General features: G+C 33.2%; 5 protein-coding genes and 1 long non-coding RNA gene across 8 annotated transcripts in view; 4 read left to right on the top strand and 2 right to left on the bottom strand.

The window, feature by feature from the left end:
- The window catches only part of LOC128164407 (aquaporin AQPAe.a-like), a 4295-nt gene extending 906 nt beyond the window's left edge, over nucleotides 1-3389 (top strand). The window contains exons 2-3 of one of the 2 annotated variants that reach the window (XM_052828207.1): nucleotides 657-737; nucleotides 2687-3388. In XM_052828207.1, the coding sequence (XP_052684167.1) occupies nucleotides 657-737; nucleotides 2687-2881 (276 nt within the window). In that variant the 3' untranslated portion in view covers nucleotides 2882-3388. Of the gene's footprint in view, nucleotides 1-656; nucleotides 738-2686 lie in introns of both variants that reach the window. The other variant, XM_052828212.1, reaches the window with a different exon arrangement.
- Nucleotides 3390-21451: 18062 nt separating this feature from the next.
- LOC128155816 (protein OS-9-like) lies at nucleotides 21452-37949 on the top strand. 2 transcript variants are annotated; one of them, XM_052817700.1, is made up of 16 exons: nucleotides 21452-21605; nucleotides 22334-22516; nucleotides 23329-23392; nucleotides 23688-23764; nucleotides 27409-27516; nucleotides 27917-28118; nucleotides 29315-29365; nucleotides 29549-29770; nucleotides 29953-30178; nucleotides 30606-30697; nucleotides 30852-30976; nucleotides 31251-31356; nucleotides 31850-31945; nucleotides 35308-35562; nucleotides 35711-35826; nucleotides 36000-37949. In XM_052817700.1, the coding sequence occupies exons 1-16, from the start codon at nucleotides 21462-21464 to the stop codon at nucleotides 36108-36110; spliced, it is 2178 nt and encodes a 725-aa protein (XP_052673660.1). In that variant the 5' UTR covers nucleotides 21452-21461; the 3' UTR covers nucleotides 36111-37949. The 2 variants fall into 2 exon arrangements, with proteins under 2 accessions (XP_052673660.1, XP_052673651.1); XM_052817691.1 differs by having other exon boundaries at nucleotides 29950-30178.
- Nucleotides 37950-40164: 2215 nt separating this feature from the next.
- Nucleotides 40165-46110, bottom strand: LOC128155295 (uncharacterized). The gene is made up of 8 exons (XM_052816935.1): nucleotides 45844-46110; nucleotides 45647-45737; nucleotides 44251-45468; nucleotides 43786-44123; nucleotides 42721-42880; nucleotides 42499-42558; nucleotides 41556-42411; nucleotides 40165-41455 (listed from the first exon to the last, which is right to left on the bottom strand). The coding sequence occupies exons 1-8, from the start codon at nucleotides 45916-45918 to the stop codon at nucleotides 40264-40266; spliced, it is 3990 nt and encodes a 1329-aa protein (XP_052672895.1). The 5' UTR covers nucleotides 45919-46110; the 3' UTR covers nucleotides 40165-40263.
- Nucleotides 46111-49897: 3787 nt separating this feature from the next.
- On the top strand, nucleotides 49898-50258 carry LOC128155290 (uncharacterized). The gene is made up of 2 exons (XR_008239586.1): nucleotides 49898-50063; nucleotides 50150-50258. It is a non-coding gene; the product is annotated as an uncharacterized LOC128155290 (long non-coding RNA).
- A 6410-nt stretch (nucleotides 50259-56668) lies between these two features.
- LOC128190983 (uncharacterized) lies at nucleotides 56669-62074 on the top strand. The gene is made up of 11 exons (XM_052863195.1): nucleotides 56669-56794; nucleotides 56885-57069; nucleotides 57354-57528; nucleotides 57824-58011; nucleotides 58112-58256; nucleotides 58846-59082; nucleotides 59402-59521; nucleotides 59654-59716; nucleotides 59964-60020; nucleotides 60138-60210; nucleotides 60291-62074. The coding sequence occupies exons 1-11, from the start codon at nucleotides 56728-56730 to the stop codon at nucleotides 61594-61596; spliced, it is 2616 nt and encodes an 871-aa protein (XP_052719155.1). The 5' UTR covers nucleotides 56669-56727; the 3' UTR covers nucleotides 61597-62074.
- Nucleotides 62075-62364: 290 nt separating this feature from the next.
- On the bottom strand, nucleotides 62365-71466 carry LOC128191362 (cubilin-like). Its single transcript, XM_052863435.1, has 15 exons — nucleotides 71349-71466; nucleotides 70240-70427; nucleotides 69776-69950; nucleotides 69118-69308; nucleotides 68715-68868; nucleotides 68245-68453; nucleotides 67832-67979; nucleotides 67261-67445; nucleotides 66749-66872; nucleotides 66235-66419; nucleotides 65788-65983; nucleotides 64576-64659; nucleotides 63799-63849; nucleotides 63300-63366; nucleotides 62365-63130 (listed from the first exon to the last, which is right to left on the bottom strand). The coding sequence occupies exons 1-15, from the start codon at nucleotides 71395-71397 to the stop codon at nucleotides 63007-63009; spliced, it is 2130 nt and encodes a 709-aa protein (XP_052719395.1). The 5' UTR covers nucleotides 71398-71466; the 3' UTR covers nucleotides 62365-63006.
- Between the last annotated feature and the right edge of the window lie 623 nt (nucleotides 71467-72089).

Here is a 72089-nt window from a genome sequence, read left to right as displayed (position 1 = left end):
TTTTAAGTTGATAAACGAAAGTTAAATATTGACTTCGGTCTTTCATGTTTTGTTTGTTTGTTTGTTTTTCTAATCCTGTTAAACTTTATTTGCCACAAGTACTGTAAGGGCTATTTACAGCAATAATTTACCTGGAGAAACGACTTAATTCTGACACTCGTGTCGTAGGTACATTTAACTTCGTTTGTCAAGATCCCATTTTCGGAAATAAACGAATACGGAAATACTTTGACAATCAAATAAATGTAGCATCTAAATACATCTACAAACAAGATGAAAAGAATCAATTCATCATTTGCTATGGACATATCTTGGATTAAAAAAATATAGAATCAAAAAAAGGTAATTTTTGCATATTAATGTCTTGTTAAGGTGAAAATGTACGTTTCAATTGAATAAGTATATACCCATTAGATGCAACATGACGGATTTCAATGCTTAGTTATACTGCTGTAAAAGTACCAATTTCTCACTATTAATACATGTACATATAAAAAGTGCGAATACATATATATTTCAAATCGATATCAGAATAACTTGTTTACTATTAGTGTTGTAACAGACTGTTGTAAATCAATACTCATGTGTAAACAGTTGTTTCATTTGCCTGTAAGTAGAACTACAGTCAATGTCCTGTATAATTTTTTCCCTTACAGTTTAACGTCTCCGGGGGTTGCATGAATCCTGCCAGGAATTTCGGCCCTATGGTGGTTACGGGGAACTATGCATACGCTTGGGTAAACGTGACATCCAAAACTTCATATATAACTAATGCAAATGTATATCGCATTTTCGTTTCCTAATATTATTCTTGGCTGTCTAGAAAGCGTGATTAAATAATCGTCAAAAATGTACTAGTATTTAAAATTCCTGAAACTAGTCAGATCGCATAAGAAAGACCTTGAGTCTTGCATTAATTACCAAAAACAAAAACCTCATAATTAATTCCATGTATTGTATTTTCCAGTTTGGAAGAAAATAAACAAATTGTAAAGTAAACGATAATAATAATTTTCCCTCAACATTACAAATTTTAACAAATTGTGAAGGTATGATATTACTAGTATTACAATTGTATGGCGTTCTTTGTGACGCCTTTTTTAAATGGACCGTTCTCTTACCATTGCAAGTATGATACATGTAACTAAAGAATTTATAACACCAAATTCTGAATGCTCTAATCATGCGCTGGAAAACCAATCTGTAAAGTCAGATATTCACATTTCGCCAGTACCCAGACACGAGCAAAACGTACAGACAAATACATCTGTATCTGATTTATCAGATCGTTTTTATTTCGATTTTAGACGATTTCAGTGTAATTTTCTGATGTATATATATTAGACCATCCTTTGGACACCAATCTCTAATTAACCAGATTTGACATTATATCATGTATTGCATTGCTATATTATCTCTAGCAAACTAAGTAAGGACATATTAAATGAATTTCTCGTGATTTTTTATGAGAAAACAAATCTAACTGTGTTTTATTTTGCATTTTTATATGTTTTTTTTTTACTTTTAAGTATATATTTATAGTTTCTTATTGGGTTGGGAGGGAGGGACGGAGGGAGGAGGAACAACGGAATTGGGGCACGAAAAGATTTCTTTTCATGTGATTTATTTTGAATTAACAATGAACTACTTTTCGAACGTATGTTTTTAAATCTCCTTGAACCTGCTAAGGAGCATTAAACTTTGTGTAATCCATATTATTTTGTTGTAAGAAGAAGGGTAAATGAACGTCGAGGACGATACTGTATACAAAGTCGCTTGTAATGACATACACTGTACCCTTCATACAAAAACCTTCCTATCAGCGGGAGTTCAAAATGATTTCGATGATGCGGCGATAAAAAAAATCCACTTAAAATATACAGACTGTGTAAATCTAGGAGAGAAGGGATGATTATGTATCTTAATGAGCTCATTATATGTACGAGAACGTCTAGATTTTTACGATTGAATACACTATTTTATACCAGTTTGGCTCCCTACTTATTTTTGTAAGGTAGACTTTGGGCGTATCATGGTTTCAAACAGTCTTTCAAAAAAAATCCTATCATTTATTTACAATTTATTTTGTAAAAAACCGTATGTTATAAGATTTTATACAGGATGAAACTGCTTCAAGACGAAAACAATATCTATATTGAAGATCCTCTTTAAAAAGTTTACCTTTTGACCCATAGGGTATATATATCCTCAAAATGGTCAACATTTTTTAGCAATAGAAACAGTTTGATTTTTAAATGTTCTTTCTGATTTGCACTTTTAAAGTTTTCCAAACACTTTTCTGTTTTAAAGCGGTAGCATTTACAGATTTTGCAGAATAAGTAGTGTGATTAGTTATGTCATGGACCTTCAAGAACAGACCTAATGGAATACATGCACAGGAATATAAATGATGTCCAGTCTTGACCAGTCTTTCGTAAAAATGACAACATGATATATGTATATGTGCGTTTGCTCGGCGTTAATGTTCTTTGGTCGATGGATAGTGGAAGATATTGACCATCATACTTATTCGTATTTTAAGACGCGAACAATCTGACTCTATACAAGCTGGCCTCTATAACTATGCGTTATACATATACATAACCACAATACAGTCCCACTTACATGCCAAATGGATATGTTCAGTGATATAAGGAACTCAGTTTGATTTTGTATGGTATTGTAGGTGTACTGGGTCGGTCCAATGGTTGGTGGGGGCCTAGGTGCTGTACTGTATGATAAACTGTTTTCTACCAAAGTTTGCAAATCGAGACTGAAGAGCTGTGTGAGTGGCGAGCCCAAAGACACCAAGGAATTGGAGATTACGGTGGAAGAAAACGACAACAATATCAAACTGCTTGAACCTGAGCGGACATCGTGAGATAGAGGCAACATGATGGTTACGAATCTATGCAAAAATATGATATTTGTAGACTGCCGTAGTAAAATATTACGCAATGTGTGGCGAACGATGAGCATATATCAACATTACTGGATTCGTTAGATTCACAACGATGTAAATCTATACTATAACATACTGTACTAAATTAGATACACAAAGATGTTAATCTATTAACATACTGTACTATTTAGATTCACAACGATGTAAATCTATTAACATTACTGGATTCGTGAATCTGTTGTAAATCTATCAACATTATTGGATTCGTTTGATTCACAACGATGTAAATCTATTAACATTGTGATATCCGTTGGATCCACATTAATTTTGTATAAAGACTGTGTTCATGTTTTTGTATATTTCAGGATAAAAACAATACGTACATCGACATATGTTAGATATTTAGATAGAGTTTATTATTGCTATTTTCATTTTGTTATTGTGTATGTTAGAATAAAATGTGCAATGTACATGTATTTCAAATGTTTTGTTATAATAGTAAAAGACGGTGATCTAAAAAATTAAACACGCGAAAAGTTAAATTTGTTTTATCTAAAAATAAATTGGGAAAAAAGATATAAGTAATTGTTGATATGAAATCGAAGCATATATAATTGCTAAAAACTCGGAAACTCTAGTAATGCAAAGATTGAGAAAGAATCGATAAGATATGCCCTGTAATTATCTATTAAAGATCGTTTACCCTGAAACCATGGTCACCTAATGTTCATGGTCAGCTAAATGAAACTACATTAATGAGGTGTGGGAATAGAAAGTGGCCGCAAGGGGAAATAACCATCCAAAATTGGGGGAATGTAGAATTATGGAAGGAATCACGGCAGCAGAACTATATGGAAAGGCCTTTACTGGAAATGATAATTGATCGGATCGCCGTCAATATCCTCATGCAAGATCGGGTTTGCTCTTATCGTATGAATAAAAAATCAGAGGAGGTTAAATTGGGAAAATACAGCTTTTTTTAACTGAACTCCAACATAGTCATAACAAAAATAGATGGATACCCCATCGGATATTAAAATGTGTATTAGACAAAGTAAATTGATACGGATTTCCGGAACTTCCATTCATTAGATATCACATCCAATTTATTTTCGAGACTTTTGGACAGAGATGTTTAGAAATTAAATATAAGAATACTATGCTTAAGCGTATCTTAAATTAAGTTAATGTATTTCTGATCCGGTTGTTATTTCGGAAGTTTAAAGGTAATGTGTTCCAAATTCAGTGCAATTTATCTATATCATAAAATGAAATACAATTTCCAATACTCTAGTTTTGAAACTATATACATGCTTGAGTTTAACTTTGTGTGATTAAACATGAACTATAGAGAGGTTTTTCTCTGCATTGTGATTTCTAGGACGGCGGGGATTACTCAATATGGTTGGATAAGGTTCAACAAGGTCAACTTTTGCAACTAACTTAAAACTTGAGTTTCTTTTGCAAAGATTCTTCTTCTTTGGTGTTCTAATACTAATTGCCTAGGAGAGGTTCTCCATACTTAAACAAAATGATATATTTCAAGAAGAACAATGTATAAAGATATACACAATTGTCATTTGATAAGATTCATTTACGAGCAAACTTACAATAATTACCTACATAAAACATGTTTTTACATGCGCCGGTTTTTTTTTACATGACATGGTATGACAAAGTGAAGTATGAAAACAGTCAATGCATATAGACGACCATGCACTCAATGTGACGTGTTTATACTGGTTTTGAATTATTTATATATGGTGAATGACCGAATACTGGTACATGTACATGTACAGTAATTGTGAATTTAATTTAGGTGTTTGAACTAAGAATGTCTCAACAAAGCGCGGAGTGCTGCTTTAGATCGTATTTCATAGGAATCTAATTCGTAAACAGCTTTTATTAGGGATAAAAAAAATGGGCTGATTATAATTAAGATGGTTTTACAAATCCAAGGTTACAAACAGAAAAATCTCTATGCTATTTTCTTCGAAAGACTTAATTTCAGAGTATGTTCATGGTAAAGGCTTCCTCAATTGCCATCTACGTGTGCATGTAATTGAAAAAAAAATGGGTTTCCTGAATCATATGTTATCTATGGAAAATAATGATACAACGAAATTGCAGTAGCAGAAGTTAATTGAAAAAAATTCAGTAAATAATAGAAAAACAGTAGAATGTATACACTTGCAATGTTGAGACAACGGATAGGAATCTCTGATCCTCACAGTACATCGGGTTTTCATTAAATAAACAAATACTAATCTCTAATTGTTCACTTATCTTTAACAATGCAAATAAAAAAATGTTTGTTTCAAGTGTATCTAATTATTGTGATTTTTTATCTGGGTTTTCCGTAGGAAAAAATCCCGTAATTGAAATGTTGAAAATGGCGGAGGGGAGGGGGTGGGCGAACGACTACCAAACAAAATGCTGCCCCTTTTGTACGGTTAACACCTCCTACAGTTTTTTAAGATAGGAAGTTTTTGTTTTGCAGATCAATTGTACATATATCAGAAATGTGTATATTACTTGGATTTTGATCTTTGATAATTTATGCTAGCATTACCAGCTGTGTACCTTACTACAGTTTACAAGATAAGAATTGTTTTGTTTTGTAGTTCCATTTAACATATATATACAAAATGTGTATATTACTAGTCTTGTTTTTTGTTTTGTGAGTGTATGAGAAAAATGCCAGCTATTGAATTTATTACTTTTTATCCATAATATTGCACACACGGTGCATCATTTGTTCAGATAGCTCCTATTGCAGTTTTCACGATAAGAGGTTATTTTTGCATTTCAATTGTAAAAATGTGCATCATTGAAATAATTAAACGTCATCCTTCAATTTTTTTAATTTACCAATTTCAAATGGTTACTGATCACACAAAAGTTACCAGTATGCTGTCACACTGACAGCTTTCTTTTGTGTGTCAAATGTAATGTAAGTTGTTTCTTTATCCAAATGAAAAACTTTTCGTTTTAAAGGTATCTTCAACATAAAACATAATTTGAAGTTCTATTTCTTTCACTGGATTGGTGGAAATAGGATTCTAATACTCATAACACTGTACATCATCAAAATGGTACACATTATCAGGACATCGATTAATTCGTGTTCAAATAAGTGAAGAATGGTTTTTTCCCTAAATGTTACAAATACATAAACATGTATGTTAAAGGGGCATGGTCACGATTTTGGTCAAAAATTATTTTTCCGATTGTAATATTTGCAATGCTTCAGAAAGGCATCTTTAACAACCAATTTTGATTATCATTTGTTGAGTTATAAGCGAGTTACAGAGCTGGCAATTCTCCGCTATGTAAACAAAGAGTTTGTTTACATTTTCAACGTTGAAGTAAAAATTTTAGTTTTAAACCTAAAACGAATGTTTTAAACGTTAGAACTTGCTTTTCTATGCCTAAAATCATGCGCGGATCTAGAGGGGGGGTCGGGGGGGTCCCGACCCCCCCTGGAAAATGAAAATTTATTAAATTTACATAGTAAAATTATCGCGAAAATATGCCTCGGACCCCCCCTGGCAAACACAATTATCCTTCGGACCCCCCCTGGAAAAATTTTCTGGATCCGCGCATGAAAATAAAAGTACTGAAGTACTGACGGGAGTTGATTTTATCGATTATCATTTATTCAAAATCAACGACATGTGATTTTGCATGGCAAGTAGTATCAGTAATCGAAATATTTCTGAGAAATTGTATGGATCCAGGCAAGATTGAACAAATTGTTATACCAAACGCTCGGCTGTCTCCGTTTATCTCCGACAAGCAAGGGAGACTCTGTTTTGTCAGATATTAACGGAGACAACCAAGCGTCTGGTTGAACGAGACTACATTGAACTCTAGCGTAGGAATACATACGACTTTAAAAAATATCTAACTGTTTGTACAATTTAAAATCTTATTATTTCTATAGTATTGATAAATAAGTTTTCTTGAAAAACAATGCTTCAGAATACATAGCATCGAATTTATCGAATATTTTCAAGAATTAAGTGTTGTCAGCAGTATTAATTTGTGCTTAGGTCCAAACACTGTTTCACTTTCGCTTTACCCGAGTAAGTGCATAGGAGAGTTGATTAAAATCAACTCCAAAAATCAGATAGAAAAATAAGCTGGAAAAAGAATTTTAATGGTAAATTGAACCTATGTAAACAAAAACAGGACACAAGCCTTGTTTACATGACAAAGAATTGCGAGTCCTATATCTTGCTTATAACTCTACGAAAAATTTTATTTGATAATTAGAAATGTATTTCTAAAGCATTGTTAATAATAAAAACATAAAAACTGAATTTGACCAAAATGCCCCTATAAAAAAAAGAAAACCTCTTTTTCTTTCCTATTGATTATATATACAGTAAATCAGTTTCTGACTCAAGATCGCATGGTTTCGGCAATATAATTCCTTAACTTATTTTTCCGAATCATCCAATACCTTACTCAACCCCTTAGTGCACTAGATAATGACTAGTGTCCCTTACACAGCCAAAAATATCTATTTCAATATACGTCAATTATAGGAACCTCTTCCGTCCATCAAGGAAATTATAATGTTATAAGAGAAGTCAAGCAATTTGTTATTCGAGCCTCGTGGACTTCGCGATATACATTTGATGTAACAAAAGGCTCATCATGTACAGACACTTGATCAGAATCCGGAAAGGGGGGATATTGGGGAGGGGGGAGGGTGGGGGTTTAAAAGGAATGTTATTATGTCCTTTTACTGACTGTGTTGGAATCAAATATCTGACGTCTTGTGGGGGAAATGACGAAGTCTTTGACTAGTTTTCGGGACAAATTTCCCATTATTCTTTGTCATTGTAAAGATCAACACGTTTTCCCGCATAAGACCAATCACTTTTAGCAAAGCTTTTTGTTTTATGTTATTGCATATATGAATATCAAGCGGATCTGTTAGATATGCGGAGAGAAAGCATTGCTGTTTTGATAGATATTACCTTATCATCTGCATGGCCTTACACAAATGTATATGTCATATTTGGAAGATCAGCACCTTTTACAGGCAAACAAAGATAAAATGAGATATAATACTTATAGATTTTTAAATAAATTTCTTAGATTTGGCAGAATTCCTATTCTTGACCATGACTCTCGTTCCTTACTTTGGGGAGAGACTCACTCAGTGTGAATGAAAATAAATATCTTTTTTTTTTAATCGTTCAAATTTATATTCAAGGTACTGGCAGATTTGAATAATCAAAAATCACATTTTTTGATAACATTTTGCTTATTTAATATCTTTATTTATCTCATTCATCCTTGCATACATGTTAGACTAATATTAAATAACATTAACTTTTTACTATCAAATATCTAAGCACTGCTGTAATTTATCATTATATAAGTACAAACTAAGACCTAATTGCAATAACATTGTATTTGTTGTTCAACATGTAGGGAGAGGGCGAATTAAGTTTTTATAACTTGTGCCCAATCACATTATAATATAAAATGCAATAAACTATGTTCAAATCAAGCACAAAGATCCGTTTATGCATGTATGAGTAAATTAATTTTTCAAAAAAAATGTATCGTCTAGCGTGCATTTGTACATCTTCACTAGCCAAGGGTTTTCGGTTTATTGGGACCGAAAACCCTTGGCTAGCGAAGATGGCATTTGTAATATTTTAAAACTACTGCCCATATGTAACAAATAAAAATCACTATTATCTATACTCCAAAAATCGTATCAAAAATACAACGTCGATTTTCAACATCTTCATTGAAATGTTATCGCTGATTTTATACAAACAATTACACATGTATGTAGTGGTCACTTTATCGCGAGAAGTAAGTACTAGTACGCGCAAAGTACTAGTAATCGGAATCTCACTTGGTTACAATATACATAATTACTAGTATATATTAGATACATGTACTTGCCAAAAGTAGTTAAGTTATAACCTTTAGTGTGATGTTTAATTCACACAGAAGTATTTCAGGAATCCGTCATGTTGTAAATTTTGAATTTACTGGGTGGGTGTAAATACAAAATTTACAATCATGTCATGTTGTAAATTGTACATTTTGTATTTACACCCACCCAGTAAATTCAAAAATCTATCGCACTTCAGATTTAAGTTGTCACGTACAAATTTGATTATCGAAAGATCTATTTTGTACAGAACAATTGTCTTTACATTTTTTCTAATGTTATAAATAAGGAGGAAATGGTCCTATTTTAAGAGATATTAATGATGATACTGCTTTCAGGCTTGTACTAAACTTATTTACTAGTATATCAGACTGACAAAGGTTATGCGCAGACAGAGAAAAGAAAACAAAGGAACGGTGAAATATTTTGATAAATGGGTGGGTGTAGATATTTTGAAATGTAACTTATGAGACCTAGATAAAATAAAATAATTCGAATATTCAGTTTACATACTTTATTTCCTATACACAGAGTTTATAAATCTCAAGTAAAGATAATATCAAAAATGATACTTATCATTTAAACAATTGTTTTTATTACATGTACACAACAGGAGAAGAAAAGGAGAAATAAACAAACACAAACAAAATATATCTATAATCTGAGAATTATAGTAAGCTTATTGTAGCAATAGACAATGAGGAACATTGAACCCAAGATGCCATACATATATGCACATTGTCAAATGGATACATTCCCCGGAAAGCATTGTTAGTAGCTTAAATGATACTTTGAACTAATTTTCCATCAATCCCAATTTGCACCTCAATTTCAGGAAATGGAGATGAAGGGAAGACAAATAAGTGTTGTTATGTATGTCATTAGCTTATTTTTTGCCAGAAGTATATTGTTTTAGAAAGAATTCTTTTGTCAATATTAATTAGTTTTGCCTTCAAAACATAAAATAATCATAACGTATACCTTCAATTGCTTTGAACATCCCAAGGTTGAGTACATTGTACAATATGTCCCCTGGCAAACATTCTCCTCAATCAATACTTTGTTAATGTAATGTGTCTAAAAGTACCGTTAATTGTTCTGTTAAAGCTCTTTAGATTAAAGCGTTACCAGTTAATAATGTCGTTTCTCGTTCTTTTGTTGCACAATAACGATTTTCAACTCGTCGAAAACGAAAACCCAAGCAAAAGTTCAAAGATGGGATTTCTTGCAAACATTTCCACAAGGCCATGCACTAGATGGCTAGTCGGCTGCATTTATAATAATGTCTACAAATATCAGAAGTTTTGGTGTGAAATAAGAAAGATAATATAAGTTAATATTTTAATGTCTCTTTAGCTTTTAAGAGAGTGTACATTCATGTATATAAAATTGACTAGCTTTTTCAGCCCATAATCAGAAGTTCAATTGATAATTCCTTTTTTTTTCAAAAAAATTAACTGTATAATAGTTTATGTGTTGTAGATATACAAGTTATCATATAATATGTATCTTTTGTATCAAACTAAATATCCTTCTTTCTGAAAAGGAAAAAAAATCATTATGGTATTAATAATTTAGTGAGCGAGGACCCTTTTCTTCATGGAACACAAAAGGTGGGGGAAAATCGCTCCTTTTTTAAGTACCACTACACACTTATGATTAATTGATGTAACATTGCACATAAAACAGAAATAAAAAGGATTTTTTCGACAAACGCTTTCCTTTTAGGTAATACTGTATGCTGAGATTGGGGTAAACAATCTGTGGGAAGAAATTGTTATAAAATATGCCTCTTAGGAGACACAATTCTTACACACTTCATTCTTTAGAAAAGATAAAAAACGGACAATATAAATGTGTAATTGATACTAGAGAGTTTAAATGTTTCCACTTTGGTTTAGGAGGTAATATTTCTATCTCTGAATTTTGAATTATATAAATGAATTTAATCTGGGATGAAAATATATCATTGCAAATAATTATTGTAGCGACTCAAAATTCAAAGAAACAGAATCCCTTCAAATGGGCCACCTCGTGCTTAATTAGAACTTGATATTATTTCTTTGTAACTGTAGGCTGTTACGTCTTATGTACGACCTTCTCGTTTACTTTATCCCTTTAATAGTGATATGAAAACCATTCCTTTTTGACAAGGAAAACGTCGTCTTTTATAAAAACTGAAACCAAACGCTACGTCCTTTAGATACTCTGTTTTCAAATATGTCACTAGATCTGTGGAGGCTTACATATACATGACCTTAAGGACTTATATTTGTGACATACAGGCAAGCGACTAGATTATAGGGTATTATGATTAGTTTGCCGGGACATCAGTGGGGGTAAATGATTGCACTGCACTGCTTGTCCCATTCTTTTTCATCTTATGACCATGACTAAATTTCCAATTAGAATTCCGTGGGGAATATCCTACACAGACCTCATATTTTCTAGCAAAACTAACCAGCAAAGTGTGAAGCGGGGTGACAGTAGGGATACCCGTGTGTCCACTTACTCAGCGAAATCATTAGTTTGGTTTTTTTTTCTCTCTCTTTTTTCATATCAGAAAAAATGATTTTCTTGTTTTCATGCAAATGTGTCCTTACCTATGGTAATAAGTACTTGCAATCCATCAGCTGTATCGGAAATGTGATTCCCCCCCCCCCCCCAAAAAAAAAAAATTGAAATTGTGCTAATGTCCTTTATTGAAAAAAAACAACAATATTTCAGTAATCAAACTTTGTGAATGAATTCTTTAAAATAAAGGAAGTAGGTGTTTTAAAAGGGCACTTTAAATATTATATTAACACGTGCATTCATCGTGTAATTTACATGTATACTTCTTGCTGTTGAAGTTTTTAACAATGGTTGTAACATAAGTAATGATATGGTCAAATGCTTTAAAAGAATATAACCAAAGAAAGACAACATCTTTCCTTTCCTTTTTTTTTCTGTGATGTTTATAGATAGATACATATAGCCCAGTATGAAAAATGTTACATGTTTCTGCAAATGAGTAAAATCGACGTTAGTGGATTGTTTTTGGGGGGTGGGGGTGGAGGGTTTGGTATTATTGTTGTGATGGGAAAGGGCTGTTTACAAGTATTTCTCGTATTGATGATTTTGTTATTCAATTAATCCCACTTTTTAGCTTCCGTTTTTATCACTGATTTCACTTCATAATGGTACAAATTGTTATTATTAATCGTTCTACGAATACCACGTAATGTGGCTTTTATTACTAATTCTTGCGCTAAAAGGAATCAATTCGAAATGATTGGCATGAATAAGATAATCATAAAAGTACTGCTATAATTCGCTGCCTTTTTTGAATGCAAAACAAAGCTATTAGGCCATTCATAATACGTTGACTTACTCATAAAAAGGGAATATTCCTGTGGGTGTTGAATAAATATATTTAGAAAACTCTTTTACTGCTATATGTAAGGTCAATAAAGAAAGGCAGCACTCTATGATATATTGACCCACTACAGCTGTAATAAAAAAAACAAAAACAAATTACCTTTTGGGAAAACATCGCACCCTTACGTGCATTCCACCCCAATGTGGTTGCAATAATGGTTCTAGGAGGTGAAAGGTTGCATTTATCAATGTTGGGTAGCTGCGATAGTCCCAAATCAACTCAACACTTCTTCTTTGGGTGTCTCGACAAAATCAATTCTAGTAGACTCTTAATTCATTACCTTACTTTTCTAATATACATGCTGAAAATATTTGGTAGTACCAACTCGCACGCATCTTTAATATCTGACCAACCAAATGATGTTTCAATCTGCACATGCATAAATTTATTATCACCTCTAAACGATTAAATGTTTAACCAAGCATTAAACTTTTTACATTTGATACATGTTTTATGCTTCATTTTTTTCAACTGACTTCATACTACATTTAATTGGGCAGGCAACTTCGAACACAGAAATAATTTGAATTTTGAGAAGAAATTGAAAGTATACGCTCTATCAGTTGTGTCAGAAAACTTTTGTTGATTAACTCATCCTACTGTGCATGTGTGTATCTCGTTTTCGCAACATAATACTTTTTATATTTCAAATACTAGTACTTTTTTGATTCCATATTTAATAAAAAAAAACTAGCATTTGTATTTTATATAAGTTCACGTAACACCACATCTTAAAGAATCTGCCATTTATAAAAACTCCAATCGATTTTTAGCCTTTTTTGGAGAGCTAACGAGAATTCAAGAGCGGATTTTGTAATTGATGTGAAATTCCTCCTATATTTCAAACGTAAATAAAGCGGTAAATATGAAAAATCAATCTTGAACAAATTTATTTTTTGATATTTAATGAAGTGATAGCATTAGGCAAAGCCTCTTGTCTACCCTGATTACAAACTTTATCAAACCAATCTTTATTCAAGATGTACATGTAATTTATGACTGCTGATGAATCTGGAATTTTATTTCATTACAAAAAAGTACAAATTAAAGCCTGTATAAACGATGTGTTTTCATAGGTCTGACTTCGTATATGATTTATAGGTGCGGTCATGAGTAGAAAAAATAAATTTCGCATTATTACAAAGAGCAACCGTCAGATTAAAAAAAATCAGTGAGAACTTTTGTGGCGTTTATTACATACTGTAAGAAGCAGAAATATTCGTTGAGGATTTAATTTTGTTATTTTCGTTGGCAGTAGAAATCAACGAAATTAAATCCATGACGAATTTTTAACCAAAGTAATAATGAATACAAAGATATTATGATCTGACGAAATTAAATGCCAACGAATTTTATTTGGTTCAAAAACAACGAAATTTTGACCCAACGAAAATATGTGCTTCTACAGTAACTAATTTTTCTGTTTGATAATTTTCCTTTGAGTCACCTTATGATTTGTAATCTAATATCGTTGTACATGACAGAAACCCATTCATCGTCGTATTGAAAATCAAGAACATTCCCACGAGTATAGGATAGTTAGAATATAGGAGAATAGGATTCACTATTTCTAATCATAAGGAATCATCATTATAGGGTCTTTTAGACTGTCTGCAGCAAAGGGAGTGAGGTAGGGGGGAATCAGCGAGTAGAAGAGACGCACAGACTGGTGATTACTGGGAACGGCAAAGCTCGGCAAGAAGGATTGCATATAGCAAACAGCTTTGTCTAAAAGTGCAATTGCAACGTCTTAATGTGGACTGCAGACAGGTTAAATATCTGAAGAACAGCAATTGGGACAAAAGAATTGAATTACTAGTAAATATGATATATTTATGGGACTGTATAAGATAAGCCAATCACCAATTACGAAAAAGGAGTACATGTAAATGTAACCATATCTGTATTCATGACATATTGTCCTTCTAGAATAATACGCCGTCCATTCTGTTGTGTCTAACCGATGCAAGCAATAGAAGTCTTGTATAACTGATTCCAATGAAGTCTGCTCCTAACATGTACATGTATATTTGACCTCTGTCTGAAGCTCATATTTAAGTCACATCAGTGTTCCAACAGAGCAGGTTCAAAGAAACATTCACAATACGTTTAAGGATCACTTCAAAATATATTTGTTAACACAAAGTATATGAACTGAATTTCTTGTATATTTTTGCGTAGAAAAACAAATTATTATTGCACGTTTGTTGAGTTTAATTTAACACACAGGTATATAGAAATACGCTGTTTGCTCCTTGCTGTAAATATAATTAAAAACACAAATAAAATATTTTATATCATGTTCCCAATATATTCAATTCTAATTGTGTTTTTTAACATCCTCTGAATTTGTTTTTTATTCCATTTTTTCCTAGTAAATTAATAGTGTAAGGTGGAATGTCCCTCTGATAAGAAAGATAACTTTATAGAAAATATTCCCACTTTCTTTCTGATAACTTAAAATCATCAAGGCATGTAGCAACAAGGAAGGCGGTACTTGGCCCAATTTTATGCTAGAAAAAGGCGACATTTTTTTTTTGAAACTCAAATATTAAAAGATGAAATTTGAACGGAACGAATTGAACCCCAACTTTTACCGGGGGGGGGGGGGGGGGCAAAAAGTTAGAAAAGTTTTACAAAAAATTACAAGAAACCAGTCATATTATATTGATCAAATTTTTATGAGATAATATCTACATGTATACCCCTCCCCCTTCTCCCACCCCCCAATGCATTGTTGTTGTTTTTGTTGTTGTTTTCAAATATAACTAAATTACATGTACTAGAACAGTATATGAACAATACGTGTTTGATATTTTGGGCCAGAGAATCTTTAGATGGAAAATTTTTATTTTATGTTTTGTTTTTCTCATTCACAAAGATAAATGAACTAAAATTTGAAAAAACATACTAAGACAATTGCAAACTCAAGTCTTAATCATCATCATTTGAAACTTAAAACATTTCAAATGTTTAAAGTTGAATAAAGTTTTTCTATTCTGAAAGATCAGATAAGGGGAAACAAAATTTAAAACAAGAACAGTATCACATTTTATTCAAGATAATATATCCCGATAGCAGTCTAAAACATATGGAATCATTTACTATTATCTTATCAAAATTAAAAAACAGAAAAAAATTATGAAAAATTAGAAACCATGGTAATTTATAATATACTGTATGTAAAACCTGCATGCAAAACCTTCAATAGTTCAAGATAAAGAAAGATTACTCTTGCTGGTTGAAGAAGTTTTTGTTACAAACCGGTACAACAAACTGCTATTCTGAACTAAAAAGTAGCGCTTCACTATGTTCTGTAAGATGATTTGACATTGTATATAACTATATATTATTTTCATATGTAATTAATATTTTTAATTTTATGTTGCGATGGTAAAATTTTGGTTTTATTAATCACTTTGTCTAATTTTTTTATATCATGATTACACACAATATCAATTTTTGAGAAATCTAGCAGCGCTTCATCACTTTAATTTTGTTTCATTAGAATCTCTTGGTATTGACTTCGATGAATTTTTTTTAAAATATGTGGTAAAATTAATAGCCGAGGGATTTTACACCTCAACTGAAACAGACCGCGCTTTACATGATTACTTATTGATAAGCAGCGTAGAAAGATATGTAATATAACCATTTTAACAAAACCTTGGACTTTCCGTTTGACGTAACTATCTATTTCTTGCGTCAAAACAAGTTGAAAATGACGCGGTTTCAAGCAAAATATGCACCGATTGCGTAGTCTTAGCTCAAAAGCCAGACAAATCTTGTTGATTTCAAAGAGCAATGGGTGAGTGGCCAGCAATGAAATAGACAGGCCTACGTCACATTGCTGTTTGACACATCTACCCAAAACCCAAGCTCTTATTAAAATTGTTTTATTTTAATACTGACTTTTTTTTTATTGAGCAATCGTGTTGCATATAAAAAAAATAGTACGCGTATGATTTACATTGTTAAATGAATACCGGTATCGTGAAATACACAATAGATTAAAGATTTAAAAAAGAAGGTTGCAATACACGTAAAATTGTGTACTCTTTTTAATTGATGAACTTTGCAGCACCATTAAAAAATCAAGCAAACAGTGGCGCGGAAACCAGGTAACGTGCTGATCCAAATCTTCTTTGAAATAATCCATAAAGAGTTCACATTCAAACACGTTATAACCATGATCCCCTGGGATTGGGTGTGGTCACAATAGGGGATTGAAATCTTGTCTAAAAATAAATAGAGAGAAAAAATACAACTCACTGTTATTCGAAACTAGTGAACGTGTTGATACGGAACGTCTTGGAAATCGTTCTAATATAGATTAGATTTAGACATCTTAACATCACGATCCCCGGGGATTGGGTGTGGTCACAACAGAATGTTGAATTTTTACACTGAACTAGATAAATGGAAAATAATGCATACTGTACACAGGGTTATTTTCGCCCTTCTACACTTGAAAATAGTTTCGCCCGGTCTTAAGAGTGTTTAAAGGGATATAAATTGTGATATTATGTTTAAAGATATTTGTGTATATTTACATTTTCCTGTGTCTTTGCCTGTGATAACACTACGTATCGATTTTGTACTATATAACTCATAGAGCCAAATTGAGGCGCCAGCGGAGTTGCTTATTTATTTAAGAAATAAAGTACGAGTTTTCGTGAATGTTGCAGAATAACCTCCGAGGTCGAGAAATGTTGTTTTGAAACATAAAAGCCGAGGCGTTAGCCGAGGCTTTTATGTTTCAAACAACATTTCTCGACCTCGGAGGTTATTCTGCAACATTCACGAAAACAAGAACTTTATTTCTATTCTACTAACACCCCAGTATTCCTACAGATCGTTTCTCTTACAGAGAGACGATCTAGATCATTTTGACGGCTGTTCCGCGTAACCCCAACGGTTTTGTAAGTAATGTTTACATGTGTATCAATCAAAGGAATCACATGCAGACGAAAGACTTTTTCTTGGGATTTTAATACTCTTCAGTTATTTATAAAATATCTTTGAATCACATTCCTAATATTTAAGAGAAATTTAATACGATTATTACTTCTACACGTTATATATTTTATGTAAAACACGCAGTGAAATGTGCTAGGGAGGTCCTAGGAACAGTCGCATTGATCTCTTAAAAATATTTTAAAAAAAATTGAGGCAATACACATTGTTTTGACTGGAGCTAACACGTGAAATTGACATGGTTTTAAAACTTTTTACGGTTTGAAGTTGTACTTCCATGATCAGTGCGAGACAAAAAGGTATATCTGATCTGATTATTTACTGATGACGTTCGTGGTATATTGGAGAATAATGTCCGCGGTATCTCTTTGATCTCGGCAATAACTGTAGTAGAATTTTAAATATTTAATCGTAAGATGGTTTAAAATTATATAAATATAAGAAATAAGGAATCATTCTTTGAATATTATGAGGTGATAATTTCGGTCGGGGCGTGGTCAAATCTATCATAAAGCCCTTCGGGCTTTATTGGATTTGATCACGCCCGACCAAAATTATCACCTCATAATACTCAAAGAATGATTCCTTATTCCTTATTTAAAGAGATATGATTTTAGACATTGTAATTCGCCCAGCCTACATTTCGCCCGCTGACAACGAGGTCGAAAATGGCGAAAATAAAACGGGGGCGAATATTTCCCTGTATACAGTATCGCTTTTCTCCGTAACCAGTTAACAAGGTGATGCAAAACTTGTTCGTAATCATCCTTATATTATTGAGATTTAAAAACATGAAAATCATGATCCCCGGGAATTTGGTGTGGTCCCAATAGGAGGTTAAATTTTAACCAAAAAATAAACAGAGAGAAAAAGACAACTCACTGCTCTCCAAACCAGTTCTAGTGTTGATCCGAATTTTTATGGAAATCATCCTTATATAAATTAGATTCAAACACGTTAAAATCATGATCCCCGGGGATTGGGTGTTGTCACAATAGGAGGTTGAATTTTAACCAAAAAGTAAATAGAGAGAAATTGCAACTCACTGTTCTCTGAAACCAGTTTACGTGTTGCATGATCCCCGGGGATTGGGTGTTGTCAAAATAGGGGGTTGAATTTTTACACTGAAATAGATAGATCATTTTAAAAATGGAAATCATGATCCCCGGGGATTGGGTGTGGTCCCAATAGGAGGTTGAATTTTTTACCAAAAAATAGAAAGAAAAAATACAACTCACTGTTTTCCGAAACGAGTTTACGTGTTGATCCGAAACTTGTTAAAAATCGTCCCTCTATAGAAAAGATTCAAACAGTTTAAAATCACGATCCCCTTGGATTGGAAGTGGTCGCAATAGGAGGTTGAATTTTTATTTAAAAAATAACTAGAATTGAAAAAATGCAACTCAAAGATATCCGAAACCAGTTAAATACGTGTTGATCCAAAACTTGCTGGAAATTATTTAAACAATAAAATGCTTTCTTTGCCGATTCATTCGGGATATGAAGGTAGCGATCATGCAGAAAAAATTAACATAACCCGCTAACGCGGTTGGGACCACACCCTGCAATTTTTCTGCAATGCAATGTGCTGTGACACTTTGAGTCTGACATCATCATGATTACATGTATGTCGTGCATTCCGTGATTTTTCTTAGGCTTTGCCCAATCGATAAACAGGGCGTGTCCATTTCAGTCCTGACAATTTCTCGTTAGTTTCAGCCCCTGTAGATTTCGACCATGCAATCGATAAACGGGGCGTGTAGATTTCAGTCTGGCTGTTTCTATAGAGCTATGAATTAACTAAAAGTTTCCGTAAGAAATAGAGGAAATAATACTTGGTAGATGTAAATATTCTTATATATACTAGTAGATTAGATTCAAACAAGTTAAAATCATGATCACCGGGGATTGGGTGTGGTCACAATAGGAGGTTGAATTTTTCACACTGAAATAGAAAGAGAAAAAAAAAATGTAAATCACTGTTCTCAGCATCCAGTCAATATGGCACGCCAAATTCACAAAAATGAGCTAAACATAGTTTCACAGTCGATAAACTAGGTTTATCAGCTGTTAACTATAGTTTACGGATCCTAAACTATAGGTATCACAAAATTACTGTTAATGTACATAAATACGTTAGCTAAACGAAACAGTTAAATCGTCTCCTGTGATACTTTGAGTCTGACATCATCATGATTACATGTATGTCGTGCATTCCGTGATTTTTCTTAGGCTTTGCCCAATCGATAAACAGGGCGTGTCCATTTCAGTCCTGACAATTTCTCGTTAGTTTCAGCCCCTGTAGATTTCGACCATGCAATCGATAAACGGGGCGTGTAGATTTCAGTCTGGCTGTTTCTATAGAGCTATGAATTAACTAAAAGTTTCCGTAAGAAATAGAGGAAATAATACTTGGTAGATGTAAATATTCTTATATATACTAGTAGATTAGATTCAAACAAGTTAAAATCATGATCACCGGGGATTGGGTGTGGTCACAATAGGAGGTTGAATTTTTCACACTGAAATAGAAAGAGAAAAAAAATGTAAATCACTGTTCTCAGCATCCAGTCAATATGGCACGCCAAATTCACAAAAATGAGCTAAACATAGTTTCACAGTCGATAAACTAGGTTTATCAGCTGTTAACTATAGTTTACGGATCCTAAACTATAGGTAACGAATCGTTAACTATAGTTTGCATTTGTGAAACTATATTTCACGAATTTAAACTATAGTTTACGAAAGATAATCATAGTTTATCTATCTGTAAAAAACGTTAACAATAGATTTTGCTGATAAATATAGATTCACATTTGTTAAATATAATTTACAATCGTAAACTATAGTTAAGAGTTGTTAATTATAGTTTCACAAATCGTGAAACTACATTTATCAGACAAATTCACAAAAATGAGCTAAACATAGTTTCACAATCGACGCGGATAAACTAGGTTTATCGACTGTTAACTATAGTTTACGGATCGAAAACCATAGTGAACGACGTTAATCTATATTTCACGTCTGTAAACTATAGTTAACGCGATAATCTATGTTTTACAACTGTAAACTATAGTTAACACTGCAAACAATCATTTGCGATTGTTAAACACAGTTTATCTGATAAATATAGTTTCACAATTGTGAAACTATGATTAACAACTCTAAACTATAGTTCACGAATGCAAATTGTATTACTTAGACATTAAGGCGCCAAATTCACAAAATGTGATAAACATAATTTTAAGTTGGTAAAGCATGGTATAAATAACAGTTAACTATAGTTTAGAACCGAAAACTATAATTAACGATTGTAAAACATAGTTTATCTGATAAATATAGTTTCACAATCGTGAAACTATATTTCTCAACTCTAAACTTTGGTTTACGAATATAAACTATAGTTTGCATATGTGAATCTATATTCATCAGCAAAATCTATTCTTAACGTGTATTTCCAGACAGAAAAACATAGATTTGCATTCGTAAACTATTGTTTACAGATGTTAAATATAGATTAACGTCGGTAACTACAGTTTAGGATCCGTTCACTTTAGTTAACAGCCGATAAACCTAGTTTATCGACTGTGAAACTATATATGTTTAGCTCATTTTTGTGAATTTGGCTTGCCATAAGTTAATGTGTTGATGCAAAACTTCTTGTATAAAATCATCATCATAAATATTAAATTCAAACATCAAAGTCATGATCCCCTGGTATTTGGTGTGGTCACAAAGGAGGTTGAATTAATGAATATTTAACGCACCAGCCTAGATGGATTCGCAGACCTTGAGGAAATTGGACGCTGTGATAATGTCTTGAGATGGTGCGAAATTATATATATAAATCCTGTCATATAAGGATATTATATATATATATATATATATATATATATATATATATATATATATATATATATATATATATATATATATATATTTATTGGTTGTTCCTAGATAAGCATTTTTAGTAATTTTAGGGGTAATTCGGTAAATTAGTGTATATCGCTATAATTCGAATTCGTGTAAGCTCCTCTATAAAGTTTAAAAATTAATCAAAAGACCAAAAAATATAAAAATTATATCATATTATCAAATATTTTATCATCAAATCCCAAGAATGAAGCTTTTGAAATACTTCAATAATTTTATTTTAGTTTTACAAAATATATCCCATCAGGTCAATAAGGACATAACACTCATTCAGGTCATTAGACTCTACCGTATATAAAATGGAAACAAATGCGACCAGCTTCTTCTGTCTGTTATTATTGATAATAAGCGCAACAGTTACGGCCTTTCTCGATATCGATGAACTCAGGAATATAAAATATGGCATAGATATACTCAACAAACCAGTTCTTTTATCTACTCAGGTATGCATTAGGCAGAATCACCGTACGATGTAACCGTATGTTTTGGCATCTTGTTGTTCGAATTTTCTCGGTCTTTTCTCTTTTTTTTTCGGGGGTGGGGGTGGAGTGGGAGAAGTAATGTTTATTATTTTTTAATGGAGGGTTCCTTTGACCTTGGAGGTACATTGGGCAGTTACGGATAATTGACAGTAATAAGATGATGAGTTACTTTGTTCGATCAACAGATCAAAACTGGAAAGAATGTTGTCAACAAAAATCTTACGAGCGAGGACAGCTTTCAAACTCTTGACCCGAAAATCATTACGTCATGACATTTTCTGAAATTTCATACATAAATTACAACGCCCAACACGCTACTGTTAAGCCACACTGGCACAGCAGCCACGACTTTCGGCTTATACATGTTACATATCAGGTCTCCTTAGCTCATCGGCTAATTAGAGTACTGACACTGTACACCAGACACACAGGGTTTGAGTCCCAGTTAAGACTTCACTTGTAGCATATGTTACATAAAAAATACATGTCTCTTTTTATGATGTTTAGCTACAAGTTTGATAAACAATACTTAATGGTTTATATGCGTGTATATTGCACAATTTAATACAAAGACTAATTAAATCTAAAATGTAATCTTGAACTATAGTAACCAGTTACTGGTATTTTCCTGTACTAGAGTTATGTGATGATGATGTCTATGTTGTATTTTTTTTTATTTATCTTTTTAGGGTATTGATAAACAACTAAGTGAAACAATAGATGTGACATCAAAGCATGGCCAAATATATCGCTGCATCATTCCAAGTCAGATGGAGGCAGAAAAACAGAAAGAAGAAGAAGAGAAGATAGCTATGGAGGCTGGAGTTCCAGAGTTACTGAAACCAATGGAGTCTGGTCCATGCCTCTTCAAGGTTAAAAATCATTCCACAATTGGAGCCCTTATGAATATTTTTAATTGTTTGAAAGTTAAGACATTTTCCTAATTTCAGTTCAATTCTTGTAGGATTACACAAATTATGATTTTATAGGAATGATGCTTTTTAAACACTGTAAAAATATGTGTAAGCTACTGCATCAGGATTTGTGTTTGGTCACTTCCAGGTACATGGGCTTTAAGTAGTACATGCATGTTTGTTCATTGGCCACTTGGACTGTCATAAGAGAGAAAACTTTTAATGGTCTAGTGTTCCCAGTTTCACTGATGGAGTCATTGAAAACCTTTAAAGATGGCCAATTCTTTGAACTAACAAAAAGCACAAAAATCAAATTATCATGATTATATTTTAAGTGCCTAAAACAGAATTCTGTCTATGATCAGTGATGATATGACACATGATAACTCATGTTGTTGAAATTAAAAATGACTAAATTTCTTACTACCTCACAATCATCCAACATTATTTATGATCGACAACAAAACTTAGAATAAAGTATTAAGTAAAAACAATGATCATATGTGAATTCTTTAAAGCACATATGTTAGAATAAATTTCATTTATTGATAAATAGAAAAACCCAATTTGTCTCATTATGACACTATTTTTCATCATTTCAAACTGGTAAAAAAAAAGTGGTTGGAAAACCTTAAATGTCTGGAATCATTAGATGTATGCACCCTTGTGATTGCTGTAGTATAATAAACTTGTATTTAAAAGTAATGATGAATAAGATAGAAAAAAAGGAGAATGATTTAATCATGTGCCTTGTGAAATTTTATTTACAGACCAGAGATTGGTGGAGTTATGAGTTCTGCTATGGAAAACATGTGCGCCAATTTCATATGGAAGGTACTGTACTATAGACTGTTGTGTATCTTGTAAAACATTTCATTTTGAGAACACTTGCTTGACAGATACACAATGTCAAGACCCATGATGGACATTGTGGTCACTTAGTAGATCATACAATATCATTATGGTGTCTGACAAATTTATATCTCTCAAATTGTTTTTAATGACTAAGTAGTTTACATGTACATGGGGATTTTACCCACAATTTTAAATGTCAATTTAAAAAAAGTTTGATTTTTAATAAAAACGGCTTCATCATTAAAGATTTCTTTAAAAAAAATTTCAATTGTAGATGGTAGAATAGTTGGAAATGTTATCATGTTGGGGTACTACGAATCTGAGTTTGATTGGAAAAATGAAACGAATATGGTAAGTAAACAAAAAGATATGTTACATTTAAATGTGCGCCGCGTGAATGGCAGCACGTTTTTCGCTCTCTGCTATTATCAAATATTCCAGTGTTATTTTGTGTGCAAATCAGTGAATTTTTATATCATCATGTTGGTGACGACTTCAGGAAAACGATTCACTTGTTCATTTTCGGATTGTTTAGCATTTTTGTGCATATTTTATGGATTTTTATTCAAACTTTTGTCGGTAAACAACGGTGAGTTGAAATCATGCAAAGTTCCGACCGTTACGCCTATTGTGTACACCCCAGCTGAGTTAAAGTCACTCAGGTATAATAGTAGCATGTCGACTCTTAGACTTGATGGAAATGTATGGCACAAAATAAAACTACTCGGAATCAAAAAACGCTACCGTGGTCATAGGTCCAGAAGGAGAAAATTAAAACAAAAGGACTGGAACACAGGAGTCCATCTGGATTTGTTGCGACCTCTGACCAGGAGATTGATTGATTACTCAGTGGACAGGAATCTCTCTTTTTCAATTGTCAATACGCAGTCCATATGTAACAAAGTTGATGAATTTCTTCACCATATTATTGAAAGCAAATTAGACATTTGTTGTGTAACTGAAACTTGGTTAGATGACAGTAATCCAAAACACAGAATTATAAGATCCGATCTGAATATACCTAGCTATACTTTTATTGATGTTCCCCGTAAATTTCGATCTGGTGGCGGAACTGGTATTTTGTTTAAAAACACGCTTCAAATAAAATTAATTAACTCTGGACAGAAAGATTCATTCGAATACTCATTGTTTGAATTAGACTTTCATTCGAAGACCATACACATTCTGATAGTTTATCGTCCCCCATACTCAAGAGCTCACCCCGTGTCCACAACGGCATTTTTTGATGAATTTACACCTTTTCTAGAGGAGATAATAACAACTCATCGCACGGTTATCATTTGTGGAGACTTTAACATTCATTACAATAAAGTTAATGACTTAGATACGATTGCATTAAATGAAATGTGTGATGTAATGGGGTTATGTCAGCTTGTTAACTGCCAAACACATCGATCTGGAAACACAATTGATCTAATCATGATACGTAACAACGATAAAATTGTTTTGTCCGAACCAAGCGAAAATTTTCAGATTAGTGACCACAGCTTCATTCATACCTATATATCTCTACACAAGCCTAAGATCATCAGAGAAACGAGGAAAGTTCGGAAAATCAGTGCCATAAATTCAACACAATTTATTAACGATCTCGTCCAATTCAATCAAAATGCAACCAAACATGAAAAGTTGGACGATTTAGCAAAATTTTACAATTCTGAACTCCGAAATATCTTGGACAAACATGCTCCTGAAAAAGAGAAATTAGTTACGATCCGACCGACGTTACCATGGTTTACAGAGGAATCATGTCGTATGAAGACGCGCTGCAGGTCAGCGGAGAGAAGATGGAGAGGAAACAAGACTGCGGACAATGACCACGCCTTCCAATGTGCAAAACGGGCCTATAGAAAACATCTCAGATACAACAAATACAAGCATATCAATTCGCACATTACTGAGTGTGGAAAAGATGCATCTAAAATGTATAAACTTGTGTTTGGATTGATAGGTAGAACTAATAGCAATCCCATGCCGCCATGCACAAGCGACGAATCACTAGCAGACGAATTTAGTTCATTTTTTATGGATAAAATTCTAACCATTCGCAAAACTTTAGATAATTTTGAAAAATTTGACCCAAATCTTGGATCTAAGTGCACAAACGACTTTAAACATTTTGATTCAGTATCTGACGAAGATGTGTTAGGTGTGATCAAAAACTCTAAGTCCACTACCTGCCCAACTGACCCAATCCCATCAAAACTGATCAAGCAATTTTCCGAGGTGTTATTGCCAACAATTACTTCAATAGTTAATAAATCCCTAACATCGGGTGTTTTTGCAAATGAATGGAAAACAGCAATTATTAGACCCCTATTGAAAAAGAAAGGTTTGGATGCAATTTTGAAAAATTATCATCCGGTGAGTAATTTAAGTTACCTCTCAAAAATTGTCGAAAAGTGTGCTTTAAATCAGTTTATGAAATTTCTCGAATCGAATAAGCTACTACCGGATTATCAAAGTGCATATAGAAGGGGGTTCAGTACCGAAACAGCCCTACTAAAATTATCATCAGACATTCTGTGGAAAATGGAGAGGCAGGAAGTCACCGCCTTAGTCGCATTAGATCTTTCAGCTGCATTCGATACGGTTGACCATTCCATACTTAGTAAAGTATTACAAATTACCTTCGGAGTGTCCGAGTCAGCATTTGATTGGTTTCAATCGTACCTTTCCTCAAGGAGGGCGGAAGTGCATATTAATACGTCTAAATCTCAGCCTAGATGCCTGGACTTTTCAGTCCCACAAGGCAGTATATGTGGACCTGTGCTCTACACTGTATACGCAAGTACTCTACAACAGTTTATCAAAGACTCGGGGGTCTTATTACTAGGTTATGCCGATGACCACTCCGCATATGATAGTTTTAATCCAAAGGCAATCGCAGATGAAAAACATGTAATAAAAAATTTAGAGAACGTCTTAGTTAATATCAATGACTGGATGAATCTAAACAGGCTGAAACTTAACCCAAGTAAAACTGAATTTGTGTTATTTGGAAGTCCGCAGATGCTATCTTTGTCTTCTTCCACTTCCATTAATGTTGTGGGTGCTAGTGTAAATTCATCTGTGTGTATCAAGTATCTCGGTTGTTATCTAGATGAACATTTAACGTTCAAGAAATTTGTCAGCGAAAAATGCAAAACGATATCCTTGAATTTGTTCTTGATCAATAATATTCGCCAATACCTTACTGTCGATTCCTGCAAGCAAATAGTACAGTCCTTAGTTACTAGCCATCTGGACTATGCCAACAGTGTCCTGTACGGATTGCCGGAATGTACCATCAAAAGGTTGCAGTTATTGCAAAATCGCGCTGCTAAACTTGTGCTGAAGTGGAAGTCGACTGATAGCTCTACAGAGGCTCTTAAGCGATTACACTGGTTACCCGTCTATTTTCGAATTAGATTTAAAATCGCGTGTGTTGTTTATAAGTGCCTCAACGATAGTGAAAGCCCAATATACCTCAGAGAAATGCTAAGTATACGAGAGTCACCATATAGCATTCGCTCCATAAGTAGTGTCGCTAAAACACTAAATGTTCCTGCCGTCAAACGCAAAACCTTTGCTGCCAGATCATTCGCAATTTCAGGACCGACCGTTTGGAATGAATTGCCGACAGACATGAGAACTATTCGTGATTTTACTACTTTTAAGCGCCAGCTAAAGGCATTTTATTATAAGTGTGCTTTTTAATTACTATGTGTAGTAAGGGAAAAAAAAACCAAAAAACACAAAAAAAAAAAAACTGTGAACTCTTCTTAGACAACATTTTAAATTCTGCATGTATAATAAATCTATGTATTTTATTTGTGTGTACAGCGCCATTGATTGCATTTTTATTTGTAAAATTGTGCGCTTTATAAATTATAATAATAATAATAATAAATAATAATTTATTAACCTGTATAGTGTAAGGAACTTTTCCTTTCTTTGCCAACTTATAACATCAATTATGTTTTAAATAACAGGAAATAAAATCCAGGAACAAGAACCGATTGAATCGCTACCACAGCCAGCAGTATATTAATGGCTCCAAATGTGACCTTACAGGAAAAGCAAGGAGAACAGAAGTCAGGGTCTGTAGACAATTGAATGGAAATATCATTCTAAATGTTATATACACAATGCCCCTTGTGATAACTTATATTTGTATAAACTTTAATTTGTATGCTGAATTCTTGTGAAAACAAAATAGCATTCTTCTGTGAAGGAATGAGTAAATAACTCATTTCTCAGTTTGGTTTTTAATTATTTTGTCTGACTGTGCTGCTTTTGTAAATCATAAAGGCTGTTGATAAATAAGAATTGAGGGCTACACGGAAACCTCATATTTAAAATTAAATTTTGCATTGATAAAAAAAACTATCAACTCTTGAATTTCAAGATTAATTAGTCAGTTATTAAGTAAAAAAATCCCAGTTTTCCCCATATGTTGAATAATTTATTAAATAATCTAATTGTTTGTCTTGCTTTTAGTTTCTGTGTGAAGAAGGAACGGGTGACTACATAGCCAGACTGGACGAACCGGAGACGTGTACGTACGTGATGACCATACACACCACCAAGATCTGTCACCACCCCTACCTGAAGCTCCCCTCCCAGCAGAAACCCGTCTCCATCACCTGTAACCCCGCCGTCACTGACCAGGTCTACCAGGACTATCTTAAGGAACAAGAAGGTATTGTTTTCAGTGTGTGTAGTAGAATTCATGATGGCCCATTTTTTTCGTGGATTTATTGGGTAACTCCTCATCCGTGATGTAAGATTTCTAACGTTCCAAACTTGGATCATATTTTTTGTCATGTGATTTCCCTATCCTGTTTGTTGCTATCATTCCATGTGGATTGAATGAATGCAGTTTACCACATGCCAGCAATCTTTTAAAAATTTAAAAGTGAAATGTGTTTTTTAACTGATATGAATTTGGCCATCGTTAAAATTTTGTTTGTTTGGAATTGCCACCTGGAGGTTCCTAGACCCAGGAGGGAGGGAGGGGCATTTTTTTTATTTTTCAAACTTGAAGTTTAATTAAGTAAAAATAGATTTAAAAATAGAAATTTCTATATAAAAAAGTTCTTTATTTTAAGTGAGTAAAATTTTATTAGCAGGGGGCAATCAATGAGACAGGAGGCAATTCTAAACAAATAATAATTTTGTTTGGCCTTACATGTACGGTAATTTATTCATGTACTCTATTTGATTTTACACCTTGTTCATTTCCACCTTTTCATACAATTGTGCATAAAATATTTCCCTGCAGTGACATAAACCTTGAAAATTAAAAATATTTTGCAAAATAAAACTTATTCCCTCCAATTTAAAAAAAAAAATGGCCAAAATAAGTTGATATACTGGTAGTATGTAGGGCAAGATTTACACATCAAGTAAAAAAGTATTAATCTACATGTATGGTTCCATGGAATAGTTACAATTTGTATAATTATATAGTGGCTTAATTTTTTTAATCCTCAAAGATTTATGAAACACAGTCTTTATTCATTATACAAACAAGTAAATTCATGGTTTCACATCCCCACAAACCTTTACAAAGTTTGCAATCCACAAAAATTGACATCCACGAACTTAAATGATTCCACAGAATTCAGTAAATTACCCCACTTTAGTTATAATTGTAGCATACTGAAAATTTTATCAAACACAGTAAGGAGGATATATAAAAAGTATCGATAATGTTTTCAGTTGTTTTTAGTATAAAGATGTATAGATATATAAAACAGTTTGGTAAATAAATGGTCAAGAATTTCCATGTCATATTTATCGATAAATGTCAGAGAATGAATTAAGGTTTGCATGCTTTGAGTGTTCATCAGATGAATGGTATGAGGATTATTGAATATTTGTTCCATTTTTTAGAAGAAAAAATACGAAGAGAAAGCTTGGCAGAAGAACAAAGAATCGAAAAAGGTAAAATAATATGCCTACATGGTAATTTTTGGTGGACATGATATTTAGAACTGCAATCATATCTTTACATTATGCTTAACTGATGTCATTAACAAGGCATATATTTTCTTAAATGTGCCTTAAGATAAATGTCCTTTGTTTACATGCAAAATTTATGTACGGCAGCTATATGATTTGTTTTAGAATTAAGAGATGCAGAGGCTTTGTTTAACTCTGATGAAAAAGTTTTGGACACAAAAGCCAGCAGGGAAATCCCAAAGCCAGATTCCATTACAAAAACCAAGAATGGAAGGACATTTGAATTTAAGGATGTTTCAGATTTGGATCCAGATATGTCAAACATAGAAAAACTGATTTCAGAAGGCCTGAAGGATGATATGGTTAAACTCTCAGATCAGTTTGGAGGTAAGGCAGTTTTATTTTCCTTCTGGATTGAATTTAAATTATGAATATTTTTTTTGAAAATTCAAATAAATTGGGTAACAGTCAAAGCCTATGTAAACCCCATCCAATTACTGGCTTGAATAAGTTACTGTTTGATTTAAATATTTTTGGAGTTTCACACTATTGCTGAAATTTTAAAGCAGGACAAGATGCAGACATGAAAATGAAAGTAAAAGTTGTAAAAAATATGGATGACTTGGAGAACATATTGAAAGAGGCTCAATCAGAGGTAGAAAACTTAATGAAGAAGAGGAAGAAGGCCAGTGAGGAGGAAGAAGATTTAGTGAAGGAAGAAGATTTAGTGAAGGAAGAAGATGAATCTTCATTAGATGGTGATGAACAAAAAGACACTACATTAAAATATGAAAAGTAAGATCTTGTTGTACTATTTATCATTCATTTAATTAGGGGCATAGTATGATTTTTAATTACATTTTTCTACTGGTTAAAATGCTTCTCTAAGGAATTTCTTACAGTAAACCAAAATTTAAATGTCAGATGTTTCAACTTAGATACAAAGCCCAAATTTCTGTGTTATGTAAACAATTAAAATGGATTTTAAATTTTGATTACTCTTTAGGAAAATCTTAGTAAAACATTGTTAACAAAAATGGGAATATAATCACAAATTGTGACTATTCATCTATAAAGTCTGTAGTCACCTTGTATTTTAAACAATACTTGAAAAGTCAGTCTTTCGTAGTCAGTTCATCGAAGACTTTAAAGTTTTTCTTTTCAAGGTCTTGTCTTATATATAATCATGAAGAGTTTTTGAAGCTTTCAATTTTCATTTTAGGAAATCTTTCACTGAAAAAATTCAGGACACAGTGAGTGATTTGGACAAGGAACTTGATGGTGTGGACAAAAAAGTTCTTCAGTCTTTCAAAGGTTACTTAAAACATTTTTAGAAGTCTTGCATTTCAGTAGATAATAACCTAATGGTAGGCCATTTTTTTTTAGACCAGATGGAGTGCCTCAGATTTTTTGCTTTTCCTAATAATGATTTATAAATCTTATTCATCAATTGAATTTCTGTCTGTAGAAATCAAAGAAGATGAGATCAAAAGTGTTAGAGAGGAATTCACCAAAAATAGGAACAATTTAGCAGCCATCAAAGAATCACTTCGAAAAACAATGGAGAATGAGTTTGATGATATTATTGAAGAGGTTTGTGTATATTTTTAATCGGTAATGACATACCCAATTATAGTGTTTAAAACATTTCAAACATTTTTTTTAACTCCCCACGTCATTTCAAGCAAAGTTTTGAGGGCATGTTGGAATCATAATGTCCACCTCTCTGTAAGCAAAGAGAAGTTATTCTCATTGTTTCTGTATGTAACTGTATGATGCAATTCAAAGTCATGAAGAATTCCATTGTCATATTTGTATGAGTACAGATGATTGAGTCTTGTGTAAATTTTCGTTTTTGCCCTGACAGGCAGAGGAGGAGACTGGGATTAGGCTTGAGGACAGGGGCGGGGCACAGCGGGAGCTGAGTCAGACCCTCAACAAGCTGGTGGATCGACTGGACAAGACAGAGAAAGGTGACCGATCAAACTGTTCTTTTCTTTTCTTTTCTAATTGATAATTTTGTTTCGTAGTTTTTCTCAGAGAGAGAGTAAATCATTTGAATTGTTTAACTCGCTATCTAGCAAACTAGACATGTTTACGTGATGCTTTTATTTATCAGAAAAACAACAAATTTCATGGCTTACCCCATTTATTTATCACACAGACAAGTAGGGACTTCTTGACAAATATTCGACATAAAGGAGACAGGCATTGTAGCTTACTTGTAATTAGTAGTGAGTAGTTTTATTTGTAATATCACAAAACAAATGTTCCCACAGTTTAGAAATAGGTAGCCTGGTAGCAGAATTGTATCATATTATTAGAGTGTCTTTCCATATATATACTATAGTATTCATCGACTTCCTTACAATTAGTTCAATGAATGTCAAATGCATCAGTACATGTATATACATGTTTTTTATTTTATGAATTTTTTAGAGGGTTCATTTTTTAATTTGAATTCAGACATTCAGAATGTTGATAAAGAGCTGGAGAAATTATCAAAGCAAAATGATAAGTTGCAAGAGACATTAGACAAGGAATTGGAGGAAAAAGCAACAGGTAAGAAATAGGGTTGTTTGTACCATATTGGTTGGATGTTGGCTGTATCATATGATACAATATCATATTATGTATCAATTGTGATACAGTATCATACAATACAGTATCATACTATATTTTACAATATACTATATGTATTGTTACAATATTGTAATGTTTTATGTGATATAATATTGTATCATATAATACTATATTTTATCAGATATTATGATATTTTAGTATTTGATCAAACACAATAATGTATTACATGATACAATATCATATTGCATCATTATTTATTACAGTATTATATTGTATTATATGATATATATTGTAAGTGTTATAAGATACAATATTGTATTTTAAATTATTGTATTGATAAACATTGCATCTTATAATACTGTATGAAATGAACATGTGATTATCATACAATTTTTAGCTCACCTGAGCGGAAAACTCAAGAGAGCTATTCTGATCACATTTTGTCCGTCGTCCGTCTGTCCGTCCGTCCGTCTGTCTGTCCGTCTGTAAACTTTTTACATTGTAAACTTCTTCTTTAAATCTGCTTGGCCAATTTCAACCAAATTTGGCACAAAGCATTCTTATGGAAAGGCAAATATAAATTGCAAAAATGAAAGACAGATCTTCATTCAAAGCGGAGAAAACATCGAAACTGTAAAAAAAAGGGGGGTGCATTTTTAAAAATCTTCTTCTCAAGACCTACTGAGTCAAATTCAATGTAATTTAGCATAAGTAATCTTTATGGAAAGGAAAATATAAATTGCAAAAATTATGGGCTAATTCTGTTTCAAATCTGAGTTATTACGAAAATACTAAGAAAGAAAAGGCGTGTTTCAAGCAATTTATAGCATCCATGAGTCTTGGTATAATGGGTAGGCATGGCCTGGCCAGGGCAAAACAAAAGATTGACAGTTATTAATCTGCCAATCTCATTAGAATTTCAAGATATTTACTGACCAGTATATTTGTATTCGCTGTAAATATTGCTGCAAAATAATGCATAATTGGAATTAACGATTGCCGATCTGAACGGGCTTTTATTTTGCCCCAGTCCTGGTTTGCTTACCCATTTTACCAAGACTCATATTCCATAATTCTAAAACGAGGTTCTTTGTTTAAAGCAGCCATGACACTATATGATTAACGGGTCGATCTGACAATGATGAATTTGTTTGTTGTGCAACAGTTCGTGTACGAAGGGAATCTTTGAAACATGCAAAATACATTGGTGCCGATTTTGTGAAGTAAATTGAGGCTAAATATTTCAATGCGTTGACAGTTTTTACATATGACGGTGGTGTTAGCTTGTTGTGATTTTCGTTTTATTTTCATTTATGCTTTGTGTTAACCTGGGAACTGTCACTTGTATTTCCTTATTTTTACGTATCAAATCAAACAGAGACTTCGGTAAATCAAACAGTTTACTGTTTACCTGGGCAAATTAAGCAACATCTGATGTATTAAGAAAGAACAAAAATGCAATTCATTCAGGCTATCGGTAATTCGGTATCATCTTTTGCGTAATGGGAGAGTAATGCAATATGTTTTGTTGAGATGCTCGGCATTTTCTCGAGTTTATTCAGTTTAAATAGAGTTTAAAATCGCTGACGGAAATATGTAGGTATATACATGTATATGATTCATTTTGAAAAATAAATTGTGTTCTTTATTTGTTATAGTGCTTGTTTCTTGTGTTTAATTGTTTACAATTTCTATTTACTTACCATATTTGAGTGTTAAGCTTTGAATTATAAGCAAGATACAGAGATTTGCTCACTATTCTATGTTTGTACACACATCTGAGGCCATTCAATTTTTTCCATTTTAAATGCCGAATAGGAAATACCAAGTTAAAAATCTTAAGCTGAATGTAATAAACTCATGTGAACAAAATATGACTCAAACTAGCAAAATTTTGAGCTCATCTTGCTTATAATTCTACAATTGACGCTGAAATTTTGGTTGATCATTAGAAATTCTACATGAATTAGAGTATGTTAAATACTTGTACACAAATAAATTAAAGAATGATATGCTGTATATAACTACTCTCTGGGGCCCCCTCTTTATTCAATGAATAATGTGAAATGTGAGTAAATAAAAATGACATCGTTAAAACAGTTTCCATAGTTCTGACACATTTCTGTTGCGGGGATAAAAGTATTATCGCTATTCCTAAGAAAATATTACAGCGGAAAATTATCCTGGTTTGTAGCCATTTCTTATTTTTTAATAAAAATGAAAATAATGGGTGGGCCATAGTAAATTAGAGTGATGTGCCTCTCAATACGGTAACATTGATTTTTATAGCTGTTTAACATGTCACGTGACAACATTTTTCATTCCAGTGTATTCATCAATCAAGTGTGAGTAAAGTTATAAAAGTCACAAGTTTACGCGAGGTAAACAACAGTCATTTAATTATAATGGAGAAGACAAATTAAATTGTTGAATATTTTTAATTTGAGAAATTGAGAGTATTGAGGTGCAATTTTCTTCTTCACATGTATACATGTAGGATTTTTTTGATAAAATACAATAACTATTATATTTAAAAAAAAAATACAATAACTAGTAAGTAGTTGAGGAAGAAAATGTACCTATATGCTCTCATATATTTTGATCGCTTTATTAAGTGGGAGAGGGGGGGCAGAACGAAAATACAGGGAATTAGAAGTTATATACAGTGTACCCCTACCAAATATTTAGTTCTATATCTTGCGTAGGATTTTCTAATTCTGTGTAAAAACAGTATTTCATGAAGGTACAATGTCAAAGATTACGTGTACGCAAAAATAAGTGTAAAATTCGAATACTTTACAATATTTATTTTTTTGTTATTCTACCGAGGGCCATATGGCACAATATCTTTTGAACGCCCATTGTTGCTCAGGTGAGCGATGTGGCCCCATGGGCCTCTTGTTTGACATATGGTAAACGATTTTGTGTCAAAACAGTATCCATAAATATCCAAGATGATAAAGTATGATTTTCATATAATATATGTTCAAGGTGGTCTTATTAAGGTGATGCCTTGGTGAGCTTTGTAATCTTGATTACCTATGTTCACGATTTAGAATTATCTAAAGGAATGTAAAAATCCTCAATTGCTTAAATTATATGCTAATTTTTGGAAAGGTAACCCAGGCTGCATTTAAATCAGAAGTATCCATCAGTGCTTGAATATTACGAGAAAAAAGCAATTTGTGGATATTTTTACATAAAAACGGCACAGGAAAATGGCCCATTCTCTATTGCTTAAGTGCACTTGTTTTTTGTTTGTTTTTGATTAGCCACATGCATATTTGTAAATATACACTTAATATTATTGGATTTCAAGCATTTGATAAAAATTATTGCAGGTCCATCTAAATTAGATAAAACCTTGTCTAGCAATGAACCAACAAAATCATCAGGTTCCTCCTCATCAGCATCATCTTCTCCTGTGTCATCATCATCTTCATCGACAGCAACATCAAAGGATCGAATCAAAATAAGGGTTACAAAACTGAACAAAGGAGAGTATCAGAAAAATGCACTGAAGAGTACCCCAGAGACTCAAAAACTTGAGGAAGATGTCCAAGATCAGCTACAAAAGGCAGGATTAGATCTTGGAAGTAAGTTTCTGTGTTTTCTACAACAATAAGACTTCACAATTTACATGTTTCAGTGTTTTGAATGCAAGATGACAAAAAATGGTAAACAGACTATTCATGAGATTCCTGAATTTGTATCTGTAACTTCTGAGCTTGTCTCTTGGATTAGGTGGGAAGATCCAGGTGAAGATTATTACTGCTGGGTATGTGGATGATAAGGATGATGTTCATCTTCTGTCAGCGGAGGATTCCAGTGCATTCAAAAACATGATAGTTTCTATTTTGGTATAGTATATGACTTCATTTATTTGTAGATGATATTTGACTCTGTCTCTCAACCAATTTAAGAGCAATAACATTACAATAATATTACATGTGATTATTGTCATCCCCTGCTTAAGATCTTTCGTATTACATGCAGTATGGTATAAACAAAATGGTGTCCTGCTGTATTACAGGGAGGGGACCATGAAGCAGCACAGGAGGAAGCTAGGTATACAGAAATGGAGTCCAATTACAACAAGGTCTGGGGCAAAGACAAAAAGAAACCATCAGGGGTCCTTCCATAGGGTAGTCCCCCCCCCCCACACCCTTACACTCGGTGTCTTTCAACATTATTTTATATGGTGATTATTGGTGTTGTGTTTTATGTATAAATGTGAAGTTTATTAGGTTTCAACTTTTTTTTTTACTTCTGTGGTTTCAACAATACTTTAGGACATCAAATTTTGTTGATTTAATGAAATTCATATTTTCAAGGAAATGTAAATTCATGGACTATGACTCTGTCAGTAGACTTTCTTATGATATAGGTGTGCAGTCAAATTTTTGCCTTGTTTTGCTTGTCTTTCCCTTTGACCCCATTGACAGTAGTTGAATTTCAAAATTGGGCTAATTGAAAACTGCAACATACTTCATTTCAATGACAACCATGTGAAAGTAAATTATTACAGGTAAAAAAAATTTATTTACAACTGTGAGGGGGATATAACCTTGCAAAGAGTATCTTTTTTCTATGAACATTGGTGTTCAAGAAATATTGATGAAACCACAGTATAATTATAATCAAACATGGTGTTTGAGCAAGTTTTGGTGCTTTCTTACAAGTAATATTTCATCATTTCTGTGTTTAGAATAAATAGCATATGAAAGTGAAATGAATGAGTGCAATTTTCTTTTACAATGCATTTGTATCTTTTTTGTTTAAAATGTGCATTTTTCATTGGTGTGGATACTCTTTTGATACCATTTAAAAGAATTACTGTGGAATCATCATTGTTCGTAGGGGACCAATGTTCTTGGCTTACGTGGGAAACCCTTGCCCATGAATTAACATCCCCACAAACCTATACACAATCATTTGTTTAATATTTATTGAAATTATCCTGATTACACTATCAACATTAACCCCCCCCCCCCCCCACAAATAAGAATTATTCCACAGTAGTAGTGCAATAAAATCTTGTAGTTTAAAAGCTACAGGTCAAAATACAGGTACTTTGTACATGGTTCTTGCATATTTTTTGTTTTATGTTCTGTGATAACATCTGAATGTAAATGCATACAGTCAAGATAATCACAGTAAAGGTGGAAACTATAAATAAATGTTCATAGGTAGAATATGTTTTTAAGTATTTTTAAGGATTGTTTAAGTTTTTGTTTTGTGCATGGCTATTTATACATATTTAACACATTTATCTTTAAGTTTAGTATAAATAATTTAGATGAAATGAAATGATTTTTTTTTTTTGTTTATGATAATTTTTTTAGTAAATATTCAATGCAGGATTGGAGAGGTTTGATTTAAAATGATCTTTTTTTTTATATAAATTTGTCTTATTATTTACAACCTTTAAGTACATTCTGCCAGTAAGAAATATTTGTAAATTTTGTTTTTGCTGTTATTCTAATATGTTTACTACAACAATCTATGAATTGTCTGAATTTGTCAGGATTATAACATTCCCAGTTGTGCTTATTGTTTGCTTTACCAGTAATTCTCTATATTTAGATTTTGTATTAAAAGCCCACCATCAATGCAATGACAGCTGATTCACTGACTGCAGCATCTTGAAATTATGTATGTGTGATTTGAATTTCATAGAACTAGTCAGTTAATACATACAGTGCAATCTTGACACTAAATTTCATTTGTACTGTAATGAAGAAACATATGTACAACAGTTATACGTGTAGATAGACATTTGTGTGCCTTCAGTCGCTTAGTTTTTATGAACTTGTCAATCAATTGACACATACATGTATTTATTGTTTTTCCTTGTCTCATCTATACTACTATATTAAAATAATAGACTCGAATTTTTGGCTTTTAATACTCGTCTGATAAATCGGAAGGGTACTGTCTTTTGTTTTATATATTTAAAACATCATCTGTACTTTAAGATTACCAATTTGTTTTTATTTTTTCCCTATCGAGCTTCGCTAATCAATAATGAACGAAAATTCCAAAAAAAAAAATCCGGAATTTATCTGGATTTTTTGGATTTTACAATCTTGTGCATGCGCATAACATCCATGCTAAAGTCACAGGAGGCTCTTTATTTAGTTTATGTTTCCACATTATCACATTTGCTTGGATAAACTCTGAAATAATAATTCAAATACGTGTGAATTTTCATTGGAAATTTTTTACTCTGTTCATCAAAGAAAATACGAGAGATAACTCTAAAACAGTACGTTTAAAAAAATTTACTATAAAAAAAAATCTCGAGTTTCGAATGTCAACATGCTGCAATTTTCTGCTATATACATAACAGGTATGTGGGAGGCATTTTAACTGGTGAAGGCCTGTCCCAAAACACAGTTAGGTTATTCACAGTTAAATTATTCTAACTAAGCAGAGTGTAGTGATATTAATCGCATGTACTGTAGGCTCAAAGCTTGGTAATGTAAATGTCATCAATACCTGAATACGGTGTGACGATGTATTTATTTCGTAAATATCCCGGCGATATCATATGCAATGTCAACCCGTGCACGCACGGGTCAAAGTCAAGTTTTAACTAAAAAGAATAAAAGTAGATTATTTAATACTATCATATGCGAACGACATAGTGTTTATAGTAAAAAACTAAACAATAATAAAATACCTACCCCCCCCCCCCCCAAAAAAAAAAAAAAATTGCATACTTCATTGATATAATCAAAAATTATAGCTGTGCAATTATAAAATGACCAACTGACTTCTTCTTTATATTCTTAGTAGTTTAATAAGGTAAACATATTTCACAAACATAATTTATTAATTAACTAATAATGTTTTAAGGATGTTCAATAGGTTGAAACTAATATTCAGAAAGCTGGATGGTTTCGAAAAAAAATTCATCGACTAGACTCGGGTCCGACCTTTCACACGTTTGATATTTCTGACTCCATTACTGGTACATCTCTTCGTTCAGAAGTGAGGACAAAAGGCTTGCCCGGTAGTAGGCCTCGCGACAGTCCAGCTTTTCACAAACTACCCTGACAACATCAAAGTAGTAAGTAAAATTGTCCTGCATCTTTTGCCTACAAAGTCCATGGCAAAGATAAATCAACACCTTGAACATTGTTCTTTCGTTGAAAACGTAATTATATTTCTCCAAAATCTCCACTGAACAATCTGGATGGCTTTCACAGTCCATCTTCTCTCTGTACATTGTGTCCATGATCATTCGCTGAAAGTCCAATCTCATTTCATAGTCTTTAACCACACAAAGTACATGTTCAAAAAGACTCCAACGAAGAGTATTCAAGTAATCTAGCGCATCTTTGATGTGGTCCGAGAACCAAACTGAGTGATCAATTGTGTTGTTACTAGAAATGAAGTAGCAAGAGATGCATTTATTTTCGATGTGAGTGACGAGAGAAATTAACAGATAGAATAAGCAAGACCCTATACTCGAAGACCAACAGTTTAATGGGAGTTCTTCATATGCGTAGAAAAATACTGCTTTTTAAAAGTCAGTGGTTTTGAAAATGTCTCCCAGTCCATGACTGCAAATGACCAAGAAGACTATGAGACAATATCTGAAATAAAGACATCCAATACTCATTGTTCTATACTCTAAAAAACTATATATTAAAAAAACACAAGTGACTATGAAATCGACTCAATGATTCATACTTTACCTCTGATCTCTGCTTAAACTTCTTTACAAAGTGTTTTTTTTTCAGCAACGCCAAAACAAAACGTTGCTGAATTAATCATATTAAGCACTCGCAAAAAAGAAATACAAATTTAATGTTTTTACTTTGTCGCAGGTAATTGATTTCAATCGTTATTGTCTTCCTTTTTTATTAGCTATTAATGAAAAGAAATAAATTTTACATTATTCAATTAATAAGGAGAACATATAGAAGTTTTGTATAGTGTAGACTTGTCTGGTAACTTAAGGCGAATGTCAGAAAGTGATGTTGACTTGTTATAAGATCATGTCGACTTGTAGTGTCTTAAATGTACTTGTTAGATGTTCGTGTCGTGTCGACATATAGTGTCTATATCTACTTGTCAGATGTTCGTGTCGACTTTTGGTATCTTTATCGACTTGTCAAATGTTCGTGTCGACTTATGGTATCTTTATATTGTTATTAATTATAGCTGTGCAATTATAAAATGACCGATTGATCTCTTCTTTATATAATTTAATAAGGTAAACATATTTTACAAACATAATTTGTTCATTAACTTATGATGTTTTAAGGATATTCAATGGGTTGAAACTAATATTCAGGAAGCTGGATGGTTTCCAAGAAAAGTTCATCGACTAGACTCGGGTCCGACCTCTCACACGTTTGATATTTCTGACTCCAATACTGGTACATCTCTTCGTTCAGAAGTGAGGACAAAAGGCTTGCCCGGTAGTAGGCCTCGCGACAGTCCAGCTTTTCACAAACTACCCTGACAACATCAAAGTAGTAAGTAAAATTGTCCTGCATCTTTTGCCTACAAAGTCCATAGTAAAGATAAATCAACACCTTGAACATTGTTCTTTCGTTGAAGTCGTAATATTTCTCCAAAATCTCCACTGAACAATCTGGATGGCTTTCATAGTCCATCTTCTCCCTGTACACTGTGATGCACAGTATCAGGCAATCGACAGCTTGTTTGGTTCTGTATTTCGTTAGCAAAAACCATGCAAGATTGGTTAAAAGCTGACACCTATTGCTAACCATTGGAGCTGGGACAAGATGACTTGCATAATCTTTAGCACAAGCATCCCCCACAACTTCGCCTAGGGTGACTGGCTGCATATTCAAACTCAGCTCGGAAGACATATGCATCCCCAATCTTTCATCGGAATATAAAAGGAACCACCATTGACTGTCTAAAGAAATTCCTTGTACAGCTTCATTGAAAAACGATTGGAACGGTACTTGGTCGTCACATGTAGCCACAGTTAACCTGTCTTCGAAAGCACTTTGTAAAGTACCCAAGGCCTCATTGAATCGCTTTCGTAATATATTGGACCGAGCTATTTTAATCGCATATGGAACAAAACAATTTAGAACACTTTCTCTAGTGTTACGTGTAATCTTGAACTGTTCTTTGTCCTCCATGATCACTTGCTGAAAGTCCAATCCCATTTCATGGTCTTTAACTATACACAGTACATGTTCAAGAAGACTCCAACGAAGAGTATTCAACTTATCTAACGCATCTTTGATCTGGTCTGAGGACCAGTGATCAATTGTGTTGTTACTAGAAATGAAGTAACAAGGGATGCATTTATTTTCGATGTGAGTGACGAGAGAAATTAACAGATAGAATAAGCAAGACCCTATACTCGAAGACCAACAGTTTAATGGGAGTTCTTCACATGCGTAGAAAAATACTGCTTTTAGAAAACCAGTGGTTATGAAAACGCCTCTCAGTCCATGACTGCAAATGGCCAAGAAGATTATGAGACAATATCTGTAATAAAGACATCCAATACTCATTGTTCTATACTACAAAAAAAACTTTAAAAAATACGCAATTGATTATGAAATCGACTAAACGATTCATACTTTACCTCTGATCTCTGCTTAAAGCTTCGTTACAAAGTGTTCTTTCAGCAACGCCAAAGCAAAACGAAAACTCAATATCTGGATTCACACTTGTTGGATGTGCTTCACTGACGACATGACAACCATCAGCAACAATGGAACTGATGATCGTCTCGGGGGGCCATTTTGATGGGCGTTCCCTCGTTATCCACTCGCTTGCTTCTTCTGGCCATGGACACGAAGCTGCTGATTTGTATACGTATGTTGGGGAAAATGTCGGATAATGGTATGCGCTGGCTTCTTTTTTTTCTTCACTAACCATTTTGTGTCGCACGGGTGAGAATACAGAACTCTTAGGAATGCAAACTAGATTTGTTTGCTCCTCGGATGTGCCCGATTGAAACGAGTCGTTCGTAAGAAGGTATAAGTACCCAGGATGTACGCCATCACTGCTTATTATACCAAATTTTCTTCGTGCCTTGTTAGCGTCTCTACTACTTGTATAGATTGTCATGTTATTGTAAAGAAGAAGAGTTGGCACATCAGACCAGTTTTTGTGCTCATTTTTACCCTTGAGTTTTTCTGTCAGAAACATATAGTCAACAAACAACCCATTAACGATATCTCCTATCAGCTTAATAGGTAGCTGCTCCGCTGCGGTGTTTGTCGATTTTGCAGACGTTTCTGGATATTGGTACTCTGAAGAGGCGCTTTGCTGCTCTTGGTATTCCATTGGTATAACTTTATGCATCCACTTATCAGCGTCATTTAACACATTGTTTATTGGTAACAATGTCTTAAGCAGGAATGACATGTGAAGAGACGGTATATCAGAGTAAGGATCTATATAATCCTCAACGAACACTTCTTTCTTTAGGCCATCTGAAATGAACAAGTAAGAGGCATTGAACAATAATCTAACACAGAACAAAATATCTGTAGTCTTTATTATTAAAGTACAATAATCACCTTCAATTTCCGATAAGTTGCTTAAGAACTTCTCTTCTTCTTCGTCACTGGATAATTCTTCTAAAATAACAAATCAAAATCACATTCGAAACACTGTTGACATTACAATTTGTTTAGCTTAGGCATTTAATCTAGTCTTGGTTTCTTATAAACATTGTGAAAATAACGACACAAGCACATTCTAAAAACTAACTAAACTTGTTACAAGTTAAGATAGTATACCTTGGTCTCCATCCTGAATTTCTCTTAGACTCACGTAGTGAAATTCACCGACGTGCCCCAGGTGAAGTGACACCTGGTCTTCCTTTGCTTGAGATGTGTTTATTTTTGTAATTTCCTCCTTCTCGCCTCCATGTAATACTTCAATATTTCGTTTAGTCACCTGAATTTGAAAGGAACAAAATTTACATTACTGGACTCCCTTTAATAAACTTAATGTTTGTATGCTGATACTGTATCTCCAATTGTCTTCATTAAATGGTTATAATTTTATAAGTACCGATGATTCGTACAGAATAACTTGTACATTCTATTCAGAATGATAACCATGTTAAGAAATTGCAATAGAAAAAAAAATTAAGATTTTTTTTTTACATAGACTTATTTCTTAACTAGAATCCATAGGCAAAAAGGAAAATCTGTTTTCTGTTTAAACACAAACCATGACTGTGATTTTTTTGCGAAATCATTTGTATTAAAGACTTAATCTCCTCTAGCCATCAACTAGAGCTAGCAATGTTCCATATCAATATTTTCTGTAATATATGTAACATTTTAGCATTAATTTTATGTTTTCGCCCTCATTGTTAGTGGACAAATATAAAACAAGAATACGTTTTTGTTGAAAAAAAATTGTGTTACAAATGACACAAAAAAATGGAGTTGAAATAATCCTCAGTACAATGTCGGAATCTTTTATGGCTGATTACAACACAATAAGCCAAAACCTCCAAATAATATAATCATGTTTTTTACACATGTACCATACGAGTTTAAACGAACATATGAACTCGGAAACGAGAGGAAATATTTTTTTTACAGTATTAGTCAACCGCCAGTAGTAGATTCATTTGCTGGGTAATAGTTTGAGGAATCGATTCTTTACTTCGATGATATTTTATTTACTAAGTATTAGTTTAATCATTATAACTGACAACCAATGTTACTACACAACTAGTAATTACGATGCAATTCGCATTTTTAATTAACTTACAGTGTTAACTTAGTGGTGATAAGAGTGAAATTTTCTTGGTGCTAAGGGCGTACAACAACACCAATATTCCCTACCTGTGATATCGCCTGAAGCACCAAATGGTCTCCCCACTGCCCTTCGTGAGACATACGATTAAGATAATCAGACCAAGATTCTCCATCCATAAACATTTCAAAGTGAGTCCCATCTTCTGATTCGGGGTTGCTTCTCAAGTGCTCCACACATGCTTGACGAAGAGATTTGGAACTAAATGAATAATCGTTATTAAGTTCTAGTTGATCCACTATGGCAGCAAACATACAGTTTCCATCCGGTACAACATTATGAATGGCATAGTTTTTTGACTTTGCAGCTGATGTCATTGCTTTCATAAGTTTCATAAATTGGCCTTCGCAATCTCTTCTGCCACATCCTGTGGTTAAATACACATGTATTTGAGTTTAAGGATAAGATAAAGATTAACATGAATTTCATATTGATTAATTATATCATACTTCTTACAGAACAAAACAGTGCGGATGAAAACATAAGTATTTTACCTGCGCAGGTGTGTTTCGACAGTTTCTTTTTCCTTCGTGCCGACGGAGACGCTGTTTCTTCCATTTTTATGATTTTGTTCTCTAGGTCGGATGTGCTTTCATTAGGTAACTGACGGTCACTTACCGGTGCACCCTCTCTCTGACCCTTTGTTTTTAGAATCTTGTCCCCAACTTTATGTTGTCCACTGTCTTGCAAACTTTCGTCGTCCTTTATCATTCCGAGAGCTGGCAATCCTGATACTTTTGGTATTTCCATAAGCTGGGATTGTTCAACAGTGGGTAGATTTGAAGTTGTTGACTTGGATGGCAAAGGTGAAATATTTTCATTCGTTTTCAACGATTCAAAATCATTCTTAATAAATTCCATATTCCAGTTGTAACCATATCGAAAATCGCCGGAAAACATACCCCACGGCTGGTCATACATTGAGTTATAATTCCAGTTTGCATCGAGTTCATTGCTTTTTGGTGACATTTTTTTCCATTCTGGTGGCTTTCGTGAACTACTACTCTTATAGTCCGGTAACCCATTTTTAGATTTTTCCTGAACGTTTGGGATATCAGATGATACAACATTCACAGAACTGCGTGCGTCTTCAAATGATGTTGTCTCTTTATTTGTCTTCATATTAATCTCTTGTTCTGTGTCTTTTTCTCTACTGCTTTGATGATGAGATATGTCTTTCTCTCCATTGCCACTAACATTATCTAGATGCTCAGTGTCCTCAGTTTCTACGGTTGTTGTCTCGTCTTGTTTCCTTTGAACACCCTGCTCAAAAGAGCACTTTGAACTTTTTTCTTTATCCCAAATTTCATCTTCGTTATTTATTTCATTTTTATCCGTGTGTAACCCATGTAAACTAGTTTTTGATTCTAAGCCTTGAGGAGTCGGAGAAGGAAGCTCGCGCCCTTCCTGTTCATTTATCTTATCGGATGTACAATTAGATGCTAAACTTTTGCTCCCATCATCTATGTTTTCTTCTCCATTGATATTTGTCTCCAAAACATTTAGTTTTCCTGATTGTTTGGTGCTGTCACAGTGTGTTCTGTCAACGTGTTCGTGATCCAAACTAGTCTTTTCCGATGCAAGGATCTCATTCCTCGATAGAGACTCTCTTCTTAAACCCCCGTTGCTTGAATTGTCGCTGATCTTTCTTGAAATAGGCTGCTCTTTCGTATTACATTTAACATCGTGTTTTTTATCAATGTCTGGAACAACTACAAAATATGTAAAGTTGGGAGTAAGATAGGGCACCATCTTTATTATTTATTCTTCGTGTCTGTTATTGAGAAACTCTTCGTTGACCAAATTTTTTTAATATATACTAGCTAGTATAAAATGCAGTGCGTGTGTATGTGTGTGATATTTTATTCTGATGTCTACTAGTTATAGTACCTATTTCCTGTAAAAGACTGCACGGACACTCAACTCCACTGGTCATAAGAAGTAGTTTTGTTTTCATTTCATTGCAACTAACACACAGAACCTGGTGAAATCAAAAGTAGAAAATCAAGGCTCTAAACTAATATAACTGGAAATAAATCTTTAACAGAAATGATGGCAAATATTTAGATAAATAAGGGATGTATTACCCTCTGGCAGTCAGGACAGTGAATTCTTTTCCCGTTACAATTCAGTGTTGATCTACATAAATCACACACCTCCATTGCTTCCCTAAATCAGTTCTAAATTTAGTACAGTTTCATGTAGTTGGCACTGTACGATTTGTCGTAAGAAAACATCCGAATTCAGTTTCAATATTCCTATGAAGACAGGAAATGTTTTTCTGAATATGAATTGATTGCCTGAAATAGAGTGACTGAACGTTGTTGGAAATTTTCATTTACAGTCTACTTTCGGTTTATATAGGTTTGGGTTTTTCGAAAGATAGCTTAATTAAACTATTTTTAAACACACACACACACGCCGAGGCATATTACCAATATATTTAAATCGTCGATATATTTTTATAGTGTTGGTTATCAAAACTTCCTTCTTTTAGTATTTTGACACACACATGTACTGTACAAGGAAACTTTTCCTTAATTGCTTTAGTCTTAAATACAGTTGTATAATATAATTCTGTGCACATTTTACATGCATATACATGAATATATTTGATTAAAACGGCTAAGTCTTCAGTTTAGAACACTTTCTCTAGTGTTACGTGTAATCTTGAACTGTTCCTTGTCCTCCATGATCACTTGCTGAAAGTCCAATCCCATTTCATGGTCTTTAACTATACACAGTACATGTTCAAGATTCTGTGCACATTTTACATGCATATACATGTATATATTTGATTAAAACGGCTAAGTCTTCATTTCTATATTCTGACTGGTAGTTCATCTGAATGATTATTATTTATTACATGATTGGATTATCTAAATATCCAATGTCCAATATTTATTAATGTTACTGTGTCTATTAAACTGATTGTTAGTCAAAACAGGTTTCATGCGCGGATCTAGTGGGGGTGGAGTACCTCCTGGAAAAATCAAATTTATTACATTCACATCGTAAAATAAATTCTCAAAAATAGGCTTTGAACCCACCACCCCAACCCCTCCGCGGGAAACAAAATGGGTTTTTTTTCTGGATCCGCGCATTGATTTGGTTTTCAAGGGATATTTACCATTTGAAAATAATTTTAAATATCTCACGTTAAACGTAATTTTAAGGTAAAAGCGAGTATTGTCGTTATAACTTAAACAGTGTTTAGACTTAATTTGTGGCAACGACCACAGGGGCCAAGCCCGTTTTGACATTAATTTCAATGTAATCATAAATAATTGGTTACATTAAAATTAATGTCAAAACGGGCTTGGCCCCTGTGGTATGGACAGACCCTGTCGGGCAAAATCATTTTCAGAGAAGAAATTTAAGCATTTTGCTATAATTTTAAGTATAAGGAAAGATTTACTAGCAAATAAGATTTGTCAAACCTATAAAACTATAACTCCATTATATATCTAGGGTATTTTGTATTTTAATTTTGTTTTGTTTTTGTTTTTGTTTTTCAGTTTTATTTGGGTTTTTTTAAAGAATATTTACTGACTAGAAAGCACGACACACTTACGATACAAACTGTCCTGGTTATGCAGTATTGCATTTTTATATTTCAAAGAATTGAACGTTAAACATTTTAATTAATTGCAAATGTTCTAACATCCGATTTAGAAATATATGTTAAGAAAAATATAAATATCTTTATTCTTGATGATGATGTTTACTTTATAATTTCTATTAATCGTCATGTCATTAGCATATCGCTATGGAATGGCGTTTTCAATTTGTATCACTAAAAAGCGGAAAAAAAAATTAATTTCTGATCATGATACGTTGTGAGCAGTGCTTATATTATATAAAATTGTATGAATTATCTGTTCTTACCTTGAACCGCCTTTGGACACTTTCAACATAGAAGATCAGTCGGATTAAGTGTTTAAAGTCAAAGATTTAAAAAAAAAAAAGATTATCATTGATATTTCTAGTTAATCAATACTAGAAATCATATACAAGAAATGCTCGGGGAAGGGTAGAAAGGCGCATTTGCAATCCCACTGGACCATACACATTTAATCTCTCTCATGATGCAAAATATGCCAGTCCCCAAAATAATTATACAGTCGTGTGCATTTTATAGCCATCGATACATATCAACTTCTGTGAACACATCTCTTGTAAATTTATCACTAGTATTCAAAACAGTCTTTATTTTACTCATAACTCTCCTCAAATTTTTTTATGGCGCCATTTTCAGCATACTTATTTACAGCCAATCACCATCCACCTTCTGAGAGTTAATGTTGCCGACTATAAAATTGAAAACCGATATAAAGTAAAAAAAAAAATTGAATAAGTATACATGTACAGGCATTGACTTCATTCTTGAAAAAAAATAATACATCGGCATTGTTTATTATACAAACTCGCAACTTATCAAACAGCTTTGACAAAGCTAATCAGGATTCTAGAGTGTTCTGTCCTCGGTTATTGTTCCTAGTGCCTGTTTACTACGTTAAAAAACAAATATTCGGCAATGCGCTCAAAAGAAGTTGTGCACAAAACTAAATTGTCTTGGAATCTTGAAATTTTGCTGTAATGGAGGAAACCATTATGCAATAATTTAGATATTTCCAAACCAATGCTTTTTGTTGAACCAAATATCAACCATGATCTCCAGACACTAATGCAAACGAATGTCATAGAAAGCTATTTTCACCCACGCTTGTCAACAGTACAAAAACAGAACAAACTTTTCCGTGGCTGAGTGTGGAAATTAAGAGTGCACATTTGAGCCGCCCCTACTTTACCCATTTCCGATATCCAAATGGCATTCATTAGGTAGCCTAATGGCAGTGTGACACTGTTCCTGTCATTTCGCAGAACCATGAAACGGTTATTATCTTTTCCAGAGACAAAAACTTACTTTAAAAGTTTACATTACCTTAACATTTATTACATGTACATCTTACCTTAGTAATCTTTGCTATGTTTACTTTATTCATTTTCATTGGAACAAATTCCATTGATGGTTTGTTCTTATGTTTCATCTGACCTGTAATTTCATTACTCATAGCAACAAATTAAAACGTGTATTTAAATCAAAAGAATCATTAGCAAACAAAAACGCGCTGTAAGAAATGTTTGATTTGATTATAAGGACACGTGACAAATATACACCAACAATAGTTAATACAAAAGAAAAATATCAAAATTCATGCCTTTAAAAAAATCTTGGGATACTAAATTATCGTATGAGTGTTACAGTTTTTTTAAAAAGCAAAGAAAACTTTTATAGACAGAAAAAAGAAGTTAACGTTTAGGCTTGAAGATGCTCTTTGTCACTTTTTTTTTTTTTGAGGGGGGGGTTCTGCGACAGCAGTTGAATGGTAATCATTTGTACCAGACAAAAAGTAAACTCCATATTTAAAATTTAAGCATGCGCGTTTCTTAGTTAAAATGAAACCCGAAATTTCAGTCAGGATTAAAACAAAATCTCGAAAATTAAACCATTTTCAAATAGCACTGACTGTACAAGTAAATCATTAACTTTAATTGCAATGTCAGAAGACATTCTTCAATATGCATTTTTGCTTAGGAAAATGTTAAAGCGTTCAATTTGTAAAATAACATATAGAGCCAATGAATCTGGATTTTAATTTCATTTTCAGGACTGCAGGGGGTGATAGTGTACTTCAAATTTTAATGTCATATTTATATTTTAACTCTTATTCTTATAATATTGCCATTTTGTTAGAATGATTTACTGTTCATCACTTGAATTGATTAAATTCTAAATAATCTTGCATATTTTCCATACAAAACCAACACAAAATATCTTAACAATATGTTAAGTTTAGAGAATTAAATCAAATTTCTCTAACGGTGCATAAAGCTCGCTGTCCTTAACAAAAATTCATTGTAAACGAAAACATAAACATTTACGCATGCGCTGTGAAGAGACCAGTGACCGGATAAACAGAGCATGATAAGAAGTCATTTTCTCTGAAGACTTTTTCAATCAGATAGATTTGTGAAACATAAATCATTTTCTTAAAAGCTTCAGTGTATGACAAGAATAAATCACCCATCAAACAAAAAGATATTATTCCCTCCAAACCAGTTGACTCTCTCCTCACGCAGGCGGTCAGTTTACACCCCGATTTGTGTTGTTCCGTTCACATCAAAGTCTCAGTGCATCATTAAGTAGATTAGGCCAGGAGCTGAGGAGTCTAACTTTCGGTCAGACCTTATCAATAACTAGTTAATTTGATTTGATGACGTCCCCATCATTAGGGAATAACAGGTGGAACAGACAGAAGCAACTAATTAGCGATCAGCGTTTACATGTCTTTTAACGAAGTTACGCCTATTGTTCAACTTTGCTTTTAGGCTTGGCTTTTAAGGATTTCAAATATATAGGCACGAACGTTAGTAAAATCAGTCCAAGAGAGAAATAATACAGCAGCAGAGCCGAAAGGAAACTCTAACGAAAACTTAGGTAAGATGATTTTTACACTCAGTTTTCGGCATATTTCAAACTGCCAAAATCAACAAGAAAAAATCAAATCTTATATTTCTTTTTTAACTGTAAAGTAGATTTAGATGTAGTTTATACATTTGAGGGGTAAGTTTTGAATTCTTTTTTTTTTAGAAAAGACGACACAAGCGATATTTTACTAAATGATTTTGTAAGAATATTTAATAAACTAATTTAAAACAAAAAACAAAATTCCTAGAAAACATGTTTCTCCCATAGACTTTAACACAAGCAATACCTTAAAAGTAAGAGACACATTGCTTCGTTTATTTATTTTTCTATTTATTTATTTATTTATTTATTTATTTATTTATTTATTTATTTATTATTTTGCAATTCACAAATTTATACATCAGCCAATTAGTAATATCCATGTATTTCACAGAAGGTACTTCATCAAAATGATTTTTATTCAAAGGATTGAAAATATTGTATAATCTATCGGTTTTAATAATTGTTTATTTTTAATTTTCTCTTTTGGTTTACTGTTGTTATTTATTAAAACAAACATGCTAATTTGAAATTGTTCTGAACAGAGGGAAAACAATTTCTAAGTGCATGATCTTCTTTAATTCTGTTATGCTTTGAATATAATACATACATGTATGTTCAAATTTTCAATTTTTTATATATAAAAAAAACAATTATCAAATTTTATACCTGTATTAAATATAACAATACAGTCTTTATTCATCGTAAAATTTTGAGTAACGGTGGGATTTTAGAATTTTTCTATTCACTCTATCGTTTCAATTTAGTCAACTTGAACAGAATCAAATTCACAAGCCTTCTGTGACTTTCTGTGTATTCAGACTTGGAGAATGCTAAAAATTATTATTTCTTCCCTTTTATCTGTTATATCAAAATCAAATAACTAACCATTGATTAGAACAGAATCTGAGTTTCATGATAACGATTTGGTAGATATTTTAATTGAAATACATTGTAAAGATGAAAAATCCTTCAAACTATTCACAACCCTTCAATTGTTTTAACTAGTCAGGAAAAAGTTTCAAGAATTCAGAAATGATAATTCTTTTTCAACGAAAAAAAAAATTGGAAGGCTGCGTGCATTTACCGATCTAAATGATCGATTTGTCTTTTTTGCACTGACATCTTTTTTTAAAGTGATGCTAATTTTGTTTCGCCGGTTCATCAAATAATACCGCAAAGATCAAACATCGAAGTGGCTTGATTAAATAACATAAGTTAAATGAAGTCTGATCTGTATGTACATATACTGTTTTTGCGTTTCTTGCAAGGTGATAATTAATCTTTCATGAAATTCTTTAGTTTTAAATGGCATGCAGTTCGTGTATAAATTGAAATTGGAATCACCAAGGAAATACTTTAATCGTTTTTAAATATTTAAATCATTCTCACTTAATAGAATTTTTAAATTATTGCCGATATAACATATATTTTGATAATACAAAAAAGCCGTTATTCTGGATTATACAATATATTATTCATATTACGATGGAAAAGTTTAGAAAATTTGAACGTTACACATTTTCTTTCAAAAACGGTCATCTTATGACACGTCCATCTAGCATTTTTCAGTTTATGTAAGACTTCTTGAAAGGAGAGTTTATAAATACTTTGGTTTTTTTAATTAGAATGATTGAAAATTTCATGCATTTATTTCAATTCAGAGGGATTTCAAATGTGTATATTTATATGTTCATAAAATGATAATATTGTTATTTTTTAAAATAAATATATATATTTTTTTATGAATTTTAACCATAAAAGAAAAATGAAGATATACTCGATCATCTCCATCGTCATCGCTTTGGTAGCAGTCATTGTTCTCAAAACGTCAGCATCCAAAGAAAAGTCCAGAGGACTTACGAGACTCGTCGGACAACAGCCATTGCTATTCGGAAGGAGGGGAATGAACCCTAACATGAACAGTCTATTCTTTGGTAAACGGGCCGTGGACAGATCCACACTGGATGATATCATTGTTGAGAAGTGCTCTCGAATAATGGCTGCATGTCAAGAATACGCACATGAAAGAATGGGTGAAGACGACATTTAGTCTAATGTGTTGATTTTATGAACAAAACGAAACTTGTATATTGTTATCTCTTTTATCGCTGTACAATCTACGGAGAATTTGAATCAAATTGTAATAAGCATTTTAGTCAATACTTTTTTTTAAAATTGATGACAGATTAATAAACAAAGCAATTGTTTCAATGTTATCAAAATAAAACCTGTTAATTGCTAAATATGCTTTCTAAAACTGTTTGTACATCGTTGCTTTTGGTGATTTGATGATGTCACATACACATGTCACGGTTTATGAATTTATATGAAATACATAAATGAAAAACATGTACTTCAATGCTTTGATTGATTTCATTCGCATGGAGGGCCGCAATGTTAATAGTATGCTAAAGTTTGGTAAAGTAATACAGACTAATAACTGTTAGTATATACTGATTTTTTTGTTATCCACTTGATATTAACTTGTCACATAGTGATACAAGTAATGTGACGAATAGATGCCTGTTCTCTTTATCTTGAGCAAATGTTACGTCACGGAATGTTATTAATGATACTCATAAATAAAAGAATTCCCAATATTCTTACACAATTTTTAAACCAATATGTGGATTATTTCTAGGCACAGTCACATATTTCGTGAAATGAAAGCAGACACTATTTCGTTGACTTGTAGGGTGCTAGCATTCTTCTGAGGAAAGCACGACTCGATTAGAAAAACATTAAAACGACCAGAAATATAAGTCCTTTTTACACTGAATGAGAAAATAGTCATTGGTGACTGCAGAAATAGCAGAGAATCAGACAATGTTCCCATTCTAGGGGTTCATAACCGGTGAATCACAAGGAAATTTAATTCTTTAGGACCAAAAATATCTTAATAGAACCAGAAATACCATTAGTCTTTTAATATGAACAATGTCATATCTAGCATCCACGAGATGGACATCACACAAACCGAACAATTAATAGTGATCCATTTGTATACTGAATTCAAATAAGTTATTGTTAGAGAAAGACTGTACTATCGGTGAGCGTATATTTTCATTACACGAATAGACGAATAAGGAATTTGAAATCTTTTTGAAAATTACCGATTAAAAGAATAAAACGAATCTATGAATGACATTGAACAGCATAGCTATGAAGTCATGAAGAAATTCATTAATTTGATGCCATCAAACATATACTGATTACTCAATCCACATATATAAGCCAACCATAACTTTCCAGAGGAAAACAGCAAACAATGGTGAAACATCTTTTAGATTTAAAAGGACTATTGCGTGTTCAAAACGATTTATTTTCCACACACCTCGTTTGCCTACGGCAAAATTAAGTAAAAAAGTAAAAATACTTCATAGAAATCCCAGATCTATCGAATTAAATCAAAGCGTTGATTGTTGGATCAAATTAATCATTGATAAAAGAGCCTGCTAGTCTCCTGTAACCGATTTGAAAACCTGTGTACAGTTATACAGTCACGGACAATTAAAAGTATTTAAGTCGGATCCACATTGCCGTTTCGGATTATGGTTATGTTTTTTAAATGAATTTTTGGTACTAAATTAAGATCAAGATAAGGGACACGGAGACTTCATTAAGAAAATCTAATTTATAATGACGTGTTCGCTCATAAATTTGATATGCCGGAAGTTGTAAATTGCAAAATTTAAAACTGTCACCTTAACAGAGAGGAAATGAGATTTTTCCGGTTTGGATTTTCTCAACGAACAACAGTTACGGTCTACAGATAGGAAAATGGTTCGTCTCTGATATCAAATATTTATAAAAGAATGTGCTAATCCGTCTCACTAAATTGCATACAGCAGGCAGAAAATAGGATGAGTTTGAAAGTGAAATTAACCGATTTTTCGATCGACTCAGTTTATCACAAAATTAAGAAAATTTATTTTGATTTGCTTGAATAGAGAGACAATATTGACAGCTCCTTTAGGAGACTGGATGAACAACAAATTAACCATCAAATATACCTTAAATTTTTAGACTTGGTTATAAGTCGTAAACTATTGAATAGGGAAAAAATCCAAATATTTTATCATAAAATAAGAATATTTCCCTATCATTATGTCTTTTACAGAGCTCTGTTTCTCAAGGAGAATGACATTGTCTGAAAAAATGGTCAGGTCCATCCAGCCCTCATAAGATATGAAATATTAGAACCATTTTAACAAGAGCTTGGACTTAAGGTGGTTGTGTCAAACACCAATGTGACGTAGGCCTGTCTATTTCATTGCTAGATCTCAGCAATGGCTTTTGAAATCAACAAGATTTGTCTGGCTTTTGAGATAAGACTACGCAATTAATGCATATTTTGCTTGAAACCACGTCATTTTTAACATGTTTTGACGCAAGGAATAGATAGCTAAGCCCTACTGAAAGTCCAAGGTCTTGTTAAAATGGTTCTCCTTCTGTGTGATTACCAATTCGGCGGCATGCAGGGTCAGCGATTTTCTTAACACGTCATAGTTTAGTACCTTTTGATATAAAATGAAAGAACAAGAAACTCTTCAATTATGGTTAAGAAACCCCGTTGCCATGACATCAAAAATTAAATATGGACAAAATAATCGCTTCTTTAGATCAACTCTCGGAAATGACAATTCTTTAGTTACCTAAGACAAACTTTTTTGAACACATTTTGGCATAAAAATACTGTAGGAACTTATTCGTATTAATGTTCATTACATTGAAAATGTTTGGAATTTTAAAAAGTCATATTTTTCTTTCTTTTTGACAATTGAACAACGCAGCATAGAAATAGTTACCCAAGTTTGCAATTTAACCGGATTACAGTGTCGGCACAATGATGTCGTAGGAAATTATCTTTTAGGCATCAAAATGACCACAAGGAATTTTGAAATGGTTTTCTTAACGTCGTTGAAAGACCACATGTAACTGAATCGATGTAATAGCTAATCAAAATTCATGCAAACTAAAATAGAGAATTGGTCCCTTAAAAAACCGAATAAAAAACCAAATTAGTATTATAAGTGGATCTTTGTCGGAATGAGTTGTCACCAAAATTGACTCTTACAAAGTCAGGATTCTTGCCTCTGACATTCTAAAAATATGCTTCCGGACCAAAAAAATCTTTTGAAGCATATGCAAGCACACAAGATATGCATGGAAGATTCACAGTAATCTACTGTTATCATTGGTATGACCTTCTGAAATACCGTTAATTCATTTAAACTACTTAAGTTGTGCAAAATATAATTCAATATCTGGCTATTTGTCATTCCTATTTTCTATGAAAAAAAAATTCAAAAATTTTATGAAGGACAGTATGCATTGTTAAAACGCACTTTGAAAATTTCTTTTTAGGTGCGTTAATTTTGGGACCAAGTCAACGCACTTTGAAAAAAAAAAATTTTCAAAGTGCCTTCATATCGTCGATATTAACGCACTTTGAAAAAAAAATTTTCAGGGTTAGGTCAAAATAATTGATACTTTAATAGACAATAAATGATTGTTTCATCCTTTTTTAGCTTAACATGATTTATTTTAAAAAAAACCCATTGTATTCTCAGCTAACTTGATAAGCAATGTCTAGATGAGAATTGTTTCCTTTTTGTTCTTTGGGAGATTTGAATTACCCAAATATGAAATGAACTTCATCGCTAAGTAACTGTATTTTCCTTTTTTGAGTATGCAGTAAATTTACTTCTTACCTGGTATATTGGGTCATGCCAGAACGAATATGATTTAGATATATTGATAATGGAGATCAATGTATAACATATTTCAACTGGCTTATTGCATGTGTTTGTAAACAAACATGATGTGAACAAAAGATACGTTTGTTATCTTTTTTTAAAGTGGGTTAACTGAGTACAAAATTTAACGCACTTTGAAAAAAAATTTCAAAGTGCGTTGATTTGGTCCCAAATTTAACGCACTTTGAAAAAAAAATTCAAAGTGCGTAATTTTTTCCAAGTGAGTTGCAACAATGCATAGATATTATGAGTTCTGAAAACTTGATTAAACTCATATTCTTGATATGCAAAAATGCTTACTCAAATAGTAGAAAGACAATTTTTGAATTTAATTAACAAATACATGCATGAATATATATCATAACGATAGTGCATGATGTGTTGTATTAAAAGGAACAAAAAAGGCCCACATCATAAATATTAGAAAAAGAAGTAATTGGCAGGCAATAATCTCTCTGTGATCCCCCTGAATGATTAAATTTAAATCCGCGTATGCGTGTCAATGTATTGCACAGTGTGTACGGATACATTTATTACACGACAGCTTAGATCATTAGCAACCCGGACTTTCTAGACTTGTAGTAACCTATGCACATATAATCATAATGTAACAAATCATCTGAAGGCTTTTACTCATAGACACATACATGTGATATTACTTTTTGTTCTTGTAAAAGATGTCTTCATTTGTCAAAAGTTTCTTGATATTGTTTGCAAGTATGGCCGGTCACCGCACTATTGGGGGTAAGTATCCCATAATAATCAAATGTAAAGCAAATGTATAGCAAATTGTTTTGGAAAATTTAGTGTGACAAACCGTTTTACATGCTGCAGCCTCGTGCGGAGGGGTCCTGACAAATTCCTCTGGGACGATTATGTCACCTGGCTTTCCGGTAAGCTATGCCAACGACCTGTCTTGTGACTGGGATATCATCTGTCCAGGTGGTAACAAAATTATCCTGACGTTCACGGACATTGATGTTGAATACGCGGGTAGTAATTGTTTTGACAGCATTAAGGTAAACCTAACAATAAAAGATATATATATATATATATATATATATATATATATATATATATATATATATATATATATATATATATATATATATATATATATATATATATATATATATATATATATATATATATATGAGCAGGCAATGACGCAAATTAAGAAGTTAACATCAACTTTCGAAGAGAGAAAAAAAAAACACAATCATTTAAACTGGTAAACTTTGATTAGAATTCCAAGAATAGAGAATGTTTATAGAATGTATATATTTTGTTAAATTACTCATAGATATTTGAAGATATAAATGCCTCTTCGACCTATGAGGTATGTGAAGGAATTGATAGTGCAAGCGACAAAGGATCCTCCATTTTGTTAAGCTCGTCGACCGTCAGAATCCGCTTTACCTCGGACTCGACCGTCACTAGGAAGGGGTTCAAGGCCAACTATACTTTTGTTCCAAACAGTAAGCTTATGGAAGCAGGGCAAACGATGAAACGTTACTTAATTGTCAATTTGATGAAATAAGCTTTAAAGAAAAAATGCCTACAGCTTATTTGGGATTGAATCAGGTGCTTTTCACTGAAAGTCTTAAAAAATAAAAGTGTTATGCCGCAGTTTAACGTGACCAAGCAAAATAATACAAAAAGTGCATTAAATTGATCACAATTAGAATCATTTAATTATCTTCTTAAGTTGAGTGAACAGGAGGGACAAAGAATCTAGATATCATCAACCATCTTCTATAATTGGTGTTTTAGATTGTGTATATGAATACAATACTTCATCTGGAATCGTTTTGTCACCAAACTATGCCGGTAGATATCCCTCAAACATACAGTGTGTATATTCATTCACTTTTGGGGCGAGCCAGCTTTTGTCTCTACGATTTCTGTCCTTTGAACTCGAAAAGGAGGTCAAGGACGGATCCTGCGCCGATTTCGTCAGGGTGAGTGTTTATAGTGAAAAAGATAGATAAACTATAGTATTTTGGTATTCGTTTTAAAAGTGTATATAATTCTACACATTTATCTGTAATAATATTTCAGCTAAGGAATGCCGACTTAAAAATGTATGGGGAATTTTGTGGCAAGACGCTTCCGCGAAGCTTCTCTTTCTATCATGGAAAAGCGTTGATGATGTTTTCCAGTGACAAAACGAAAACCGAGGCAGGATTTAGTCTTGCGTATGAAGGTACATTTCTTGGAGCATAATGATTGTTGTATAATGTTTGTTTATTGGGACATATGCTGTTTTTCTTAAACTCGACCCAAGGTTATTAAATATTCCCTTAATTTTTTCTTAATGCAAGAGGTGAATAAAATGCAAAACCGTACAATCATTGAAACTCGTGGATGCCAATTTTCATGAACTGTAAGTTTTTGAAATTTGTTGGGATTTGGTTTTTTTTTTTTTTTGGATTGGCTTCCATGTGAGTATTTATATAATTTATCTGGAATGCAAGCTTACGGGTGACGTGCTCCTCGGAAATCCACGAAAATCGAATTGCGAATATCAATGAAGTCACAATATTACAAACTACATGTAATAAGTAGAAAAAACACCGCCCCGCTCTATTGCCAACAAAGCAAATAGTTTACTTAACAAACAGCAAACATTAACTGTCTTGCATCTTAATTAACCTTCTTGAAATACTAAAAACATGAGCTTCAACTGAACAATTGTAGATTTACTTTGTATCTTAAGCTTGTTAAAATATGTTTTTGTCGTCGTTATTAAAATACTAGTATTGACTAAATTTATTCACTTATCCTCAAAACAGTGAAAAATATCACCGAATGTCTCCAGGATCCGTTAGGGGAAAGTTATGCAGGTCAAATCAACGTCACTAGTAACGGCAGCGCATGCGCACGGTGGGATGGCACACTTGCAATGAAAAACGGGTTCAGTGAATTGTTAGATCAAGAGAACTACTGCAGGAACCCTAATAACCAGCCAATGCCTTGGTGCTTCAATGCGGCGACCGAAAATCCCGAGTACTGCAACATCTCATTTTGTGGTAAACGGCAATCCATTTTCTAATTTTATTTGACGTGATTGGGTGTGTCTAATATTATATTGAAAATTATTTTCATTATAATTTGCGCTTTGATAAATATAATATTTACCTTTCGGAATACCTATATGTAAGCACATCTAAGATTATCTTTACTTTTAAATTCAACGAATTCTGTGTACTTTTTGTGTATTCATACTTGTGATCTCTACTCGTGAAAACTGCATGGGACACTTGTGCAAAAATTTCCGATATAGTTTTGCAAACTTTAAAAAATCGTAAATATATTATGATAAAAGCTTTTTATGGAAATACCATTCAGACTTAACGACCACCACACAGAAAACGACAACAACAACGACGACGACAACAACAACAACAAAACCAATAACTACTACAACAACAACAACCTCCAAGACGACAACTCCATCGACAACCACAAGTAAGACTGCTATTATTATATAGTGTTCAGCGTAAACTCACTGGTTTAACAACTAAATACCTATGTGTTCTCTCCATTGTTATTTCTGATTCTATTTTTCAATGTCTATCTATATTTGTATGTGTTGTGCAGAAACCCAGACACCAACAATCTTATCGACCACTACCAGACAGAAGAGTAATCTAACAGGACCAGGTAAATATATGATGTCTCTTGCTGGTCGTTTTTGTAATGTTAATGTTATTTTTCTTAAATAAATAACTGTATCAGCTTTTGTGCTAAAATTCATATTTTTAAAATCTAAAATAATTTGGATAGTATGTTTACTCTAGAAAAATATGGCAAACATAAATTTTGGTTTTGGTTTGTTTTTTTCATATCTAAATATGGAAAATGTAGATTTTGTTTTCTTTCATATCTAAATTTGCTCCGAAATTTTCAGAGCCTATGGTTCTTTCGTCTACCAAAGTTTCAACAGACTTCATTATCATTGTAATTGGTGAGTTTGATGTTTCATTATGAATTTATTTTTATCGCTATTTGAACCATGTGCCTTTGAAGTTCCTGTAGTATATTAAAATTGATTTAAATACATACTGTATAATTTTTATTTTAGTGGTTCCGGTCCTGCTTTTGATACTCATATTTGGAATTGCTATTGCAGTTGTTCGCTTCCTTGTAAAGAAAAAGTAAGTTGTGTTCAAGTAATTTCATTGATCGCAATTTAGCTCGATTTATAAATCCTGCAATTTTTTTTTTCATTTTACAGAAAAATGAGCGCTCCAATAACGCAACTTCGGTCAATCGTTAATCCAAACTACGTTTCCAAAGACAGCGTTGTCGACGGCTACATAGAGGCTCTCGAGAATGACGAAATTTCCCGACAATCCATCGTAGCAGCACACGAGTCAGTACTGCGCATGTCACGGAAATACTCCAGATCTCAGCCGGCTGACACCGTGTATCAGTCGTTAGAAGATGTTGGTGGCTCAGGTACCCTGGAACGAAAACAGTCGAGTAAAGAAGAGAGCCCGTATGTGGAGGCTATAAACACATATGACGTTTTGAGGCAGAAAAGAGGAAAGAAAGTTGATCCTAATGACTTCAAAACCTACAGCGAAGTATCCATCATCAGCGAAGGAAACGAACACTATGATCATACAAATACTACTAGTAAAGTATTTGAAAACGATGAAGACCAGGAAATATATACGAACACACCATCGCTTTTGGAAAATGTCTCCGTTGGCCAAAGAGCTATAGATGCTAATGTGAACAAAACGAAAACGAACAATAGGAAAAATGAAATGCCAAGTTATGCAACTCTCAATAAAAAGAGACATAGTTCATTTGTCAGCCCAAAATCCGTGCTACCGGAATTGACCAGTGCAAATAACATTCGTTATTCAACCGGAGAGAAAATTTTTAAGAATTCTAATAAATCAAATGGGGAAAACGAAAATGACCAACCTATATACAGTCAACCTGATAAGACTAGAGGAATGTTGGACGATGTTCTCTCAGTTCTAGACGAACCGGAAAACCCCAACAGCGATGATGGAAACACTGGGGGTTCCAATGAGCAACCGGTGTATGCAACTGTGCACAAAACTCGTCAAGGTTCTACTAAACACCCCAAAAAACCAAGTGTACCAGACCCGAAAGACGTAAAAACGAGAATGTCAACTAGCGAGAAATTAGGAGGAGGCGACGTCGAGTCGGAAAGCCAGCAACAACAAGATAATGCCATTGCATCCGTTGCTCCGGAGGAAGAAGAGGCCATCTACGAGGAAGCTGATGTTCAGTACGACCAACTGCGGCGTCAGCGCACGCGCCGCAATAGGAATCTTGGTGTGAAAGTGTCGATTTACAGTGAGATACTACCAGACACATCAAATGACGAAGGCATATATAGCAACACAGAGAGTGGAGGAAGAATGATCAAAAGTGAACAGGTCATGGAGACTAAACCACCCCCGTCAGTCGATGAGCCGGTGATAAAGGCTGATGCTGATTCAGAAAGTCCTGCGGAACAAGACACTAACGATGCAGTGATTGAAAGTTCAAGACTGTAAGCATGTTTGAGTTCGTGGACTTCATTTGATTAAGAAGTGTCTAATAAATGTCCCATAATACACCATAGATATTGTTTTGTTTAATTTTATAATCTTTGAATACAAGAGTTGCATGTCTTATGAGTCATGAACATGATCAGCATTTGTCCGATTTGTCCAATTTTATGATAAACAAAAAAATCCTTTTGAATTATTCTACTCAATTTTAATGTATGATTAGAAGAATAATCTTCTTTACCTTGAATTTTACAATCAATTAAGAGTAATATTCTACATCTCAGAAAGAAATACGTCTAGAAAGTTTGATAGTAAAACAGGGAGAGTTAAAAACAACTCCAATACTGTGGTTTCATCAATATTCATTGAATACCAATTTTTGTGGATTTCGTTTTTAAGTTGATCCATGAAATTTAATTTTTATTGAAATGCGATGTCTGCTATGATGTTGTATATGATAGAATCATTGACAACGAAATTACGTATCCATGAAACTGTGATGTTCATTGATTCCACGAAAAAAAAAAAGAAGAAACTACAATATACGTTATTTTGCCGTAATATATTAGCCATGAGAAATTTGAAATAACATACACACCAATTAATTTGGATGAGAAAGTGAAATTCAATATTGACGAAATCTGTTTGCATACTCTACTTTCAAATCAACATGGCCTAAAGTAATGCAACACAGAAAATATTCATGTAATTAACAAACGCCAGTGCATCGTTTTTATATAATATAGGAATAACTGAAAAATCAGACAGGGATATTTGAAGAAAGTTTATTTCACAAATTTTGGAAATCAATTTATAATTTAATTAAGATTTAAAATACTAGTATTTACTATACATCTTGAAAATATACCAGATTTAATTTACATATATTTCAAAATTATTTAGAGAACACTTTTTAAAAAATATATACATCTTGAAAATATACTAGATTTAATTTACATATACATGTATTTCAAAATAATAGAACACTTTTCAAAATCTTTCTCACCGGATAAACATGCATTGTCAGCGCAAACACTGGGTTTGTACACTGAAGGTTGTAGAGTTGTACGCGGTACAGATTACGTACATGTACGTCATTCACAATAAATGCGATTATGAACAGGATGCGCAGCACAGTTATTGCCAAATAGATAACATAAATCCAAATAACGCATTCATCATTTTGTTTCTACTAGCTAGTATACGGTAACAAAACAAAAGATCATCTTTGCACAATAGGGGAAATAATATGATTCCGGATGCATTGTCGAACGGCTTTATGCGTTGACCCTAATGAATAAATGGGCGATTACGCAGTGTACACTGTATGACAAAATCACAACAAACTGATGTACAATGAAGAAATCAATAATTCATATAGTAAACTGGGCATCGCTCCAGATTGATGGATTACTATTTGAGTTCTCCTCGGTTGAGCTCTTCGTTTGACTCGTAGCTTGGGTTCAGTACGGCGCAGGACTGTCGGGTCCTGCGCACTGACAGGATCTTCAAGTTCTCAGAGTCATTTTTTGAACTCCTAAAAGAAAAGTAAAGAAAAAAAAAATTATTAAAATAATTTGATGTTAGAGTTTTTTTTAAAAAAAATTCAAAATGAATTCAAACAAATTTAATGAAAATTTAAAGTTTAACATATGAGATGTATTAATATTTTTTTTCCTGTGAAATAAACAACCATGATTTCTTACTTTGACTTTGCGATGCAAATAACGGCAACGATGAATAGCAGGACACTGACGACGATGATAGCAATGACTGGAGGGGGGAAAAATAATGTAAATGATATAGTGCATTGAATACGTAAACGTTTTCATGACTTAATAAATGTGTATGTCAACCTCTCAATAACATTTCCGAACAGTCTTCGTAAGTTTCGTGAATTTGTAATTTGATTTATTTAATTCTGTTACATGTCTTGAACAAACCAAGCCCCACTATCATAAGTATATCTCATCAAATGTTGAAATTTTGCATAAATGAAGTTATACTTTGACAAGTACATGTATCTAATCAAATGTTGGAAAAGTCTATTCAAGTTTTAAAGAATAAATGAAAGAGAAGATGATTGCAACACAACTTACTTAACGACTTTAACACACGACGACAAACATTATTATGTTTAGTATAGTAACCCATAAAACGTTGAAAGTACAATACTAGTAATTACTTAAAGCTTCGACTACTCACTGATAGGTAAGCTGGCTGACGTGGTATTGTCATTAGTCCCAGGTCCACCCACTGAAATTGAAGTAGATACTTTAGAACAAGATAGAAAGACTCTTTAGATACTTTTGGAGTAGATACTCTAGTAGTAAGCTTTGTTGGTTATGGAAATGAATGCTTTGAATTCAAATATCTCGTTGGATGATTGATTTTTCTATTATTATTTTTTTGGCTCGTCCCATTTTAAATAAAAACCACAACAATGTTACATACAGAGCTTAAGACCTTGACTTACAACTTATCTAAACACAGTGTCGTTCTAACTTCTTAACGACGCAACAGTACAGTTATATCATATAGGTACATAGAAACCTACATTTTGCAGTGACTTAAGTTCTTCGTGGAATTCATGGGTATTTAAAATAATGACTCTCTCGGTCACAAAATCATCCGGGCAATGGATTTTAACTAAACTGTGAACATAATTATGATATTGATTCATAGTGAGGTATAAGCGAAAGATAATGTGATTGAAAGGTTTAATGTTTCTTGAGGAATCATTAGAATTTGTGATGGCTTAATTTTCGTCGATGTCGTACGTAATTCTCACTTATATCTTCAGCCATTTAATGTCTTTGATCTACGGTATATATAGGTACATGTAAATCTTCGAAATTACGTCTCAATTAATATTTTTTTTTAAAGTACACGACCCCCCCCCCCCCACGCCTGCGAATTTAAATGATTTAACAGGTCATTGCGTTAAAACCTGTTAATTATCGTGACGTTATAATTTCGTACCTCCTGGTGTTGAGGATGTGGGCGGGGCTTGCGTTGTGGATGTGGTACCAGTGGTAGTGGTTGTGGTTGGAGTGGTGGTAGTTGCTATAGAAAACAAAGATACAAAGGAACTTTAAAATACTGCTATGAAAAGGAAGTTGAACACAATGCAATAGAAAGGGTCTTAAACATATGACAAAAGGTAAGTTGAACATAAATTACGATAGAAAGGGTTCTGAACACATTGAAAAAAAAAGAAAACTTGAACATGTTGCAATAAAAATTGTCTTTAACATATTGCAACAAGAGGCTTAGGGGTCACATCCCTCACCTGAACCACAATGACCATAATTAACAGATCAGAAAAGCTGTAGACCGTCTTTAGAGTTTCAAGTACAGAATATATCTACACAACTTTAATAGTAGATATTATATTTGTTTATAAAAAATTTCATAAGTTTTTCTCTATTTATTCCAATGTAGAAACTACCCCCCCCCCCCCCCCTCCGGGGTATCATGATTTGAACAAAATTGACATCAGCTCCCATTGTGAACCCACCCTACCCCTTGGACTTTGATTAGAACAAACTTGAATCTGCCTTACCTGAGGATGCTTCCACACAAGTATAAGCTTTTCTGACCAAATGGATTTTGAAAAGAAGGTTTTAAATTTAGAGATTTTTCTCTATATATTCCTATGTAAAAAATCGACCTCCCATTGTGGCCCAACCCTACCCCCAAGAATCATGATTTGAACAAACTTTAAACTACACTACCTGAGGATTCTTCTACAAACGTTTTAACTTTTCTGGCTTAATGGTTTTTGAGAAGAAATATCAATAAATTTTCAATAATTCTAAATTATCTCCCCTTTAAAGAAAGCATGACCCGTCATTTGAATAAACTTGAATCCCCTACACCCAATAATGATTTGTGCCAAATTTGGTTGACATTGCTTCAGCTGTTCTAGAGAAGATGATGAAAATGTGAAAAGTTTACAACGACGATAACCACACTGACATACAACGGACATATTTTGATAAAAAAAATCTCACTTCACCCTTCGACTCAGGTAAGCTAAAAAGGGAACGTAAAAAAAATGGGGGGGGGGTAAACAAATTGTTTGATTAAGAATTTTAAAATATTGCAATATAAGGAACTTGGATATATTTGAAAAGAAGAAACTTTGACATCAATAACAAAATAAGGAACATAAAAGAGCAATCTGCTTACGTATGTCAGTAATATTAAAATTCAAGTTGAAACCCATTGTGTTGTTGCTGGAGGCAGAGACATAAGTAATTCTGATTTCCCTGGCTTGAACTGTGACGTTAAAAGGAGCTCTGTTCCCACAGAGCATGGTCTCCTTCATCATCTGCCCTCCCTCCATGGTCGCTACTTCTATGTCTCCGCTATGAGGATCAGTTATCTGATAAAATGTAGTAAATGAAAAAAAAAGCTTAAAAATAGATACTTATAATATGAATCCAATGTCAACGAGTAATCTAGCTCTCTGCTATCACTCGATCATACATTTATTTTGCATGATTGTAAGACATTCACTTTTAATTATACTTGGTCTAGCATTTAAATAGAATATGAAGGCCGCGTGAGTCGCGAATGTAGATAGAGATGGCGGAAAAAGGATAAAAATAAAGAAGAATGTTAGATATGCATTACTTTGACGTAGTTGTCACACATTCCGTTGACTTTAGGGGGAAGATCGAATTTTGTGAAGTCTATGTCAAACGTTCTGTGCTGGGACTGTCTGAGGGAGTAGATGCAGGTGATGTTGTCGTAGGTGACCGCCGGATAGCCCGGGGAGCGGAGAACACCAGAGTCCTCCATGATGGTCGTGTTACAGACTACAGACAGAAACACAGACATTCTTATCTACCGAACTCAGGAAAAATATGCCCCCTCCATCCCAAAACGCTTTTATAGAAAGAATTCACAAGTAAAATCTTTTTTTTGGAGAAGGTTTATGAAACAAATATTCAATTAATTCAGATTTTCTTCCAATTACAAACATTTCTATTTATTTTGTGATTAATGTACACATGTCTTTTTTTTAACTTTTTGCTAGTCGTTTGCCGTTGCTTCTTTTCTCTGTGATTTCTGAGATTATTTTTATGCAATTACCAATCTTTTCCCGGATTAGTTATCTTTATTTAATGGATTTTGGGTTATTTACCGTCGTACTGGGCTTGAAATCCTGCACCGGATAGAAAAAAATCCGACTTGAATCTAAAGCTCGTCGATCCGTAGAAAATGTAGGTCTTTGGGTTCTGTTCCCCGCATATTGTCTCAGTTCCTATCTGTTGGCAAGCACAAGTAACAGAGACAGTTAGAGACTATTACCGGTTACCGTATATCCTGTAATTTTCGCATTGATCTAATTTTTGCTATTTTCGCGATATCTTTTAAATCGCAAATAATTGAATACGCAGAAATTATATCCTGTATCATTTTCTATAAGAAAACCTTTTAATCGCAAAAAATAACTGACGCAAATTAAAAATGTATCAGTTTTTCCCCCATATTCGCAAATTTTGTGACACGCGAAAAAAACCGGATTTACGGTATTCTACATATAAGTAAGTAAAACGAAGGAAAAGACCTTTTGTGAAACGTTTCACAGAGAACAAATGTTAATTATACCTGATTTATTAATTTTTTTAATCATAAATGGATGTTGATGTTTACCTGTAAATAATCCAGACATGTGCCGTTGACGGGTTCTTGGACTTCGAAATTGAGTATGGATAGCAGGATGGGTTCGTTCTGGGGCCTGGTAATTGTGTAGTTGCTGTCCAGATTGTGTGCGTACATCCCTTGATACTGGGGAGGTGTTATTAATCCATTGTAATCCGTGAACACAGTATTCCTTTCTGTTAATTATGTAACAGCAAATTTATAGGTTGATAAAACTGCAATATAATTAATTGATATCTAGTATTTTATTTTGTATGAAATCAATCAGCATATATAATTCTAAACCCTTTATGTATTTCATTTCAAAAAAATAGAATCTATTTATAGATCATCTTGTAAATTATTCATGCATTTCAACCTCACAAAATAAACGTAATATATTCACAAAATAAAAGTAATACATTCATTTCTATTTAAGTTTGCTGCTTGTAACTGGCAATTTATTAGAACTTTTGATATAGTCCTTTATATTTAAAATATATGAACAATGAAAATGTACATCTAAGTTAAGGCAAAAAAGAATATTAATGATAATTTGCCATTGCTGAAAAGCATTTCAAACCTATTGTTTCGTATTCTGCTACGAATCCTCGCCGATTTATTGCTAAATTAGACTTGAACATTAGAGTTATGCTGTTATTCATCGATAGAATGCTAAACGGGTTCCTCAGCCCACAGTAAGACTCCAATCGGCCAGAAGAATCATATATCTGAATAAAATAATTTATATAAAAAAAAAAATTTTTTAAAAGAAAAAGGTCGCACTACTTTAACCAGAAACCATATGCACAATTTTTTTCTAATATTTTGTGATAACAACTGAAAATAATTTCAAAAAATATATATTTTCGCCATTTTTTGTGGGTTTTTTTTTCAAAATTCGTTATGAAGAATACGTTTATGTGCGTAATACAACTACATATATATCTATAAAGCCAAGCAAAGGCATCTACATGTATATCATTATGAATATACCTCCAGTAGATCGGCGCAGTTTTGTCCCGGCATGCTCGCCACGTCTTGCACAACCTCTGGTTCCAAATCAAAGACCGAGAACTTTAGGAACACTTGTTTGAATACAGGTAACGTGATGGTGTAGGTAATGTTGGCATTGAATGGGTACATCCCGCCAAAGCTTGGGGAACTTATCATTCCAGTCGGGTTTGTATAATACCTTGTGTTTTCTAAAAGTAGCATATTGTCATGTTGTAAATTTTGAACTTACCGGGTGGCAGTAAATACAAAATTTACAACATGACAACTAAATTTTGTATTTACTGCCACCCGGTAAATTCAAAATTTACAACATAACAGTATTAAGAATTCATTGTTTTTAACACAGTCCAATGTTTATGTTACAGATCACTGGTGAATTGTTTTAATCTTGAAATCATGTTGGGAATCACTGTTTCACCTTTGTTATGACGTAAATAGTTATGACGTACCTATAACATCCCAAAGGACGGTAAACCCTTGTGACGTTGTTGTGTTGTCAGAGGAGAACCTGAGCCACATGGTGTTTTGTGACGTCATCACGCTGAACCTGTCCATCTCCCCGCAATACTTTCCTAGATCTGTTCCCATCGCTGTCTCCTTCACCTGAATATGACCATTATTTTTATTGATAGTGTCTATTTATTGATAATATTGAAGTGTCATATATACGAGATACACTTTTGATGCGTAGTTTTTACCATACCGAATAAAAAAGGAAGTTCAAAATTTTAAAACATGATGACATTTTCATTGCAAACTGTTGCGTTCTTCTTTCCTACACAGTTCAAATTGGTGTAGCATTCTATAACGGTAAAAGTCGTGTTCTCCTAATTCAATAGTAATTGTTCTCACTTCTAGGAAATCAGAACAACCGGTCTCCATAAATTTGTCCTGCAGAATCAGTCTGTCCACCTTCAGGAAGATGGTGTACATGGCGGGAACCGTAATCTGGTACACACAGTCGGCGTTGTTTGGATACATGTTGTTGAGATCAGCCGGAGACGTTATGGTGCCATTCATCGTTGCATAGTTCCCTCCGCATTCTACAGAGAGAGATTAATAATTGAGTCATTAAGTAATTGAGTCAATAACTATGAACATTGAACTTTTCAAGCATTTAGCACAAGATGTTACAGTTTTATCCTTTGTGAGTCTATGTATGTAAAAATGTCCTACGGTAAGACAACCCTTCCATATGGTCATGAGTCTGTTTAGAGTAAGAAAACCGTCTCAAATGAATCTGTTTAGAGTCTAGCATGTAGAATGCCAAAAGACAATCTTTTGACTAAATATATGAAGACTTTTTGAGTTCCTTTTCTAAGGCATTATTTTGTTTTCACTACATATATTGAGTTCATGTTTGTTATAAAGGTTCTGGGCTCGTAACACAAAGCATGCTAAGATTTTGACTTAAGTAGGGTCATAAGTAGGACTTAGGCGCAATCTTAGGACCTACATAAGTCCTACTTAAGTATGTCTTATACTGTAACATAAACATAAAGAGTCTTACTGGGTATGGATGTGTAGTTGGCCCGGAATCCAGTCAAACCCCCCTCCTCGTTGCTGGCATCCGTCACAAACACCACGGTGAGGGCCTCCCCCGAAGACATGACAGAGAACGGCCGACGATTCTCCCCACAGTATGTCCCAATAACTGGACTGGAGGGGTCAGGCCCATCTAGTACCTGTTTTTGTGTGGTTTTTAGGGTATATTATTCCAAATCAACTGACATGTCAGTATACAATTGTGATTCATAATACTCCAAAAGAAATTTAGAAATAAAAAATTTATCAAATTCAAAATTGAAAATTATGATTAAGAAAAAAATGAGAACTACAGTTATTTTTGTTTGTTTGTTCTGTTCTGTTTTTGTTTTGTTTTTTTTGGTGTTCTGTTTTTAATTATTATTAATTTTTTTACTAAAATCAACATACAATTAAATTCTATCATTCCTCGTAACAAATTTTTATTACCTGAACGTAATCACAGTTACAAAACTCGCAGTCTTCCAGCATGACGTCACTAAATGTGAGAATAACCTGCTCCATCGCTGACGCCCGGATGGTCCATGAACAGTTCAGATTATTCCCGTAGTTCACCGGATAGCCTTCACTTTGTATCATTCCATTTCCCGCCATCAGCTGGTTCCCATGGCAATCAGCTATTCATTTTGTATCAAAATGTTTTATTTTTTATCAGTGTTATGAAAAATACGTATACATATGTATACGGCTTGGCGGGGGGAAACTTTAAGACATCTATTCAGGGAGAAAATTAGACAGCTATTTTTGGTTGAAATAGAATATAATTTTTCTATGCAATATGGTATTGCTGTTAGTCCTTTATCAAATATATGAAACATTAACCTTGCAGGCAAGTAGCATCAGGGGGGCACTTAATGACTTAATTACCCCACTTTTTTGCGCAGGAAAAATTGAATTAACATGGAGTTGCCCCCCCCCCCCCCCTTTTATGTGACCATGTAAAAAATTGAATTGAATTGAAAATAAGGAAATATTCAGTGAACTTAAAGTTAAAGGTATGCAACCCCCCCCCCCCCCACTTGAAGTTAAAGGTATGCAAACCCCACCCCCCCCCCAACCCCACGGGTTAGGATTTTCAGAATTATGGAAAGTAACCTTTTTCCTCTTTTTTTTTTTTTGGCTTGACAAGATTATTTGAATGAGTCTGCCCCCCCCCCCCACGCACTCTTTCAAAAATGGTGCTACGTGCCTGGCTTGTTAAACACAACTACTTTTTTTATAATCAGCAACATTCATTTCAAAAATATTGTGCACGAAGCAACCGGGATCACCACTTTTTGACAGTTTTTTTTTAATTATCGCTGATATAAATAGAAAGATTAAAGCGAATTGCCCACACCAATTTTTTAAAAATTTTATGAAATGTTGATATAAAAAAATAGTTTAAGATACTAGACCATCCCCGCCATCCCAATCATGGATAAGGAATTGAGAATCTGAGGGATTTGGAATTTGAGAATCCGAGGTTTTGTCAAGTAAGTGTTTTTTGTGCCGCCTCCCCCCTGACTTTCAAAAACCATGTCAATATCATCACTTACCTTTTACAAGAAGCGGAGATACAGAAGCCAAAAGGAAGAAAAAAAGCATTTTTCTTTTCCCGATGAAAACAATATTGAATTATTGTAGTCCTTTGCAAAGTCCGGTTGTCAGTTTTTGTTAGTCACGTGACGGATCAGTAGGAAGTTACAATCAACTTCGTCAACATCCGTAAAGTTATGCAAACTTTTCTATCTTTATATTGGCGTGAAATACATAAGTAATATATTTTCTTCATTAGACAGGCTCTTCTTATAAAAAAAATAGATTTAAAAAGGGGCAAAACATGTATGTTTCATTAATGCATTTATATAAATATTTTAATAAAACCAATAGATACATTAGTCACTTGGTTTCGTTACTTATTTGAGTCTGACGCACTTTTGGGGCGATGATGTCCGTGTTATTTTCTGCGTCAATGTTCATAAAGATTATTCTTTATTGTGTAACGATTTGGAGTCCATATCCTAGACGCATATGTAATGTGTTGGAGGATTCATCATTTCTTGTTTTGGAATTATAGACATTAAGTTACATTTTTAAAAACAGTTCACAGGTTGTTAAACTTTATAAACTTATGTTTTCTTCGAAAATGTTTGCATTATGTTACTGAGCTACTTAAAATATCATTTTATCTTAAAAAACGTTTTACGTTTACAAATGTGTGTCTGCAGTGTTTCTGAGTATTTTATATTCATTGTATACAGATGAATGCAAAAGGAAAATTTTCTTATATTTAAATT

This window comes from Crassostrea angulata, chromosome 1 (genome assembly GCF_025612915.1).
Source record: "Crassostrea angulata isolate pt1a10 chromosome 1, ASM2561291v2, whole genome shotgun sequence".
Taxonomy (NCBI): Eukaryota; Metazoa; Mollusca; class Bivalvia; order Ostreida; family Ostreidae; genus Magallana; species Magallana angulata.
Note: the sequence above shows the minus strand (reverse complement) of the source record. Positions and strands in the feature narration are given on the sequence as shown.

Coding starts and splice junctions, on each gene's coding strand:
- LOC128155816 (XM_052817691.1), top strand. CDS start 21,462: ATGGAAACAAATGCGACCAGCTTCTTCTGTCTGTTATTATTGATAATA. Junction 23,765..27,408: donor GGAAAAATGAAACGAATATG/GTAAGTAAACAA, acceptor TTTAAATAACAG/GAAATAAAATCCAGGAACAA. Junction 30,977..31,250: donor TTGATGATATTATTGAAGAG/GTTTGTGTATAT, acceptor TTGCCCTGACAG/GCAGAGGAGGAGACTGGGAT.
- LOC128155295 (XM_052816935.1), bottom strand. CDS start 45,918: ATGGAGGTGTGTGATTTATGTAGATCAACACTGAATTGTAACGGGAAA. Junction 45,469..45,646: donor CAGTCTTTTACAGGAAATAG/GTACTATAACTA, acceptor CATATTTTGTAG/TTGTTCCAGACATTGATAAA. Junction 42,881..43,785: donor TGCTTCAGGCGATATCACAG/GTAGGGAATATT, acceptor TTTCAAATTCAG/GTGACTAAACGAAATATTGA.
- LOC128190983 (XM_052863195.1), top strand. CDS start 56,728: ATGTCTTCATTTGTCAAAAGTTTCTTGATATTGTTTGCAAGTATGGCC. Junction 56,795..56,884: donor CGGTCACCGCACTATTGGGG/GTAAGTATCCCA, acceptor TACATGCTGCAG/CCTCGTGCGGAGGGGTCCTG. Junction 57,070..57,353: donor ATTGTTTTGACAGCATTAAG/GTAAACCTAACA, acceptor AATTACTCATAG/ATATTTGAAGATATAAATGC.
- LOC128191362 (XM_052863435.1), bottom strand. CDS start 71,397: ATGCTTTTTTTCTTCCTTTTGGCTTCTGTATCTCCGCTTCTTGTAAAA. Junction 65,984..66,234: donor TGTGTGACAACTACGTCAAA/GTAATGCATATC, acceptor ACATTTTATCAG/ATAACTGATCCTCATAGCGG. Junction 64,660..65,787: donor TTTTAATATTACTGACATAC/GTAAGCAGATTG, acceptor TGTTTTCTATAG/CAACTACCACCACTCCAACC.